Source organism: Helianthus annuus, chromosome 3 (assembly GCF_002127325.2).
Source record: "Helianthus annuus cultivar XRQ/B chromosome 3, HanXRQr2.0-SUNRISE, whole genome shotgun sequence".
Lineage (NCBI taxonomy): Eukaryota > Viridiplantae > Streptophyta > Magnoliopsida > Asterales > Asteraceae > Helianthus > Helianthus annuus.
In genome coordinates, this window is record NC_035435.2 from 86,816,356 (window position 1) to 86,888,444 (window position 72,089).

The 72,089-nt window shown below is 41.9% G+C and overlaps 1 protein-coding gene across 1 annotated transcript; it reads right to left on the reverse strand.

Annotated features, from left to right (window-relative positions):
• Positions 1-19,851: 19,851 nt before the first annotated feature.
• On the reverse strand, positions 19,852-47,520 carry LOC118490438. Its single transcript, XM_035988078.1, has 4 exons — positions 47,514-47,520; positions 47,170-47,426; positions 46,883-47,032; positions 19,852-19,860 (listed from the first exon to the last, which is right to left on the reverse strand). Exons 1-4 carry the CDS (start codon positions 47,518-47,520, stop codon positions 19,852-19,854), a joined length of 423 nt encoding a protein of 140 aa, XP_035843971.1.
• Between the last annotated feature and the right edge of the window lie 24,569 nt (positions 47,521-72,089).

Sequence of the window (72,089 nt, forward strand, 5' to 3'; positions counted from 1 at the left end):
TAGAAGAGTGAATGGCGGTTGCAATGTCTCCATGTTTTTCAAGGGTTGCATTTTTCCAAAACTCCCTTTGGGTCGCCAAATAGATTGGTGCATCGGCGGTGAACAAAGTTTTGTACTTTGATTTTGCCATGATGTTGATGATGGAATCGAAAACATCGGTGGTTCCTGGTTTTGTTAGAAGACCCAGGAGATTGTGAGATGATTTGTATGGAATTTCAGTGGAAGTTGCCTTTTGAGAGGCTGTTTTCGATGATTTTGATGTGGGTTTTGCAGATGACTTCGATTTTGTCATTTTTGAAACGAACGATCGAAGGAATTTGTGAGAGATGAGAAGAAAAACTGCTTTGAGAAGAGAATTTTTAAGAATTCAATTCGACAGTAAAACCCTGTTTTGGTGGTGAGTGGGGAATTTTATAGGAAAGAGAATGAATGCTGACGTGGCAGCCGTTACAAAAGGTCTAACTGCTATGTACTGCCCACGTGACAACCACCGGTGAAAATGAAGGACAGTACTTTTGATGAAAGCAACTGATGAAAGCAGTGGAAAGGGGGTAGTGGATGATTTTCACTATTAGTGGATAGCATATCAGTGGATAAGACACTGCTTTTGAACAACAGAGGTTATCAAGAAATGAGAGAACAGAGGTTGCCTTTCAGCAGTGGGCAGGCTTTTTGAAGTAGAGCAGACTTTTGAACAATCAGTGGTTATGGCAGACTTTTAAGGATTTTAATGAAATTTTCATTTTTAGCTATTTTTAAGGATGGATTTTTGATTTTCTGAAAACATTTTGTTGCTTTTATTCATAGAGAAACAAGATGTTGCTTGTTATTCCATGTTTAGCATCCCAATCCTAGAGACCAAGCTTTCAAAAGTGGCTGTATCAAGTGCTTTTGTGAGCACATCTGCCAGCTGGTCTTTAGTTGGGACATGATGCAGAGAAATCAAACCTTTTTCATAGCAATCCCTCACAAAGTGATGTCTGATGTCGATGTGCTTTGTGGTAGAGTGGGAAACTGGATTTTTTATGATATTTTCTGCTGCCTGGCTGTCCAACATGAGTGGTGTCTTTAAGGCAGTGATACCAAAATCCAGCAACTGATTTTGAAGCCACAGGAGTTGGGCTGTACAGCTTGCAGCAGCAATGTATTCAGCCTCAGCAGTGGATGTTGAAACTGCTGCTTGCTTTTTGCTTTGCCAAGAGACTAAGTAATCACCTAGAAACTGGCACCCTCCTGAAGTGGACTTCCTTGTGGTGTGACATCCAGCAAAGTCACTGTCTGAAAAACCTGAAAGCTTGATATTCCCATTAGCTGGATACCAGATACCAAGTGTGGGAGCACCTTTTATGTATCTGAGAATCCTTTTTACAGCAATGAGATTTGATTTTCTGGGAGCTGATTGACTTCTTGCACAGACACATGTTGCAAACATGATGTCTGGTCTAGATGCAGTTAGGTACAATAAAGACCCAATCATGCTTCTATAAAGTGTTTGGTCAATCAGCTCATCCTTTTCATCAGACATGAGCAGCTTATTTGTGGCCATGGGTGTGCTGCATGGTTTACAATCATTCATATCAAATTTGGTTAAAAGTTCTTTAGCATATTTGCTTTGATGAATGAAGGTTCCATTTTGCAATTGCTGTACTTGGAGACCAAGAAAGCATTGCAGCTCACCCATTGCACTCATTTCAAACTCAGCTGTCATGAGTTCCCTAAACTCTTCACACATTTTGGTACATGTGCTTCCAAAAATAACGTCATCCACATAAATTTGGACAATCATTAAATCTTTCCATCTCCATTTAAGAAACAGTGTTTTATCAATGGTACCTCTTTTGAAACCATTTGAGAGTAGAAAGTTGGAAAGAGTTTCATACCAGGCCCTTGGTGCTTGTTTCAGGCCATACAAGGCTTTGTTTAGCCTGTAGACATGATCAGGATAAAATGGATCCTCAAAGCCAGGAGGTTGACATACATACACCTCTTCTTGCAATGTACCATAGAGGAAAGCACTTTTGATATCCATCTGAAACACCTTCATGTTGTGGTTGACAGCAAAGGCCAGGAACAGTCTGATAGCTTCCAATCTTGCAACAGGGGTGAATGTTTCATCATAATCAATCCCCTCTTCCTGTCTGTAACCTTGAACCACAAGCCTGGCTTTGTTCTTGACAACAATGCCCTTTTCATCTGTTTTGTTCTTGAAGACCCACTTTGTGCCAATGGGACTAACCTCTTTTGGCAGTGGTACAAGCTCCCATACTTGTTGTCTTTTAAACTGTTGGAGCTCCTCTTGCAAGGCTTCTACCCAGCTGTTGTCTTTTAGTGCCTCTTGGTACTTGACTGGCTGATGGAGTGATAGAAAACCAGCAAAAAGACAAATGTTTTGGGTTTGGCTTCTTGTGAGCACCCCTTCATTTATGTTGCCAATTATTTGATCAGGTGGATGAGATCTCAAGAAGATTAAGTCTCCTTGGTATGGTATGATGGCATTTGTTGGTGAAGGCTGCAAATGTGTATCATCTGAGCTAACCACTGCTGGAGACTTTGATGACCCAGCAGTGGCTTCAAAAGGTGGTGGAATGGGTGGCAATGAAGTGGACCACTGCTGACTTTTATCCACTGTTTGAGGACTTTTGTCAGCAGTGTTTGAGGATGTGGAAACAGTGGTAGATGGGCTACTTTGGTCAACAACTGTTGAGGTAGCAATGGTTGAGCTTTGGCAGCTGTTTTGAACAACTGGTGCTTTTCCCTTTGTGGCAGACCTTTGAGGGATGATGATTTCATACCCATAGTCTGGTGATGTATCCTCTGATGGACCTGCACTGTTAGTCTTGACAGCAGTATTTTCAAAGGTGAATTTTTCAAGATCAAATAGATCAGCAGGATTTGCTGGGATTTTCATTGATGAAAGTTCATTGAACTTTACATCCAAAGTCTCCTCCACTACCTTGGTCCGTGCATTGAACACTTTGTCGGCCTTGGCAGTGGTTGAGTATCCCAGAAAATAACCACAATCAATTTTGGCTGCAAATTTTGAAATGGAATCTTTTAAGTTCAAAATAAAGCATGGGCAGCCAAACACCTTGAAGTATGAGATTAGTGGTTTGATTTTATACAGAATTTCATAGGCAGTCTTTTTGTGCCTGGGGTTTATTAAAACTCTGTTCTGGACATAGCAAGCAGTGTTTACTTCCTATGCCCAGAAAGTTAATGGCAAACCTGAATCTGCAAGCATAGTTCTGGCAACCTCAATCAAAGTTCTGTTCTTTCTTTCAACAACCCCATTTTGCTCTGGTGTTCTAGGGATGCTGTACTGCCTTACAATCCCTTTCTTCACACAGAAGGCATCCAACTCCTTATTTTTAAATTCTGTGCCATTATCACTCCTAAAGCTTTTTACTGGAAGATCAAATTGCTTTTCAACCTGTGTCACAAAGTCTTGCAAAATGCCTGCAGTTTCATCTTTAGAGTGCAAAAAGAAAGTCCATGTAAACCTAGAAAAGTCATCAACTATAACCAAACAATATCTTTTCTTTTTGAGGCTCATGACTTGAACTGGGCCAAACAAATCCATGTGTAGCATTTGCAAACACTGGGTTGTTTTGGACTCTTCAATCGACTTGTAAGAACTTTTATGCTGTTTTCCTTTTAAACAGAAAATGCAATGTTCAGGACATGAAAACAATTTTTGTGGTAGGCCTCTTACCAAACCATTTTTTGAAATTTCTGTTATTGTCTTAAGATTTGTGTGCCCCAGTCTTCTATGCCAAAGTTCTGTCTCTTTGTTAGAGGCAGCTGAGAACAGACAGGCATCAGCTCTGGGACACTCTTTAGACATGTCAACAACATAAACATTGCCACTTCTTTGAGCAACAAGTTTAGTTTGACCATTTTTGATTATTGCTTCAATCTTTTTGACCATTTCTGGTCCAACAATCCTACAACAGTCTTTTGTGAAGAATGACCCAAACCCTTTGTCACTCATTTGAGATACACTCAGAAGGTTGAATTTCAGATTGTCTATTAGATTGACATTTTCAAATTTTACATTACCAGATTGCACTTTTCCAGACCCAGAACTTTCCGTTTACTATTATTTCCAAAGGATATATCACCCCCTCCATGAATTTTAAAGTCTTTGAGAAGGGCTTTACATCCTGTCATGTGCCTGGAGCCTCCACTATCTACATACCAAAGACTATCAAAGCATGCAGAAGCTCCCTGCACATGAAGTAAAAGGATTAGTTCATTAAGGGCTCCAAAGCCAACAGGGCTTTGGATGGGGATTCAGCAGTGTCTGGTATGGATGCAGTGTGATGAGCAGTGGTTAAGTCAGGGGTTTGGAAAGTTTTAGTACTGTTTCTTGCTAACCACTGTTGAGGGTCTTGCCCAATCACCTGCTGATACCCAAAAGGATGCCTATTCACTCTAGGTTTAGAGGGCTTTTTGTAGACCTCATAAACGTGTGGAATCCTTTGGTAAGACTGTTTTTCCTTGCCTTTTCTGAACTGATTGGCAGGAGGTGCATCAGTAACCTGAACATCTCTTTTGACAGATGTTTGGTTCAGCTGTTTTGTGACAGCTGTTTGAACTGGCACAAAAAATGGTTGTTTCTTTGTGATTTTGACAGATGGTGATGATGCTGATGAACTCAAGGATGTTTTAGCCATGTACTCATTCTTCTTCTCATTAAAGTTTTTGAGATACACACATGCCTGAGTTTTATGGTTTGTTTTACCACAAACACTGCAACTTTCAGCTGAAGTAGTGACACTTGTTTTAGTTAAATCATAAGCTTTTAAGTGGAAGCAATCTTTTGTTAGATGGTTCCTCTTCTCACAGAATTCACATAACAAGTTATCAATTTTTTCTTTCTTCTTCCTCTTTTCAGACTCCTTTGCAGCAGAGGTTTTGACCACTGCTGGGATGTCCTTAAGAGGAATGACTTTAGCTTTTGGAGCTTTAACACCATCAGTTGATGTAAAGTCCATTGGCTTGAAATTTTCAAGAATATCACACTCATCAGACCATTTTGGTTTAAATTGATGATTTTCAATCTCCTCAAAAACAGAGGGGCCCATAGGTCTGTCAAGTGTGATTTTGTTACCAAGTTTGTCAGTGATTTTCACTTCTTGGCCATTCTTGTTTGTGGGGATGAACTCAGCAGTTACATCAGTGGTTGAAATAGATTTTTCAAAAGCAGTGTTTTCATCAACATGTTTTCTATAACCAACCCCAAATTTCACATTGCTTTTTATCTGTTTCTCAAGCATAACTTCATACCCTTTGCATGATTCCACCCATCTCTCACATGTGATCTGGGTGGATTCTAACTCCTTTTTGCAACCTTGGTATTTTCCTACCAAGGTTTGAAGTTGGGTTTTGGTTATGCTTTTGTGACATCTGTTCTTGTAATCATTGTAAACAGTTCAGTTATTAATGAAATAAAGTTATTTGATCCCTATGTTTGTTTGTTGATGTTTGATGTTTTTCATGTTTTGACTTTTATTCGATTTCAAACTCTATATCGCTTTCTGGAGAATTATACGCAAACTGGTGCATAAACGTAATCAGTTTAACACGACAAATACTCCGGAACATCAATTTATGCTTAACATACCTTAAATAACCTTTACATAACTTAGAAATAAGTTTTGAAGGATTTGGTATGGCAAAATCAAGTTTATTCGCCTACAGGGACTAAAATTGACAAACTGCGAAAGTATGCTGATTTGAACTATAATGAACATTCCGGAACATGATCATAAGTTAAACACACCTTAAATATCCTTTACATAGCTTAGAAATAGGCTTTGAGGGGTTCGGTGTGCTAAAATAAACTTTATGCTCATTCGGGGACTAAAAGTCTCAAAAAGTGCATAAGTTTGCATTTTCGCGCATAACTTACGTTCTGAATACATCCGGACATCCAAAAATTTATATCAGCATTAAAATATTATGTTTTAATGTTTGGCATGAGAAAATTCCATTCGTCGCCCAATTTGGATTGTTTTTGCGTTCGTTACGACTCCCGTCGTAATTAAGCGAACATCGCGATCGTACGACCAAACGAACCGACATCCGAGATATTTTTGAGCATGTTTTAGGTCCACAATGTTTAGGCATCATTTTAGGGCCTTAAAGTTGGCTTTACGGGCCTTAGAGGTGTTGAAAATGGCTTAAATATGCAACAGGGACTAAAACTGCCATTTCTGAATAGTTGTGCAGATCAGACAAGGCCAGGCGGCCCGCCTGAGTTTTGTCTGAATGCTGACGCGGGCCGCCTGAGGTGCCCAGTAACAGAAAAACCATTTTTCAAAACAGCAGCTTGTATTCGTTGAACTTGGACATGTTTTTGATCAATCTAGGGGCTGATTTTGATGGTTTTTAGTCACCCCTTGTATTATAAAACAATGGGCACAAGTGGAGGGCTAAGATTGAAGCTCGATTATCGAGAAACGATCCTAACATTTGTGCCTTTCCTATAAATACCCAACCCATTTGCCCATCTTCCTCACATTTGATCTGAGTTTTCTCTAAGTGGTTGTGTTTGTGCACTTCCTACCTGAGATTACTTGGAATCAAACCTTGCGGGGACCTTCTGTAAGTATTCTTTCGCGTTTTTCGTTCATTTTAGCGTTATAGTCAAACTGTGTTTGACTTTCTGCATTGACCAGTTTATGGTCAATGCGAAGTTCGTTTGAACTTCATAACGTGAGCGTAATCACGATGGTTATAGTCCCTAGTGACTATACCTACTGATTACCACGTTATCTAGGCTCAGTGACGAGTCGTAGTTTCGGCCAAAATGCGTTTTCCCGCGTATTTTGTAACCAAACTACTCTAGGGTATTAAAACCGTTTGTTTTAATACCAAACCTGTTTTCTAACTTTACTAAACATGTTCTAGCATGTTTAGCTCGTCGCTTTTAGATTTGTGCTTGTTTAGGGTCGTAAAGGTAAGCGATCTAATCAATCGCTTATACTTTCGAACCCGACCCATTTGGTCGATCATTAGGATCCGACCAAACATTTTAGGTGACCATAGTTGTATAGGAAATAACCTTCCGAGGTTATACCTTATGGTCACGACGTTTAACTAGTTGTATGATAAGTAGTTCTTATGCCTTAGGTAAATTACCAAAATACCCTTTTCGCGCCAAAATTCATTTTAAGCCTATGTAACATAATTTTTGACACCTAAACTGATTTAGCAACTATATTAAACATGTTAAGGCATATCTTGCTTGTCATAGGGCTAGTTAGGCATTCCGAACGCGTTTTACGCAAACGACGCGTTAAAGTAGCATAAGCTACCTTAGCGGGTCGTAACGGGTCAAAAGCACTTAGGATAGGTTTTGTTTTAGTACATAGGCTTTGTCAAACCATATTACATAAGTTCCCACACTTATTTGGTTTACGAACCCTCGTACTACCCGATCCTCCGATAGGTCCGTTTGTTAATGTAGATACCTATATAGGTGCCGTTTGATTCCATGATCTTCTAGCATTAATTGGTGGTTATCCTACGACTTCTAAGCAATCTCAAGTGAGTACATAGACCCCTCTTTTACTGTTTTCCAAACATTTTGGGGTGAAACACATGTGCCTACTTGTTACTTTCGTGCTTTCTTGTTTTCACATCATATGCTTGCTATGTTCTTAGTACGCTTATAGTACATGATTTCATTACATTGTTTTGCTATGTATGTTGACTGTGCATGCTAGCACATTGATTTACATTACGTTGCTTTGCTACATATGTTTACTTGGCATATTAGCACATTGTTTTACATTACATTTTCTGCTATGTATGTTGACTGAGCATGCTAGCACATTGATTTACATGACTTTTCTGCTTTGTATGTTAACTTAATATACTTAGTATATTGTTTTCATATAACATGTTTACATTTGGTATGACATTTGGTTTGCATAAACGGGACTTATATACATTCATTAACATTAGCTACGCCGCTCGGTAGTAAGTAATGGTACCATAGGACTTGACAAATCCCGTTTCTGACATCCTGGGTTGGTTTGGATGAAAGGAATGACTGAATCCGAAAACATTTCTTTTGATAACCTTTACTTAAGGTTATCCGTCTGTCTCAAGGCTTGAATGTATGCGTTAACTTACCACATAAATGTTTGTATCGTTTAAAAACATGCTTTTACTTTGCAAAATATAACTTTTTGATGTACTCAAAATACTTTGTTTTGTACATTTTTACATTTGGTTTAAGTGAATACATATTTACTTAACATACATGACATTTGTTACATATACATGACTACATTTTGGGACTTTTTAAACATACGACAATGGTTTAGACAAGAACATTTGATGGTTGGTTTAAACATGGACTTTATACATTGGTGGTTTGTTTAATGACTTAAGTAACGATATGTGTGTAGTATGATACAAGCATGGTGGATACGCCGCTGGTACTTCCTATATATAAGTGCTTGTATTGTATTACATGTCATAGCGTTATTTAAATCATTTAGTTTGGACTTATACATTTTTACGCAAATAACACATTTTCACAAGACTTCGTTTTACAAAAACCACTTGCTTTATACAACTTATTTTTACTTGGTTATTCTTTTAACCATACGTTATTCTTCTATTTATACATATCATTTGATTTTATCGCTTTTCAAATGATTTACAAAACAAAACATTTTACAAGGTTCATGACTAACTTTTATTAAACACTTTTCTTAAACCTAAGTCATGAATCCTATTTTCACAAAACCTATGTTACTCACAGGCATTTTTATGCTGACGTACCTATTTTCACATGTGTTTTCAGGAGCTAATGCATAGGATGATGATCGTGACACGCTAGGGTGGACTTGGGCCTTAGTGACATAAAACAGAGCTAGACTTAGTTTAATTACGTTATGTACTCTTTATTTTAGTAGTTTTAAGACAATGTAACATGTTGGTTCTTGTTTTGAACGATGTATTCCACCCTTGGGTGATGAATAAAATATTATTTTAATTACCCTGGTTGTGGAACAATAATTCTGTTACAACACTCCCCGACGTTTCCGCCACGATTTGATGTTTTACGTGGTCGGGGTGTGACAGAAGAGTTGGTATCAGAGCCAATGGTTATAGGGAATGAGGTTATTAGTAATGCTTTGACCTAGACTATAGCCTTTCTAGGACCCCAACACAAGTTGTCTTGTGTTTAGATTTTAAAACATGCACTTCAGCTATCTTTAGGTGATCACCAAAACAAGAACCCAGTTTTCTAAAACGATTTTTGAAAAACAATCTTCTGTTTTCAAATGATTTATTATATGGTTTTGAACCCTTTTGATTTTTCAAATTGATTTTGAAAATTTATCATTTGTTTTAATGATTCTTTTGGCCTTGTGCCTTCCAAGTTTTCAAAATCTCGTCAAAGTTTTGGGTTCTAAATAATGTGAACACGTGCAAACTGGAAGGGTGAATGCCTGTACCCTGGGTTTTCTGTCTAAGGCTAGAGTGTTCGTACAAATCCACATAATCGGACCAGTCACTCTTACCTGGGAACTCCTGGAGTGAGTGTTCACTTATAGGCGAGCATGTCTTCGCTAAGCATTATTTATGGACCCATTTACTTTGATTAGTCACTGTGTGTCATTTGTTTGCTTTGTGATACGGACGAATGACCACCATCCTTGCTTTGTTAATTTTGTTTCGTCTCGTTCTTTTCATCTAATCATCTCACTCGTTTCCTCTCGTGTTTTCCTCTTTTTAGCATGCCTCCTCGATGCGAAAATCAGCTACCGAATGCCGAACTGGCAGAAATCATCGCACAGCAAATGGCTGCTGTGTTCCCAAATCTTATTGCTCAGTTGAACCAAGCAAATAACAACAATGCTCCTTGTAATTTCAAGAGCTTCAATTCGGCTAAACCACTCAAGTTCAGTGGTACTGAGGGGGCAACTTGGCTCCTTCAATGGTTCGAGAGCATTGAGAATACTTTCCGTCACGTTCAATGTCCTGATAATCGCAAAGTCGAGTTTGCTTCTAGTGTTTTTCAAAAGAGGGCTTTAACATGGTGGAACGGGGTCATGAGAGATCGTGGTGCTAAAGTTGCTTTAGCACAGATAAGGGCTGAGTTAAGGACTCTCATGATGAGTGAGTTTTGTCCTCGTCATGAACTGCGAGCGTTGGAAAGGGAGTTCGATGATCTGAAACAAGTAAGTGGTGAGCACCAGGCGTATACTGATAGGTATGAAGAGTTGAGTTTGTTATGCCCAACAATGGTTACCCCACTTGATAAGGCTATCGAAAGATACATCGATGGTCTACCTGACTCTGTGCAAGACATCGTTACTGGTAGTAAACCTACCACTGTTCGTCAGGCAATCGAACTATCTGCAACATTGACTAAGTCGTAGATTCGAAAGGGTAAGTTGCACAGGAAGGGTGACAAGAAGGGTAAGAAGCAGGAGTCTGACAAGAAGGATAGCAAGAAAGGTAAAAACAAGAAGGGGAGTGATGCGGGTTCTTCGAAGGGTTCTAGGAAGCGGAAGGCTTCCCAAAACAATGTCGTTACTACACAGGCTCAAGCTGCTCAAAATCAGCCTACGCAACAACCTGCCAAGAGGCCTTATCTTGGAAATGCACCTTTGTGCAACAGGTGTAACGGCCATCACCAGCCACATCTTCAGTGCCGTCAATGCACTAACTGCGGAAGACCTGGTCATCTTGCTGCCACCTGCCGCATTCCTGCTAATTTGAATCGGGCAACTCAGAACCCGGCTAAACAAGTTGCTCAGCCTCTTGCTCAGCAACAAGGTCAAGCAGCACGACCTCACTTCCCACCAGGTTCTTGTTACAACTGTGGGGATCTGACCCACTACCGTAATCAGTATCCAAGATTGGTGAATGCAAACCCGGTTCAAGCTCAGGCCCGTGGATGAGCTTTTAACATGAATGTTGTTGAGGCGCAAGCAGACAACAAGGTAGTTAACGGTACGTTCTTTGTTAATAATCAACCTGCGTCTGTTCTTTTTGATTCAGGGGCCGATAAGAGTTTTGTGTCGTTATCTTTTGAGCCCTTGCTTCGCGTGTCTAGAACGAAACTAGGTAAGCCCTGGACAGTAGAAGTTGCGAGTGGTGAACCCATTGTTCTTGATTCTGTTCTTCGCAACTGCCAGTTGAACCTTAACGACCATCTGTTTCCTATCGACCTCAAGCCTATGCAACTTGGGAGCTTCAACATTATTGTTGGTATGGATTGGTTAGCCAAGCAAATGACACATTTTCACAAGACTTCGTTTTACAAAAACCACTTGCTTTATACAACTTATTTTTACTTGGTTATTCTTTTAACCATACGTTATTCTTCTATTTATACATATCATTTGATTTTATCGCTTTTCAAATGATTTACAAAACAAAACATTTTACAAGGTTCATGACTAACTTTTATCAAACACTTTTCTTAAACCTAAGTCATGAATCCTATTTTCACAAAATCTATGTTACTCACAGGCATTTTTATGCTGACGTACCTATTTTCACATGTGTTTTCAGGAGCTAATGCATAAGATGATGATCGTGACACGCTAGGGTGGACTTGGGCCTTAGTGACATAAAACATAGCTAGACTTAGTTTAATTACGTTATGTACTCTTTATTTCAGTAGTTTTAAGACAATGTAACATGTTGGTTCTTGTTTTGGACGATGTATTCCACCCTTGGGTGATGAATAAAATATTATTTTAATTACCTTGGTTATGGAACAATAATTCTGTTACAACACTCCCCGACGTTTCCGCCACGATTTGATGTTTTACGTGGTCGGGGTGTGACAGAAGAGTTGGTATCAGAGCCAATTGTCACACCCCCAAAATCCACCTGCGGATAACACCCGCTTTGAGGGCGTGACTGACCAGGATCCAGCCACCAATTATACTAAGCATTGGTTAATATTAAAGTAATACTCACTAACCAAGAGATTAGCAAATATCAAGTTCAGAGTTTAAAACTTAGATAGCGGAAGCAGAAGTAAAATAGTTAACAAAGTTCATAGTTCATGATAATTAAACCCAACACACGGGTTTTTGACAAACACTACACATTCCCAAGCAGCCGCTCCTCAGTCACTGGTTACCTGCAAAGCATGCAGTAAGGGGTCAACAATAATGCTGAGTGAGTTCACTAGTTGTCCAGTTTTAATTACCAAAAACTTGTTTCACCAGTTAATTTATCCGTTTATACATGCCATGGGGAGCTACCCCAAAAGTTAGCGACTAAACTGTTTTTCCAATACCGAACACTAGGTAACCGTTTGCGTTTCCGCAGGATGCCCCGATGTCAATGTTCTATCATCATTGACGGATGCCTGAGTACATTAGTTCACGACCGATCCCATACCATGGCACGGTGTGAGGCTGGTAAGACCTAAATAGCGCTATCAACTAATAACCCGTTCGCCTGGCCCCGGCGACTAATCGGTATTATGTAGTAGGGACTTGAGTGATAGAGTTGCGTTTAGTGCCGTTTGGTTGCATTCCGTATAAACAGTAATTAACTAAAAGGTTTCCCAATACAAGGGAAGAGAAAGTAAGTTTGTTCCCAGTAACTAGGGAAGGAAAGTAAATGGTATCCCCTTTACAAGGGGATAGGGTTGTGTTAGTCTCGTGTCCCAAACCACCGGGACGCATGCTTTTAAGTTGTGAACTCACCTTGGGTTGCTCGGTAGATTATTTTACCCGGTCAAGTATGTTGGTCACCACGTCCTAACATGGTTACCAGATATGGGTCAAGTCGGGTACAAGTAAACACATAGCGAACACGTATGGCAATACATATAGCAAACACGTATAACATGCGAAGACACAACAGTTGGGTTATTGGGTCAGCCCTAACATATAATCAGCAGTAACAAACATGCAGTCCAGTCAACGGAAAGCCCAACAGTCAAAGCCCAATAACAAGGTAGCCCAGTCGAGACAAGGGTAGTTGCGACTCGCAACCGAGGTTACGACTCGCAACCGAGGTCTCGGTTCATCACGTTTTGGTTACGACTCGCAACCAGAGGTTCCGACTCGCAACTAGCAGTTCCGACTTAGCAGCAGTGGTTACGACTCGCAACCGGATTCGATACGCGTTGATTGCGACTCGCAACCGGGAGATCTCGACAAGACTTGATGTGGTCTCGAGTAGCAACCAAAGGTTGCGACTCGCAACCGTGATTACGTGCACAACAAACTCTTCTAGAACCTGCAATGTACTGACCAATAGGATTGCAATTTCATGCAAATTGTGTACTATATCCACTAACATGTCTGTTTGTCTATAATGTGTCTAATTTGGATCAAACAAAGCATATTCAAAATATTTGAGTGTCATTCATGCTGTTCATAACATTCAAACATCATTCAAGAATATACAATCCCTAACATCACTTTAATATCATTCGGATAGCAAAATCATCAGATCCCTTATAAAAATATTAGAACACATTTCATCACTAAACATCATAACATGAACGGACATAATGGATATTATCATTCTCGGTTCCTAAGCATAATCGGATACTAACCATTCAACCAAAGTCATGAATATTCATTCTATCTAAACATTCCGAAACAAACATGTTAATCGGTTATGCATTTCACACACATATTATTCACACAAAACATGGCAAAACAATCATCAACAAACATAGTCAAGCACAAAATAATGAAGATCACATTCAAGCCAAAAAGAAACACTAACCGGCTAACTCGAGGTGTAAGAAAGGGGGTGTTCGGGTGAAGATTGATTCGGCCGATCTTCCTTGTCGTTTGGCTACTTGATCCGAGAGAGGAAGAGGTAAAAGGAGGTGATTTTTGGTTGCTAAAGTTCTTAGAGTTTTAGGGTTTTGGTGAGAGAGATGAGAGGAGAGTATGAGAGAAAATGTTGCAAAAATGGTAGAATGGTGAGGGTTGGCCGGTATATATATCGAGTGGGTTGAGGATGGGATTTGGCCCTAACCGGCCCAATTTACTGTTCACTCGAGACCATCCCGGGTCTCGAGTCGGGTTTCGGCCCCTATATATATATATCACACATATATATATATATATATATATATATATATATATATATATCTATACGTACATATATGCACACAACACGTAATAACAAGCAATTCATAATTTTTCACTTAATAGTTTACGTACACACATGTTACATCGAAAGGTTGTCCGGGAAAATCCGAAGTGTCACATTATCCCCAAGTTTTAAGAACTTTCGTCCCGAAAGTTAAGGCAGCCACTGTCAAGCTAGTGTAAGTAAAAACGTTTCAACGGGGTGTCACATCATCCCCCCGTTAGTTTGGAATTTTGTCCCGAAATTCGGCTGTAGCTTTAGTGCTGGGGTTTTCGTTTGGGAACAACTGGGGATACTTGTGCTTCATCTGGTCTTCCCGCTCCCAGGTATGCTCTGGGCCACGCCGCGAGTTCCAACGGACTCGTACAAGAGGTATCTGGCTACGTTTGAGGGTTTTGATCACTCGATCCGTGATCTCGATCGGTTCCTCAGTAAAGTGTAGTTGCTCGTCGATTGTTAGTTCCTTATAAGGAATCACGAGTGTTTCATCCGACAAACACTTCTTTAGGTTAGATACGTGAAATACGTTGTGTACCGCACTCAGTTCTTCAGATAGGTTCAATCTATAAGCAACCTTACCGATTTTCTCGGTAATTTCGAATGGTCCGATATAACGCGGATTAAGCTTGCCCCGTTTACCAAAGCGAACCACACCCTTCCAGGGTGAGACTTTAAGTAGAACCCGGTCACCGACCTGGAATTCCAATGGTTTCCTACGCTTATCAGCGTAACTCTTCTGACGGTCACGAGCTGCCGCCATGCGTTGTCTGATCTGGGCAATCTTTTCCGTTGTATCTACCACCATCTCTGGGCCCGTGATTTGACTATCACCGATTTCCGCCCAGCAGAGAGGTGACCGGCATTTACGACCGTACAATGCCTCAAAAGGTGCTGCCTGAATACTAGTGTGGTAGCTGTTGTTGTAGGAGAACTCTACTAGCGGTAGATGCTTCTCCCAGTTCTTGCCAAAATCGATCACACATGCTCTAAGCATGTCTTCTAGAGTCTGGATGGTGCGTTCAGATTGTCCATCCGTTTGCGGGTGATAAGCAGTGCTCATGTCCAAACGTGAGCCAAAGGATTTGTGCATAGCTTGCCACAATTCCGAAGTAAAACGAGCGTCTCGGTCGGAAATAATTGAGGTTGGCACCCCGTGCCTCGAAACTACTTCCTTTAAGTAAATCTCCGCCAAGGTAGAAAACTTGTCTGTTTCCTTAATGGCCAGAAAGTGTGCGGACTTGGTCAGTCGATCTACTATTACCCAAATAGTGTCATTTCCGCGTTGAGACCTAGGTAGCCCTGTAACAAAATCCATGGAAATTTGCTCCCATTTCCATTTCGGGATTTCTGGTTGTTGGAGTAGACCTGCTGGCTTCTGGTACTCTGTCTTGACTCTGGCGCAAGTCAAACATTTGCTGACGTATGTTGCTATGTGGGCCTTCATACCAGGCCACCAGTATGTAGTCTTCAAATCGTGGTACATCTTGTCCGAACCAGGATGTACTGAGTAGCGGGACTTGTGGGCTTCGTCCATCACAAGTTCACGTAAATCTCCATAGAGTGGAACCCAAATGCGCCCTGTTACATAGTAAGCGCCATCTTCTTTCTGTTCTAGTCGCTGTCTCGATCCTCGTAGGGACTCAGCCCTGATGTTTTCCGGCTTCAATGCTTCGACTTGAGCATTTCGGATAAATCAGGATGTCGTCGATAAACACAATCACGAATTTGTCGAGGTAAGGCTTACATACGCGGTTCATAAGATCCATGAATACTGCCGGCGCGTTGGTCATTCCGAAAGGCATAACGAGAAATTCATAGTGACCATAACGGGTCCTAAACGCAGTCTTGGAAATATCTTGTCACGTACTCTCAACTGATGATAGCCTGATCGCAGGTCGATCTTAGAATAGTAGCTCGATCCTTGCAGCTGATCGAATAGGTCGTCGATGCGCGGGAGAGGGTAACGATTCTTGATAGTAACCTTGTTTAGCTCACGATAGTCGATGCACATTCGGAATGTGCCATCCTTCTTCTTGACAAAGAGTACTGGGGCTCCCCAGGGTGATGAACTGGGACGGATAAATCCTTTATCCAATAGTTCCTGCAGTTGCGTAGAGAGTTCCTTCAGTTCTGCAGGGGCTAGACGGTACGGTGCACGAGCTATGGGTGCTGCTCCGGGAGCTAGCTCGATTTGAAATTCGACCTGACGGTGGGGAGGGAGTCCGGGTAGTTCCTCAGGAAATACCTCGGGATAATCACGTACTACAGGAAAATCTTCAACCCTCTTTTCCTTTTCGTGGGTGTTGGTGACGAGTGCTAGGATTGCGGTGTGCCCTTTCTGCAAACACTTCTGGGCTTTTAAAAGCGAGATAATGCCTGTGACTTCTCCACCCTTGTTGCCTTTGACGATGAGGGGTTGGCCAGAACGGCGAGGTATACGAACTGCTTTCTCTTGACAGAGGATCTCAGCGCGATGTTTGGATAACCAATCCATACCAATGACGACGTCGAAGCTTCCAAGTTTGACGGGGAAAAGATCGATACTAAACGTGTGGCCAGACAATTCTAGTGTGCAGTCGTGGATCATGTGCGTGGCCTCGATGTTCTTACCATTAGCTATCTCGACGATGTGCTTAGAACTTAATAATGCAGGCGAGTGCTTAAGTTTCTTACTAATGCGAAGGGATACATAACTGGCATCGGCACCGGAATCAAAAATCACAGAAACATAACGATCATCAAGTAGGAACTTACCCGCCACGACGTTGGGGTCGTTCCTTGCTTCTCCAGCTCCAATCACGAAAGCTCTTCCCCTTGCACCATTCCCAGCATTGTTGTTTTGCTCATTGTTCCCAGCTCCCTGATTGTTGTTGCGATTCTGATTCAGCTCAGGGCAATCCTTTCGCATGTGCCCTGTTGCCCCACATTTAAAACATGCTCGGTTGTTTCCCTGCTGCTGTTGCTGTTGAGGTTGTTGCTGATTCTGCCTTGCTGGGAACTGACTCCTACAATCCTTGGCTTCGTGCCCCATCTTGTGGCATCGCTGACACTGACCCTTGTTACATGCCCCATTGTGGTGCCTGTTACACTTGTTGCACTTAGGGTAGCTTCCCCGGTAGCCACCCTGTTGCTGAGTGCCTTTGTTGTTGTCAGTTTTCCTTTGCTGAGCTGGGGCTTGAGTAGGGTTAGCATCCTTGCTCTGATTTCCATCCCACTTTCGTTTGCCATCACTGGAAGTTCCTTCCGCAGCACTGATCCTTTTGGGCAACCTGCCCTCTTCCACAGCCTGGTTAGTGAGTTTGTGGGCAAGACGAACCACAGGCTGTATGGCAGTGAGGTTGGCCGAGGTTACATGGCTCCTGATTTCTGGGACTAAGCCTTTGATGTACAGTTCGATCCTTCGATACATGGGTCAGGACATGTTTGGGCAAAGAGCAGCATAGTCGTTGGACAGCTTGGTGTAGGTCTCAATCTCCGACCCAACCATCTTGAGTTCATAGTACTCGTCCTCGAGTTTGTGGATGTCATCCCTGTGACAGTACTCTTCCTTGATCATATCCTTAAAATCTTCCCATGCAGTAGCGTTAGCAGTCTCCAACCCAAGCATTTGAATTTGCGCCTTCCACCATGAAAGTGCGCTTCCCTCAAGAGTACCAGTAGCAAACTTCACCCAATTAGCAGGGGGACACTCGCAGACAGCGAAGACAGCTTCGACCTTCTCGATCCAGTGCAGGAGACCTATGGCACCTTCAGTGCCACTGAATGGGAGAGGCTTGCAATCCATGAAGGTCTTGAAGGTACAGACACGTGGTTGCACAGGCGCAGGCTGACCTATAGGGTGAGCTGCGAAAGCTGCAGCCACTGTATTGAGCAGGTTAGTGAACTGAGCCTGAGTCATGTTGACGTTTCCTCGTCCGCGTCCACTCATTGTCTTCATAACCAGAAAACATAGTATGAGTGAGGTGTCGTAACATAGCGAGAATGAGATAGAAGAGGGGAGGCGTATCTATCTAATCAGGCAAACTAGTACGTATAGTAAAGCAGAAAGCATATGACAAATAAGCAAGTAAATACGGGTCCGAGCTACGAGGTCAGATAAGTCGAGCCTTGCACTTGGAGTGTAGTGTCGTCACGAGTCACGGGTTATAGTCTGGTTTTTCTCAAAAAGATTTTCCCCTTTTTAAAACCGAGTTCACTATAACCAATGGCTCTGATACCAATCTGTCACACCCCCAAAATCCACCTGCGGATAACACCCGCTTTGAGGGCGTGACTGACCAGGATCCAGCCACCAATTATACTAAGCATTGGTTAATATTAAAGTAATACTCACTAACCAAGAGATTAGCAAATATCAAGTTCAGAGTTTAAAACTTAGATAGCGGAAGCAGAAGTAAAATAGTTAACAAAGTTCATAGTTCATGATAATTAAACCCAACACACGGGTTTTTGACAAACACTACACATTCCCAAGCAGCCGCTCCTCAGTCACTGGTTACCTGCAAAGCATGCAGTAAGGGGTCAACAATAATGCTGAGTGAGTTCACTAGTTGTCCAGTTTTAATTACCAAAAACTTGTTTCACCAGTTAATTTATCCGTTTATACATGCCATGGGGAGCTACCCCAAAAGTTAGCGACTAAACTGTTTTTCCAATACCGAACACTAGGTAACCGTTTGCGTTTCCGCAGGATGCCCCGATGTCAATGTTCTATCATCATTGACGGATGCCTGAGTACATTAGTTCACGACCGATCCCATACCATGGCACGGTGTGAGGCTGGTAAGACCTAAATAGCGCTATCAACTAATAACCCGTTCGCCTGGCCCCGGCGACTAATCGGTATTATGTAGTAGGGACTTGAGTGATAGAGTTGCGTTTAGTGCCGTTTGGTTGCATTCCGTATAAACAGTAATTAACTAAAAGGTTTCCCAATACAAGGGAAGAGAAAGTAAGTTTGTTCCCAGTAACTAGGGAAGGAAAGTAAATGGTATCCCCTTTACAAGGGGATAGGGTTGTGTTAGTCTCGTGTCCCAAACCATCGGGACGCATGCTTTTAAGTTGTGAACTCACCTTGGGTTGCTCGGTAGATTATTTTACCCGGTCAAGTATGTTGGTCACCACGTCCTAACATGGTTACCAGATATGGGTCAAGTCGGGTACAAGTAAACACATAGCGAACACGTATGGCAATACATATAGCAAACACGTATAACATGCGAAGACACAACAGTTGGGTTATTGGGTCAGCCCTAACATATAATCAGCAGTAACAAACATGCAGTCCAGTCAACGGAAAGCCCAACAGTCAAAGCCCAATAACAAGGTAGCCCAGTCGAGACAAGGGTAGTTGCGACTCGCAACCGAGGTTACGACTCGCAACCGAGGTCTCGGTTCATCACGTTTTGGTTACGACTCGCAACCAGAGGTTCCGACTCGCAACTAGCAGTTCCGACTTAGCAGCAGTGGTTACGACTCGCAACCGGATTCGATACGCGTTGATTGCGACTCGCAACCGGGAGATCTCGACAAGACTTGATGTGGTCTCGAGTAGCAACCAAAGGTTGCGACTCGCAACCGTGATTACGTGCACAACAAACTCTTCTAGAACCTGCAATGTACTGACCAATAGGATTGCAATTTCATGCAAATTGTGTACTATATCCACTAACATGTCTGTTTGTCTATAATGTGTCTAATTTGGATCAAACAAAGCATATTCAAAATATTTGAGTGTCATTCATGCTGTTCATAACATTCAAACATCATTCAAGAATATACAATCCCTAACATCACTTTAATATCATTCGGATAGCAAAATCATCAGATCCCTTATAAAAATATTAGAACACATTTCATCACTAAACATCATAACATGAACGGACATAATGGATATTATCATTCTCGGTTCCTAAGCATAATCGGATACTAACCATTCAACCAAAGTCATGAATATTCATTCTATCTAAACATTCCGAAACAAACATGTTAATCGGTTATGCATTTCACACACATATTATTCACACAAAACATGGCAAAACAATCATCAACAAACATAGTCAAGCACAAAATAATGAAGATCACATTCAAGCCAAAAAGAAACACTAACCGGCTAACTCGAGGTGTAAGAAAGGGGGTGTTCGGGTGAAGATTGATTCGGCCGATCTTCCTTGTCGTTTGGCTACTTGATCCGAGAGAGGAAGAGGTAAAAGGAGGTGATTTTTGGTTGCTAAAGTTCTTAGAGTTTTAGGGTTTTGGCGAGAGAGATGAGAGGAGAGTATGAGAGAAAATGTTGCAAAAATGGTAGAATGGTGAGGGTTGGCCGGTATATATATCGAGTGGGTTGAGGATGGGCTTTGGCCCTAACCGGCCCAATTTACTGTTCACTCGAGACCATCCCGGGTCTCGAGTCGGGTTTCGGCCCCTATATATATATATCACACACATATATATATATATATATATATATATATATATATATATATATATATATATATATATATATATATATATATATCTATACGTACATATATGCACACAACACGTAATAACAAGCAATTCATAATTTTTCACTTAATAGTTTACGTACACACATGTTACATCGAAAGGTTGTCCGGGAAAATCCGAAGTGTCACATTATCCCCAAGTTTTAAGAACTTTCGTCCCGAAAGTTAAGGCAGCCACTGTCAAGCTAGTGTAAGTAAAAACGTTTCAACGGGGTGTCACACCAATGGTTATAGGGAATTAGGTTATTAGTAATGCTTTGACCTAGACTATAACCTTTCTAGGACCCCAACACAAGTTGTCTTGTGTTTAGATTTTAAAACATGCACTTCACCTATCCTTAGGTGATCACCAAAACAAGAACCCAGTTTTCTAAAACGATTTTTGAAAAAGAATCTTCTGTTTTCAAATGATTTATTAAATGGTTTTGAACCCATTTGATTTTTCAAATTGATTTTGAAAATTTATCATTTGTCTTAATGATTCTTTTGGCCTTGTGCCTTCCAAGTTTTCAAAATCTCGTCAAAGTTTTGGGTTCTAAATAATGTGAACACGTGCAAACTGGAAGGGTGAATGCCTGTACCCTGGGTTTTCTGTCTAAGGCTAGAGTGTTCGTACAAATCCACATAATCGGACCAGTCACTCTTACCTAGGAACTCCTGGAGTAAGTGTTCACTTATGGTCATCTTGCTGCCACCTGCCGTCAATGCACTAACTGCGGAAGACCTGGTCATCTTGCTGCCACCTGCCGCATTCCTGCTAATTTGAATCGGGCAACTAAGAACCCGTCTCAACAAGTTGCTCAACCTCTTGCTCAGCAACAAGGTCAAGCAGCACGACCTCACTTCCCGCCAGGTTCTTGTTACAACTGTGGGGATCTGACCCACTACCGTAATCAGTGTCCAAGATTGGTGAATGCAAACCCGGTTCAAGCTCAGGCCCGTGGATGAGCTTTTAACATGAATGCTGTTGAGGCGCAAGCAGACAACGAGGTGGTGAACGGTACGTTCTTTGTTAATAATCACCCTGCGTCTGTTCTTTTTGATTCAGGGGCCGATAAGAGTTTTGTGTCATTATCTTTTGAGCCCTTGCTTTGCGTGTCTAGAACGAAACTAGGTAAGCCCTTGACAGTAGAAGTTGCGAGTGGTGAACCCATTGTTCTTGATTCTGTTCTTCGCAACTGCCAGTTGAACCTTAACGACCATCTGTTTCCTATTGACCTCACGCCTATGCAACTTGGGAGCTTCGACATTATTGTTGGTATTGATTGGTTAGCCAAGCATCGCGCAGAGGTAGTTTGTTTTGAGAAGATTGTTCGAGTTCCGCTTTCGTCTGGCAAGATTCTACAGGTTCGCTGTGAGAAACCTGTTAGTAGCCTCAAGCTTATGTCTTGTTTTCAAGCTCGGAAGTATCTGCGAAAGAACTATGTGGCCTTCTTGGCACATGTTACAGCATATAAGGGCAAAGGTAAGTCTATGCAAGATATTCCCGTTGTTCGGGATTATCCGGAGCTGTTTCCTGAAGAGTTACCTTGTCTACCCCCAGCACGCCAAGTCGAGTTCTGTATTGATCTTGTACCTGGTGCAAATCCTATTGCCAGAGCTCCATATCGTCTTGCACTGTCTGAGATGCAAGAGTTGTCTAAGCAGCTTCAGGAGCTTTCTGACAAAGGTTTTATTCGTCCAAGCTTTTCACCTTGGGGTGCTCCTGTTCTTTTTGTCAAGAAGAAGGATGGATCCTTCAGAATGTGTATCGATTATCGTGAGCTGAACAAGCTTACCATCAAGAATCGATATCCCCTACCTCGCATTGATGATCTCTTTGACCAGTTACAGGGTGCTACTTGCTTTTCGAAGATTGATCTTCGTTCAGGGTATCATCAACTTCGTGTGCATGAAGAGGATATTCCCAAAACAGCTTTCCGCACTCGATATGGGCATTATGAGTTCACAGTCATGCCATTCGGTTTGACCAATGCTCCAGCTGTTTTCATGGACTTGATGAATAGGGTCTGCAAGCCTTATTTGGATAAGTTCATCATCGTTTTTATTGATGACATCTTGATTTATTCTAAGACGCGAGCTGATCACGAGCGCCATCTTCGTCTTACTCTGGAACTCCTAAAGAAAGAGCAACTTTTTGCCAAGTTCTCCAAGTGTGAATTTTGGCTTAAGGAAGTTCAATTTTTAGGACATATTATCAACGGACAAGGTATACATGTAGATCCCTCCAAGATCAGTGCGATTAAGGATTGGGATACGCCTACTACTCCTACTGAGGTTCGTTCTTTTCTTGGTCTTGCGGGTTATTACCGTCACTTCATCGAGAACTTCTCAAAGATTGCAGTTCCTCTAACTGCTCTAACTCAGAAGAACAAACCCTTTGAATGGGGTTCTAAGCAAGAAGAAGCGTTTCAGACCTTGAAGCGGAAGCTTTGTGATGCACCTATTCTAACTTTGCCTGAGGGCAATGATGATTTTGTTGTTTACTGTGATGCATCGAAATTGGGTCTTGGCTGTGTTCTGATGCAAAGGAACAAAGTCATAGCCTATGCATCAAGGCAATTGAAGGTACATGAGAGAAACTACACCACTCACGATCTTGAGTTAGGTGCAGTTGTCTTCGCTCTCAAAATCTGGAGACACTATTTGTATGGTACAAAATGCGTGGTTTTCACTGACCACAAAAGTCTTCAGCATATCTTCAATCAGAAAGAACTCAACATGAGGAAAAGACGTTGGGTCGAACTCCTAAACGACTATGATTGCGAAATTCGCTACCATCCTGGTAAAGCGAATGTTGTGGCTGACGCATTAAGTCGTAAGGAACGTACTGTGCTTCATTGTGTTCGTGTTCAATCTGCTATTCAAGCTCGATCTGATATCCAAGCACGCATTACTCAGGCTCAACAGGCTTGTGTTTCACAAGACTTGATGGGTAAGGAATTAACCTATCACATTAAGCCTGATCTTGTGCTGAAGGAAGATGGATCGTATTACTTCATGGACCGTTTGTGGGTCCCAAGCCAAGATGATCTTCGCACTTTGCTTATGGATGAGGCCCATAAGTCTCGTTATTCTATTCATCCTGGCTCAGATAAGATGTATAAGGATCTTCGTACTCATAATTGGTGGCCTGGTATGAAGAAAGACATTGCCTTGTACGTTTCAAAGTGCCTAACTTGTCTCAAGGTCAAGGCTGAACACCAACATCCTTATGGTCTTTTGGAGCAACCTGAGATCCCAGTTTGGAAATGGGAAAACATTGCTATGGATCTCATTACCAAACTTCCGCGCACTAAGAAAGGTCATGATGCCATCTGGGTAATTGTTGATCGTCTTACTAAGTCAGCGCATTTCTTGCCAATCCGTGAGGATTTATCTGCTGAAGATCTGGCTAAAATCTATGTGGATGAAATTGTATCTTGACATGGTGTTCCCTTGAACATTATTTCTGATTGAGATGCTCGTTTCTCTTCTCGTTTTTGGAGAACCATGCAATCTGCTATGGGGACCCAACTCAACCTGAGCACAGCTTATCATCCACAAACAGATGGCCAAACTGAAAGAACAATCCAGACTTTGGAGGATATGCTTAGAGCTTGTGTGATCGATTTTGGTGGTAGTTGGGATTCACATCTTCCATTGATTGAATTCTCCTACAACAATAGTTATCACTCCAGCATCAACATGGCTCCTTTCGAGGCTCTCTATGGTCGAAAATGTCGTTCACCAGTCTGCTGGAATGAAATAGGCGAGGCTCAGCTTACTGGACCTGACCTCATTCTAAAGACAACTGACAAGGTTAAGAAAGTTCGTGATAACTTACAGGCAGCTCGAAGCCGTCAAAAGAGTTACGCGGACCAACAACGCAAGCCCTTGGAATTTCAAGTCGGTGATCGTGTATTACTTAAGGTCTCACCTTGGAAAGGTGTGATCAGATTTGGAAAGAAGGGAAAACGTGCACCTAGATACGTTGGACCATTCCAGATCGTCGAAAGAATCGGTAAGGTAGCCTACAGACTTCAATTACCTCCAGAACTTGGAAATGTTCATCCAACCTTCCACGTATCCAATCTCAAGAAGTGTTTAGCTGATGAGAACCTCCACATACCACTTGACGAAATTCGTGTTGATAAAACGCTACATTTTGTTGAGAAACCTGTGGAAATTATGGATCGTGAAGTCAAATGGCTTAAACGCAAGCGCATCCGTTGGTTAAAGTTCACTGGGAATCAAAACGTGGACTTGAGTTTACTTGGGACCGTGAAGATCAAATGAAGGCGAAGTATCCACATCTATTCTCACGAGTTTCCTCTAAACAAATTTCGGGATGAAATTTCCAAAAGTAGGGGAGACTGTGACATCTGTGCTTGTAATCATTGTAAACAGTTCAGTTATCAATGAAATAAAGTTATTTGATCCCTATGTTTGTTTGTTGATGTTTGATGTTTTTCATGTTTTGACTTTTATTCGATTTCAAACTCTATATCGCTTTCTGGAGAATTATACGCAAACTGGTGCGTAAACGTAATCAGTTTAACATGACAAATACTCCGGAACATCAATTTATGCTTAACATACCTTAAATAACTTAGAAATAAGTTTTGAAGGCTTTGGTATGGCAAAATCAAGTTTATTCGCCTACAGGGACTAAAATTGACAAACTGCGAAAGTATGCCGATTTGAACTATAATGAACATTCCAGAACATGATCATAAGTTAAACACACCTTAAATATACTTTACATAGCTTAGAAATAGGCTTTGAGGGGTTCGGTGTGCTAAAATAAACTTTATGCTCATTCGGGGACTAAAAGCGTCAAAAAGTGCATAAGTTTGCATTTTCGCGCATAACTTACGTTCTGAATACATCCGAACATCCAAACATTTATGTAAGAATTAAAATATTATGTTTTAATGTTTGGCATGAGAAAATTCCATTCGTCGCCCAATTTGGATCGTTTTTGCGTTCGTTACGACTCCCGTCGTAATTAAGCGAACATCGCGATCGTACGACCAAACGAACCGACATCCGAGATATTTTTGAGCATGTTTTAGGTCCACAATGTTTAGGCATCAGTTTAGGGCCTTAAAGTTGGCTTTACGGGCCTTAGAAGTGTTGAAAATGGCTTAAATATGCAACAGGGACTAAAACTGCCATTTCTGAATAGTTGTGCAGATCAGACAAGGCCAGGCGGCCCGCCTGAGTTTTGTCTGAATGCTGACGCGGGCCGCCTGAGGTGCCCAGTAACAGAAAAACCATTTTTTAAAACAGCAGCTTGTATTCGTTGAACTTGGACATGTTTTTGATCAATCTAGGGGCTGATTTTGATGGTTTTTAGTCACCCCTTGTATTGTAAAACAATGGGCACAAGTGGTGGGCCAAGATTGAAGCTCGATTATCGAGAAACGATCCTAACGGTTGTGCCTTTCCTATAAATACCCAACCCATTTGCCCATCTTCCTCACATTTGATCTTAGTTTTCTCTAAGTGGTTGTGTTTGTGCACTTCCTACCTGAGATTACTTGGAATCAAACCTTGCGGGGACCTTCTGTAAGTATTCTTTCGCGTTTTTCGTTCGTTTTAGCGTTAAAGTCAAACTGTGTTTGACTTTCTGCATTGACCAGTTTATGGTCAATGCGAAGTTCGTTTGAACTTTATAACGTGAGCGTAATCATGATGGATATAGTCCCTAGTGACTATACCTACTGATTACCACGTTATCTAGGGTCAGTGACGAGTTGTAGTTTCGGCCAAAATGCGTTTTCCCGCGTATTTTGTAACCAAACTACTCTAGGGTATTAAAACCGTTTGTTTTAATACCAAACCTGTTTTCTAACTTTACTAAACATGTTCTAGCATGTTTAGCTCGTCGCTTTTAGATTTGTGCTTGTTTAGGGTCGTAAAGGTAAGCGATCTAATCAATCGCTTATACTTTCGAACCCGACCCATTTGGTCGATCATTAGGATCCGACCAAACATTTTAGGTGACCATAGTTGTATAGGGAATAACCTTCCGAGGTTATACCTTATGGTCACGACGTTTAAGTAGTTGTATGATAAGTAGTTCTTATGCCTTACGTAAATTACCAAAATACCCTTTTCGCGCCAAAATTCATTTTAAGCCTATGTAACATAATTTTTGACACCTAAACTGATTTAGCAACTATATTAAACGTGTTAAGGCATATCTTGCTTGTCATAGGGCTAGTTAGGCATTCCGAACGCGTTTTACGCAAATGACGTGTTAAAGTAGCATAAGCTACCTAAGCGGGTCGTAACGGGTCAAAAGCACTTAGGATAGGTTTCGTTTTAGTACATAGGCTTTGTCAAACCATATTACACAAGTTCCCACACTTATTTGGTTTACGAACCCTCGTACTACCCGATCCTCCGATAGGTCCGTTTATTAATGTAGATACCTATATAGGTGCCGTTTGATTCCGTGTTCTTCTAGCATTAATTGGTGGTTATCCTACGACTTCTAAGCAATCTCAAGTGAGTACATAGACCCCTCTTTTACTGTTTTCCAAACATTTTGGGGTGAAACACATGTGCCTACTTGTTACTTTCGTGCTTTCTTGTTTTCACATCATATGCTTGCTATGTTCTTAGTACGCTTATAGTACATGATTTCATTACATTGTTTTGCTATGTATGTTGACTGAGCATGCTAGCACATTGATTTACATTACGTTGCTTTGCTACATATGTTTACTTGGCATATTAGCACATTGTTTTACATTACATTTTCTGCTATGTATGTTGACTAAGCATGCTAGCACATTGATTTACATGACTTTTCTGCTTTGTATGTTAACTTAGCATACTTAGTACATTGTTTTCATATAACATGTTTACATTTGGTATGACATTTGGTTTGCATAAACGGGACTTATATACATTCATTAACATTAGCTACGCCGCTCGGTAGTAAGTAATGGTACCATAGGACTTAACAAATCCCGTTTCTGACATCCTGGATTGGTTAGGATGAAAGGAATGACTGAATCCGAAAACATTTCTTTTGATAACCTTTACTTAAGGTTATCCGTCTGTCTCAAGGCTTGAATGTATGTGTTAACTTACCACATAAATGTTTGTATCATTTAAAAACATGCTTTTACTTTGCAAAACATAACTTTTTGATATACTCAAAATACTTTGTGTTGTACATTTTTACATTTAGTTTAAGTGAATACATATTTACTTAACATACATGACATTTGTTACATATACATGACTACATTTTGGGACTTTTTAAACATACGACAATGGTTTAGACAAGAACATTTGATGGTTGGTTTAAACATGGACTTTATACATTGGTGGTTTGTTTAATGACTTAAGTAACGATATGTGTGTAGTACGATACAAGTGTTATGGGTGAAATTCTGAGCCTATATCCTGGAAAATATCTTGATATATATCTTGTTTATTGTATCTGTTTACATCCGGGATGCTGACTCAGGATATTGGTAACATCCTGAATGGTATCCTCAGGATCACTAACGGATTAAATGCAGGTACGTGGGTTAGAAGCTAGCAACGTTCATGAAGACCTTTTCTACTGAAGACTCGGTCCAAGTCGTTCACAAGAAGCCGTTGAAGCCGCATTACTCGGTCTACAACGTTCACATTGGAATATTCGGAGCATCCCATGTTTATAGGAATTTTAGTTTGTAATTCGTTACTATAAATAGTGGGTATATCAGATCAACTAGGACATCACGATCGCACTCTCTACACTCTCAACACTTGCTTTTTCGCAACTTTCACAAAATCCATTGTAACACTTAGCGATCTGATCTATATCCTGCACCGTATCGTGAAGTTTAAAGCAATAAGAAGAACTAGGAGCTGCGATTGTCAGCTCCCGAGGTTTTATGCCGGCGATGTAGATTGATCAAGGGCTTTCCTCGTACATCTCGTGTCATTTACTTTACTTTATTGCTCATTGTTTGATCGTAGATACAACTCAATATCCTGAGCCGTATCCTGAACACTGTTTTTCCAAAGAACCTAACAAGCATATTTTCAACACACTTTTTAGCACACTACCTCACTCAACTAATTTGATCACTTAATTGCTTCGGTAATTTTTGACCAAAACAATTTGGCGCCCACCGTGGGGCAAGTGGTGCTCTCTTTACTAAAAATCTTAGTGAAATCGTTAATCGGTTTTCTGTTTTCAAAACTTTTTGCCACATTGTTTACAATGGCCTCAAGATCAAACATGAGCTCTTCTACTGTGTGTGCTACAACTTCTGCAACAGTTGGTTCGGTGCTTCCACCGCCTCCTCCGAGGATGCCAGCCTCTACACAATCTCAAGATGTTATCCTTACTCGGAGTGTTCAGGGATCTGCTCTTGTTTTAGCTTCTAACGATGAAATTCTAACCTTGTTTGGAAGTGTGTAGGAACAAATGAGGCAGCAACAGGAAACAAACCAAATGCTTTTAAGGGAAATACAACTCCTGAAGTCTGGCTCGAGCAGATCTGCTGAGGATAATGTCACTCCATTACATCCCAGAGTGTTGAACTTTAATTCAGCTGTGTATGCTGAGGATAACAGGGGGAATATCGTGCCCAGCCTTCCTCAGAGTCATACTCCTGAAATACCCTCCTCGGTCAGGATATCGACTGTGAGGAGCTCAGGATATGCTTCAGGATATGGGCAAAATCCTCTAACGGGTAACATATCGAATAATAATAATGCTATTACCGCTAACAGTGTTGGATCTTTGCAGGATACAACTGTAGCGTCAGAATTATCCAGGGAACTTCAGAAATTAAAGGATATGATATCCAGTGTACCTGGGGTGGTGCAGCCAATTCCTGAAGTGTCCCAGGATAGCCACAAGGTATCTCGGTTCGTGCATCCTATATGTGATGCTGAAATCCCAAAAAGATTTCAGACTCCGAACATGAAACTCTACGACGGAACCACGGATCCTGAAGAGCATATTGCCCAGTATAGGGAAAGGATGGAGATCAACCCTATCCCTCCAGATCTCAAGGAAGCCTGCTTGTGCAAGTGTTTTGGTTCAACCTTGACAGGATCGGCTTTGAAATGGCTCCTAAATGTTCCTCCACATTCGATTACATCTTTTGCTCACTTAGTAAATTTATTTAATAGTCAGTTTTCTTGTAGTAGAAGCTTTGAAAAATTAACAAGTGATCTCTACAGGATAACACAAGGGCCTCAGGAATCCCTTAGGGATTATGTGAACAAGTTCAGCCGGGAATCACTAGACATTCCTCATCTTGATGTTGCAACAGCTGTGCAAGCTTTCAAGATGGGGCTGCAAAAGGATTCTCAATTCTATCAAGACCTTGTAATGAACCCATGCAGGAACCTGGATGAAGCCCGGAACAGGGCTCTAAGATATATTCGGTTAGAGGATGACAGAAAAATGCAAGAAAATATGAATGCATCCTCGACATATGGATCGACTAACAGGAAATCAGAATCCTCATATAGACCATATCGCTCTAAGCCATATGGTAGAAATGATAACAAGAGAGTGAATGCTGTTGAAGACGAGGATCCTGAAGAATATCCTGAATTATCTGAATATTGTTTTTCTGTTAATATACCTGAACTAATGTATGCTATGCAGGGTTTGGGAGATAAAGCCAGGTGGCCTCGGAAGAATCAACAAAAAGCAGATTGGAAAGACAAGTCAAAATGGTGTTCTTTCCATGAAGATTTTGGGCATATGACTGAGGACTGCATCGCTCTGAGGAAAGAAATCAGCTACCTTCTAAGCAAGGGATATTTGAAAGATCTCTTAGGGAAGAAGAATAAGGGTCAGGATACTGAGAAGGATCCTGAGCGAGCGGCATCACCTCCCGCCGATGCCAAGATAATCAACTTCATTTCAGGAGGATCCGACATTTGCGGAACTTCGTATTCGGCGGCCAAGAGACATGCAAAGGAAGCTAAGGCCGAGAGGGGAGACAAACCTATCAGGATGACTACGCTCACAACTGACAAAGTGATCACTTTTGATGCAGATGATAGGGATACTGTCCAGGATCCTCACCATGATGCTCTGGTAATAACATTATATGTGGCTAACCATTTTGTACGCAGGATATTGGTTGATAATGGCAGCTCCGTCAACATAATACAACTGGAGACTCTGAAGAGGATGAATGTGTCTCCGATGGATATCACTTCGAAGTCTACTGTGCTCGTTGGTTTCAGTGGAGAAGCTAGGAACACAGTGGGAGAGATAAGGCTGCCAGTATATGTTGAGGGAGTCAACAAGATGCAACGTTTTTGTGTGATGGATTCTCTATCATGCTATAACATCATCCTAGGAAGACCTTGGATCCACGATATGAAGGCCGTTCCATCAACGTATCACCAATGCATCAAGATCCCTACCCCTTGGGGGGTTGTCAAGATCGACAGTGATCAGCAGGAGGCGAAAGAATGCTACTCATCCTCGATGAAATCCTCAACCAAACCTAGTGCAGCATAGCAATTAAAGACGCGAGCCCAGGATATCGTGGAGGATCCGGAGCAGGATGTGAAGAAAATTATCCTGGACCAGGATAATCCCGATATTTCGGTGCTCGTGGGAACCAATATCCCTCAGGATATTGAAGAACAATTAATTAACTTTTTGAAATGCAGGATGTCAACGTTTGCATGGAAGCATAAAGATATGACAGGTATATCTAAAGACATTATTACTCACAAGCTTGGAATTGACAGGTCATTCAAGCCTATACAACAAAAGAGAAGAAAATTCGCCCCTGAGCGGAATGCAATTATCCAAGAGGAAGTTGAGAGATTATTGAAGTCCAGGATGATCAGAGAAGTTAAGTTCCCGAGGTGGCTAGCAAACGTGGTTGTGGTACAGAAGAAAAATGGGAAATGGAGAGTTTGTGTAGACTACACAGACTTGAACAAAGCTTGTCCTAAAGACCCATTTCCTCTCCCCCACATTGATGCAATGGTAGATGCCACTGCCGGGCATGAAATGCTGACCTTCATGGACGCATCCTCAGGATTTCAACAGATCCAAATGGAGCCTTCTGACCAGGAGGATACTGCCTTTATGACACCAACAGGTATTTGTTGTTATACAGCTATGCCTTTTGGTTTGAAAAATGCAGGTGCAACATACCAAAGATTGGTAAACATGATGTTCAAAGACAAACTGGGGGACACCATGGAGGTGTACATTGACGATATGGTGGTAAAATCAAAGAAAGCTCAGGATCACCTCCAGGATATTAAGGAAGCATTTGATATCCTGGACAAGTATAACATGAAGCTGAACCCTGCAAAGTGCCATTTTGGAGTGGGGGCAGGAAAATTTCTAGGATATATGGTAACCAAAAGAGGAATAGAAGCAAGCCCAGAGCAGATCAAAGCTATCCTGGATATAAAATCACCCTCAAATATGAAGGACGTACAAAGATTGATAGGCCGAGTAGCAGCTTTAAACAGGTTTATCTCAAGATCCTCAGAAAAATGCAAAGACTTTTATGATATCCTGAAGAAGAACAAGAAATTTGAATGGGGTGAGAAGCATGAAGCAGCCCTGCAGGATTTGAAGCAGTATCTCTCAACCGCACCTCTATTGATGAAGCCTGAGGATGGTGAACCATTATCCTTGTATCTGGCAGTATCAGGGAATGCAGTAAGTGCAGTACTCGTAAAGGATCACGAAGGTCAGCAGTATCATGTTTATTATGTTAGCAAAAGTTTGTTAAATGCTGAAACTAGATATTCTCACCTAGAAAAACTAATACTGGCTCTAGTAATGGCATCAACAAAGCTTAGACATTATTTTGAAACACATAGGATTCATGTTAAAACTAATTATCCTGTTAAAAATGTGCTTAGGAAACCAGAAATGTCAGGTAGAATGGCTAAGTGGTCAGTAAAATTAAGTGCCTATGATTTAGTATATGAACCTAGAAATGCCATAAAGTCTCAGGCTTTAGCTGACTTTGTGGCTGATTTTAGTAGTGACATTCAGGATGAGGTAGACCTAGAAGTTCAACAGTTTGGAGAATCCTCAGGATCCTGGACATTATATACCGATGGTGCATCTAATGTAAGAGGAGTAGGATTAGGAATACTACTAAAATCGCCACAGGGGGACATAATACCCCAGGCTGTTAGATGTGAATTCCCTGCTGCTAATAATGAGGCAGAATATGAAGCTTTAATTGCAGGATTAGAATTGGCTAAGAGTATGAATATCAAGAATTTGCAAGTATATGTTGATTCTTTGTTAATTACTAATCATTTTAATGGATCCTATGCAGTCAAGGGTGAGAAACTAATGGAATACCTCGGTATTCTTAAAAAATTAGCAGGATATTTTGATGTTTTTACGCTTGAACAGGTACCAAGAGAGGATAACACTGAAGCAGATGCATTGGCAAATTTGGGATCATCAATCAGGATACCGGAAGGAATCCCAATACCGATATTACATATCCTGTATCCTGCAACGGATCCTCAGCATAAGGAAGTAGCAAGTATTCAAGATCCTGAAGTGGTGTATCCTGAAGAGGATCCTAAATCCTGGACAACTCCAATTATGAGATATCTCAAGGAAGGACATATCCCCGAAAATGAAAATCCTAAGGCATTTAGGATGAAGGTATCACGATTCACTATTATAAATAATATTTTATACAAGAAATCTCTTGCAGGACCATACTTGAGATGCTTGAAGGATCCTGAAGCCAAAGAAGTACTTCAGGATATACATGAAGGGGATTGTGGTAACCATACCGGGGGCAGGTTATTATTTTCAAAAGTGTTGAGGACAGGATATTATTGGCCAATAATGAGAAAAGATGCTGCAGAATATGCTCGAAGATGTGATGCATGTCAGAGGCATAGTAACATATTGCATCAACCAGCTGAACCACTGTATCCTGTAGCATCCCCTTGGCCGTTCATGAAATGGGGGATGGATATAGTAGGGAAGTTACCGAAAGCTCCGGGAGGAAAAGTCTTTATGATGGCAATGACGGATTATTTCTCTAAGTGGGTTAAAGCTGAAGCATTTGTGCAAGTTAGAGACCAAGAAGTAGTTTCCTTCATAAAGAGGAATATCCTGACCAGGTTTGGAGTACCAGCTGAAATAATTTGTGATAATGGGTCCCAGTTTATAAGCAAAAGGACTACTGACTTTTGCAAGAGTTGGGGAATCAAGATGATAACGTCTACTCCGGTGCATCCTCAAGCGAATGGACAAGCTGAGTCTTCAAACAAGATAATAGTGAACAACTTAAAGAAGAGACTTGGAGCCAAAAAAGGAAGATGGGCAGAGGAATTACCCTTTGTGTTATGGGCTGACAGGACAACGGTAAAAAATGCAACCGGCCAAACCCCATTCTCCTTAGTATTCGGAGCAGAAGCAGTAATTCCAACGGAAATGGTGATACCTACTGCAAGATCTATCCTACAGAATCCTGAAGCCTTATGTCAAGATTTGGATACCATAGACGAAAGAAGAGACGCAGCAAGGCTAAGGATGGCAGCATATCAACAAAGAATATCCAGAGCATACAACAAGAATATAAGGACTAGGAGATTTCAAGTGGGTGATTGGGTGCTAAGGAAGGCTTTTCAGAATACTACTAATCCTGCCGATGGCAAGTTAGCTCCAAAATGGGAAGGACCATACGAAGTTGAATCAGAAGCAGGGAAAGGAGCATATAGACTCAAGAATATGGAAGGGGATATGCTACCAAGGTCTTGGAATGCTGTACACTTAAAGCTCTATTTCAAGTAAGAATAGAATTTAATTTCTATCTCAGAATGGTATGTATCCTATCTCTTTTAAATATATATGTTTATTATCTTGAACCCAATACTGACTTAGGCATCGGAGGGGTGTTAGCCAAGCTAACACCCACCTTAGTTTACAATTGTTTTGCAGCATATGCTCCAGGATATTGCTCCAGGATGTGTACTCAGGATAACTCAGAAGATTAGAGGATTGGCCCCCTCTCTCACGTTTAAGGGGTACTGATCCCTTCACAGGTTTAAAGGTATTCACCTTTCTCCCGAATTGGGTTTAAACACCCCGCCTGGAGCGCAAGTTATTCAGGGATAGTTCAAGGTGGCGGGACCAGTCCATGTAAAAGTGGCTGACAATTTCGTTACTGTTGGCTATATCCTGAATTCTAAAGGTATATGAGGATTGATCACCCTCTCTCATGAAAGGGTATTTTCATACTCTCTAAGGTTTAAAGGTTTTCACCTTTCTAAGTCTTGGAGTTTATACACTCCCGCCTGTAGCGCATGAAACTCAGGGTTTATCCCCAGTATACTAAGGGTTCATTTCAGGATATCAAGAGTTTTGCCCTGAGGTATGTGGAATTCATTCGAGTCAAGAATATGAATACATTTGTGTTTCTATGTTAAGTACAGAGGACATACGTCATACTATTCTGAATATGGATTCGAGTTTATAAGTGTGCACTGGGGACAAGCCTATAATGAGGAATTGAAATTGATTCACTGAGAATCTCTGGTATGATCTTTCCTTTTTACTTAGACAATTAATAGGTTGTATTTTGATATCTTTATCAGCATATCTTTCAGAATATCTACCAGGATATATCTGTAATATGTTCCGAAAAATGTGCAAAAAAAACAATTTTCACAAGTGAAATTCATATATCGACGACTGTTAGGGCTGGATTTTTATAGGTGATCCTTACACATGATCCTAACCAGTGATCCTTGTTTCTTTGGCAGACAGTGATCCTCAGCAGAACTTCAGGATCAGGATCATGGGACATTATGGTGATCCTCATACTAACGGCCACTTCCGCTTAATACAATGTTGTTTTGCAGGAACATCTAGCAGGATATGCTCTAAAGACCATGATCCAGGGACGCGTCTTCACAAATATGGCAAGAGCTAAATCAGAGATAGACGTTGCACAGGATATGGAAACATGGCTTGATTCATGGGCAGCAATTTAGGCTAGATTATCTTTATTTCTAAAGGGGTAATGAGCTGATATCTAGTCATTTTACCTAAAATAGGTCACCCATACATGTATAAATACCACTCTTCCTCATTCGGAAGAACACACACGACATACGGCACAAACTCTCAAATACTTAGACACTCAGTGATCCTTGTACTCAGCTCATTATCATCCAAAGTTGTAATCATATTTTTGTTATATTGAAGTTGGTGATCGGTAGTTGCCATCACCCGAGGTTTTTTATGCCGGAGATCATTCATTGATCAAGGGCTTTTTCCTCGTATAAATCATTGTGTCTTTGCATCTTTATCACAGAAGTGATCCTTTACTTTCATAACTAACCAAGCATCATACCCCGTTTTCATAAAGTTTGGTTACATTATCCTTGTGTGATTTTTGACCAAAACAGTTTGGCGCCCACCGTGGGGCAATTGGTGCTTCATTCATAAGAAAATCTTTTGTTCGAAATCATTTCAAAGAGTTACATGGCTTCATCATTGAAGAACACGTCCACGGCGATGTCTGCAGTCACCTCATCACAGATCACCTTGCCTCCTCCACCGGCAGGATCTCAGAAAAATACTGAGAAGAGATCAACTCCCACTTCCTCTAAACCTCTATCTTCTTCTGCTATGAATTCTTCTATTCCGAGTACTAGTGATGTATTTGCTTTAATTTTGCAGATGAAGGATCGTATGCAGCGGCAAGATGAAACCAACGAAAGGATCCTCAGGGAAATTGGAGATCTCAAAAGACAAAAGAAAGCGGCAGAGGATCATTCTCCACTGATGCCCAAATCCTTGAGCTTCGATACTCCAATGATCACTTCCCAGCCATCAGGGATCCCCGACGTGCAAATCATAGGGGAGTCAAGAGGATCACGTCTCAACTCGGCAGCAATGACTCAGACATCAGATTCACATTTTCAGCCAATAGGATCCTATCCTCAATACATGGGATCCTTCATGAATCCGGGAGCCTATCCGGGGGCACAGCAGTTTCAAGGATCCTACTTTATTCCAGGATCATTCCAGGGCCAAGGATCCTCTTTCATTCCAGGATCATCCCAGATACCAGGATCCTTACAGATGTCAGGATCCCTAAAAAGTTTGCAAACAGGAAGTCTAGATGTCCATCAAGGGGACTTCATTCCAATGCAGACCATTGCTTCCACTGGTCCCGCCGTTGTTCCAGAATCCCAGCAATATGGATTCCCTAACTTGAACCCAATGGGAGGTAACACTTTAAATAATTATCCTACCACTAACCTTGGATTCATGCAGGATACAGGTACCAATCACGCTATGGCCAGGGAATTACAGAAACTAAAGGACATGATCTCAAGTGTTCCAGGGGTAGTCAAGCCTATCCCAGAGATTGCAGATGGAAGCCACAAGGTATCTCGCTTTGCACCACCAATTTGTGATGCAGAGGTACCCAAAAGGTTCCATATCCCTACCATGAAGCTGTATGATGGCACAACGGATCCAGAGGAGCATATAGCACAATACAGGGAAAGGATGGAAATCAATCCTATCCCAGAAAAGTTGAAAGAAGCATGCCTATGTAAAGGATTTGGATCCACTCTAACTGGATCAGCTCTTAAATGGCTGCTAAGTCTTCCCCCCTACTCTATTACTTCATTTGCTAATTTAGTTAATTTATTCAATAACCAATTCTCTTGTAGTAGAAAATTTGAAAAATTAACTAGCGATTTATACAGGATAACTCAAAATCATAACGAATCATTAAGGGATTATATAACTAAATTTAGTAAAGAATCCTTGGACATTCCCAACTTGGATATGGCTACGGCTGTTGAAGCCTTCAAAATGGGACTGCTTAAGGATTCATTATTCTATGATGATCTTGTTATGACACCATGCAGGAATTTAGATGAAGTAAGAACTCGAGCACTCAGGTTTATCCGGCTAGAGGATGACAAGAGGATCCAGGAAAGACAAGTAGGATCCTCAAAACAAGATAAGCAAGGATCCTCCTTCAAAAGCAACAAGTTCAAATCCTACCTTAGAAACGAGAACAAGAATGTGCATGCTGTTGACCAAGAAGAGGATGATGAAGAATATCCTCCAATCTCAGAATATTGTTTTTCCGTCGATAATCATGAACTGATCCTTGCAATGCAGAATCTAGGTGAAAAAGCTAGATGGCCCAGGAAGAGTGATAAACCATCCGGGACTAAAGATAAGTCCAAGTGGTGTGCATACCATGAGGATTTCGGGCATCTAACTGAAGATTGCATAGCCTTAAGAAAAGAAATTGGATACCTGCTAAGCAAGGGGCATCTAAAAGAATTATTGGGGAGAAAAAAGCAAAGGACCCAGGATCCTGAAAGGATCCCTGAAAAGGCTCCAGCACCTCCGGCAGACGCACAAGTGATTAACTTTATATCCGGAGGATCGGACATTTGTGGTACATCCTTTTCAGCGGCCAAAAGACATGCAAAAGAATCAAAAATGGATAATGGAGAAAGGCCTATTAGAACCTCAAGTGTCTCAGAAGGGAAGATGATAACATTTGATGAGAATGATCGCATTAACCTTCAGGATCCTCACCATGATAGTTTAGTGATCACTCTCTTTATCTCTAACCATTTTGTCCGCAGGATCCTTATTGACGGAGGGAGCTCAGTGAACATTATCCAGCTTGATGTCCTGAAGAAGATGGGAATCCCAGAATCAGACATCACACCAAGATCCTCCGTGCTTGTAGGATTCAGTGGAGAAACGAAGAAAACTTTGGGGGACATCAAACTCCCAATCTACGTGGAAGGATTACATAATTACCAAAAATTTTGTGTTATTGACTGTTTATCTTGTTGCAACGTTATCCTTGGCAGGCCTTGGATACATGACATGAAAGCAGTTCCATCTACCTACCATCAATGTGTGAAGCTCCCTAGCCCATGGGGGATAATCAAGATCGACAGTGATCAGCAAGAGGCTAAGGATTGCTATACCTCATCCATGAAGCCAACCTCGAAGCCAAGGGAGCAATAGCAATTACAGTATCCTCCGAGGAATGTCTTGGAGGCAAGGGAACAAGATGTAGATGAAATCCTCTTGGATCCTAGTGATCCTGAATCAAAAATCTATATCGGATCAGGGATCCTTGGCAACATGAAAGAAGACATGATATCCTTCCTCAAAAGAAGAAAATCTACCTTTGCTTGGAAACATGAAGATATGACAGGTATATCTAAGGATATTATTACTCACAAACTTGGCATTGACAGGTCTATCAAGCCAATCCATCAAAAAAGGAGGAAGTTTGCACCAGAAAGGAATGCCATTATCCAAGAAGAAGTAGAGAGACTACTTCGAGCAGGTATGATCAGAGAGGTAAAGTATCCAAAATGGTTAGCCAATGTGGTTGTTGTCCAAAAGAAAAACGGAAAGTGGAGGGTATGTGTCGATTTCACTGATTTGAATAAGGCATGTCCCAAGGATCCTTTCCCATTACCCCACATTGACTCTATGGTGGATGCAACAGCGGGGCATGAACTGTTAACTTTTATGGATGCATCATCTGGATTCCAACAAATCCAGATGGAACCATCTGACCAAGAGGATACAGCCTTTATGACCCCAACCGGTTTATATTGTTATATTGCCATGCCTTTTGGACTAAGAAATGCAGGTGCAACATATCAAAGGCTGGTAAATATGATGTTCAAAGATCAAATTGGAAAAACTATGGAGGTGTACATAGATGATATGGTGGTCAAGTCAAAGAAAGCTGAGGATCACCTAAGGGACCTGGAAGAAGCATTCGATATCCTTGATAGTTACAACATGAAACTTAATCCTTCAAAATGCCATTTTGGTGTTAAGGCAGGAAAGTTCTTAGGATACATGGTAACCCAGAGGGGCATTGAAGCAAGCCCGGAACAAATCAAAGCATTAATAAATATCAAATCTCCTGCCAATGCCAAGGATGTTCAGAGACTGACAGGCAGGATAGCAGCTTTGAACAGGTTCATATCGAAATCCTCAGAAAAATGCAAAGAATTCTACGATATCCTAAGGAAGAATAAGAAGTTCGAATGGACTGAGAAGCATGAGAATGCTTTACAAGCCCTAAAAGAGTATATGTCCTCAGCACCAGCATTAGCAAAACCGGAAAAAGGAGATGTGTTATCCTTATATCTGGCGGTATCCTCAACCGCTGTAAGTGCTGTCCTTGTTAAGGATCACGAAGGTACACAATATCCTATCTACTATGTAAGTAAAAGTCTACTTGATGCCGAATCCAGGTACTCACACCTCGAAAAACTTATCCTTGCATTAATCATGGCATCGACTAAGTTAAGACATTATTTTGAAACCCATACTATTGTTGTTAGAACTAATTTTCCAATTAAGAATGTCCTCAGGAAACCAGATATGTCAGGGAGAATGGCTAAGTGGGCAGTAAAGCTTAGTGCCCATGATATAAGATACGAACCAAGAACAGCTATTAAATCTCAGGCACTAGCTGACTTTGTGGCTGATTTCAGTAGTGATCTACAAAAAGAAGCAGAATTGGAGGTTCAGCAGTTGGATGAGACCAAGGATCCTTGGATACTACACACTGACGGATCCTCAAATATCAAAGGCACAGGGCTAGGGATCCTACTAAAATCTCCACAGGGGGACATAATACCCCACTCCATAGCCTGTGAATTCCAAGCAACTAACAATGAGGCTGAGTATGAAGCCTTAATTGCTGGCTTACAAATTGCTAAGGATATGGGGGTAAAGTATCTCAAAGTATATGTAGATTCATTATTGATCACTAATCACTTTAACGGATCCTATGCTGTTAAAGGTGAAAAACTAACAAAATATTTAGAGATAGTCAAAGAATTGGCACTCTCTTTTGTTTCTTTTAGCTTAACACAGGTACCAAGGGAGAATAACACGGAAGCTGATGCATTGGCCAACCTAGGATCATCCTTGAAGATTCCAGAAGATATAAGTATCCCTATCATCCATATCCTGGCTCCTGCTATTGAAAATCAGGTGGCCATGGAAATAGAAGAGGATACTGCAATGATCCCTAGTGAAGAAGCCCAATCTTATTCAGGATCATGGATCTCACCAATCATGAGATACTTGCAACATGGGGAGATTCCAACGGGAGAAAATCCTAGAGCTTTCAGGATTAAGGTATCTCAATTTGCAATCTTAAATAATGTGCTATATAAACGATCCCTTGCAGGACCATATTTAAGATGTATTGAAGATCCTGAAATTGAAGAAGTGTTGAGAGACTTCCACGAAGGAGATTGTGGAAACCACACTGGGGGCAGGGCATTATTCTCAAGGATCCTTAGAACAGGATACTACTGGCCAACCATGAAAAGGGATGCTATAGAGTATGCTAAGAAATGTGATCCTTGCCAAAGGCATAGCAATATCCTTCACCAACCAGCTGAATTACTACACCCCATTCCATCCTCTTGGCCATTCATGAGATGGGGAATGGATATAGTTGGCAAGCTCCCTAAAGCACCTGGTGGAAAAGTATTTATGCTTGCCATGACTGACTACTTCTCTAAATGGATAGAAGCTGAAGCCTTTGCTCAAGTCAGAGAAAAAGAAGTTATATCCTTTATCAAAAGAAATATTATAACTAGATTTGGCATTCCCTCTGAAATTGTATGTGATAATGGTTCCCAATTCATTGGAAGCAGAACCACTAACTTTTGTAACAGTTGGGGAATCAAGATGATAACATCAACACCAGTTCATCCACAAGCCAATGGTCAAGCAGAATCATCCAACAAGATCATCATCAACAATCTGAAAAAGAAGCTAGGATCCAAGAAAGGAAAATGGGCAGAGGAGTTACCTTATGTGCTATGGGCTGATAGGACAACTCCTAAGAATGCCACTGGCCAAACACCTTTCTCTTTAGTATTTGGGGCAGAAGCAGTGATCCCAACAGAGATGGTGATCCCAACTGCTAGAACCATTGCTCGTGATCCTGAAGAAAATGCTGCAATCCTAGCTCAGGATTTGGATACTATTGAAGAAATCAGGGATCTAGCTAGAATAAGGATGGCAAGCTACCAACAAAGAATGGCTGGTACCTACAACAAAAATGTCAGGATAAGGAAGTTCCAAGTCGGAGATATGGTGTTGAGAAAAGCATTTCAAAATACTATCAATCCTGCTGACGGGAAGCTAGCACCAAAATGGGAAGGTCCCTACTTGATTGAAGCTGAAGCAGGAAAGGGGGCATACAGGTTGCTAACCATGGAAGGAAACTTGTTACCAAGAGCCTGGAATGCTGTTCACTTAAAGAAATATTTCATGTGAATATGATCCTTCATGCATGTGATCCTTACATTGAAATATCCTTGAAGGATCCCGGAGATATCAGTAATCCTTACTCTGGTAATATGCTTATCCTAAAACTATTGCATTTTCTTACTTGTTGCCTAAGGATAAGGATCATGTATCCTTCATCCTCTACTCACAAACCATTTGAGTTATGATAGTTCAGGTATCTTCTGCAAATCGTCAAAGATCTCCAAGAGCACCACAGATCCTTGGGTACAACCCCAGTTATCCTTGGGATTATCCCCAGTTTCCGCCAGCAGCGCACGATGATCCTGGTATAGTTCACGTCTTTGGGACCAGTACCCACTTTCGGGGCTGACAACCTCATCGTACTGGCTATATTTGGGATCCTACGTATAATGGTGGACGCACCATACATCCGTTCCTAAGGTTTCTAACGTTTTCACGTTAGCTAAGGTTTTGACATTTTCATGTCACTAAGTTTGGATAGTTGCCAGAGAAGGGCCATACTCCAGTTTACATACGATCCTTTGGGCTTGTCCCCAGTTATCCTTTGGGCTTGTCCCCAGTGATCCTCCGGGATCATCCCCAGTTATCCTTTGGGCTTGTCCCCAGTGATCCTCCGGGATCATCCCCAGTTATCCTTTGGGCTTGTCCCCAGTGATCCTCTGGGATCATTCTCAGTTATCCTATGGGCTTGTCCCCAGTTACTAACTTATCTTTTATATTGGTTCAGTCCCAAGTTATATTCCATTTTTTCAGGTTTTCGAAGCTAAACAATTAAGGATCCTTAATCCTTATTATCCATTAAAGTTTTACCTATGGTTATTCCGATTAAAGGTTAGGATCCTAACTTGGATCCTCAGGTATGATCCTTAACTATTTTTAGTTTCATTATTCATTATCCTAACCAACTCTTATACTTTGACAACCAAACCTATGATCCTTGAACTAAAATACTTTGAATAATTTCAAACATCAGGATATTTGATCTAGGATCATATCCTAAATTTATTAAACATATTTTCAACTCTTGCAAATATATTACAAAGACAACTAAGAAACAATAAGATAAGGATAACAACACGAGGTAAGCCACAAAAGTTAAAGTTATATTATTGAACAAAAGGATCATTAACCCTTTCAAGAAAGTTGTCAAAATTGCCAACCCACGTTTCTACCAGTAAAACGTGGCCCGTCCACATGGGTTGGCAAAGGGTGTCCATTGTCTATGCGGTCTTAGCATTTTTGCAGGAAAGTAAAAGCGGCAGGATCACAAAGGCTTCATCCCCCAAACAGAGGATCCCTCCACCTTTTGCAATCCTACCCATTGTTCAAAGGATCCAGGATCCTTAACCCTAAGAAACTATTGTTCAGAAATTACAAACCATAATTGTTCACAAACACCACTACCACAAAAAACCACTACCGATCCTAAAAAATTGGGCTCCGGCCTAGTCTCGAAATATCCATCATCGCCCAATCATGCAGCCTACACCTTCGCTGCTTCATCACCACCAGCATCTCCACCTTGATCCTTCTCAGCATCACCACCTTCCAGCATGGGGATCTCCTCAGCCTCATCCTCGTCCTCCAGGTCTGCCAACCTTGCCTTCCAACCCTCAACATCCCACGAGCTTTTGTCAAAGGTAGGATCCTGAGCCTCCTCGGCCATCTGAAGTTGTATCTTATACATAGCAATTGCCGCGGACACCTTAGCATCTTGGGTGATCTCCTGCTTCTCATTATCCATATCGATCAACCTCTGAGCAGCCTCAGCCTTCATGACCCGGAGTTCCTTCTCAAGATCTCCTATCTTGAGATCCTTTAACACACCCATTTGCTGGAGATCGGCAATTTGGCTCTCCTGGTCCTCAACATGGCCCAGATAGGTCTCAATCTCGGCAAGTTTCTGCAACAGGAGAAAAAAGATAAGCTTAGGATCAGATGATCCTCAAGAAAAGCAGAATATACAAACAGGATATGTGAGACGGATAACCAACAGGGGCAGTGATCCTTACCTCATTCACGTAGTCGAGGAATTGCTGACGGAGGAGGGGAAATCCTTGGAGATCTTCAGAGGTTTTCCTCTTTTTTCCCTTGCCCCGGATAGATGCTTTGGGAGCTGATGCTGAAGGACTGGCAGCAGGAGCCTTCTTCTTCTTTGAAGATGTGACATTGGCAAGATCACTTATCCCAAATATGGAGGCAGATTTAACAGACCTGGCAGATTTTCCAGCACCTACACAATTCAAAAACAAGATAAGTTCCCTTATTAAATTAAATACTTTTACATAAAACTTATTTTTTATGAGGATACTTACTTGACATTGTGGCAGATGCAGAGGATATCTCTTGAGAATCTTGGATAGTGATTTGGAAGCTTCTAACTTCAGGATCAAGCTTTTTAAAAGCTAACACTCTCTCTTTTGCAGCAGGGGTTAATTTCAGACGAGCAATGGAAATAGCTGCATAAAAGACAAAGAAAAAAAAAAAAAAAAAGACATCAGCGATCCTCATCATATGAGACAGGATTGATAGTGATCCTTCGAGGATCCTCTACCCTACCATGAGTGGCCCATTCCTTGGGCAAATCCTTCCCATCCGGGATTGAATCCCTCTTAACAAAGAAAAACCGACGTTTCCAGTTGGTATCATTCTTAGTAACTTTGAAGATTGGGTGATCCTCCCCAGCTTTCCGTTTCAACAAATATCGGTGAGAACCGAAAGTGGTGAGATCGTAAAACTCAGCTAACTCCGCCATCCCCAGATCAATCCCTTCCTGATCGATGATCCTCTCGAAGGTATAAAGAACCCTCCAGATCATCGGCATAGCTTGGACGTAAGAGATGCCGGTTAAGGAAAAGAAAGACTGGGTAAAGTCTGGAAAAGGATACGAGTACCCTATAGCAAACGGGGTAGCAGGAAAAGCCACCCAGACATCCGAGATATAGTCGCTCAAAGCAGTAGGATCAAAGGATTTAAAAACGGCATTCGCCGGAAAGCAGTGACGAATTTTGTCTACGTGAGCATCACTAAAGCAACACCTCTCCGTAGGAGAATCCTTGATAATCCCCTGGCTTTTTAAGGGACTATCCTTCTTGGAATCCTTGTGTGGAGAATTCCGGAGCAACATGTTTTGTGACGGAATAGAAACAGAGACGGAGTAGAAAAAACAGAGTAAAGAAAAGGAAGAAGGGAAAGAGAGAAGAAGAGGATACCTGAACAACCTTCGGTGCAGAATATAAGGGGAGTGTATCTCGAATTTAAATACAAACTGATCCTCACCCTATCTCCTATTTATAATCATGATCTGCAGGATTGTCACATCTCTGACATAATGATCACAACGGCTAGTCCGAGCATAACGGCTAGTTTCTTGGAGTCGCCCGTTAGAGATAAGATCGAAACAAAATATAACTCGTCTATTTACAATTAACTCCTTATATTTTGGGGGCAATTGTTAGGGCTGGATTTTTATAGGTGATCCTTACACATGATCCTAACCAGTGATCCTTGTTTCTTTGGCAGACAGTGATCCTCAGCAGAACTTCAGGATCAGGATCATGGGACATTATGGTGATCCTCATACTAACGGCCACTTCCGCTTAATACAATGTTGTTTTGCAGGAACATCTAGCAGGATATGCTCTAAAGACCATGATCCAGGGACGCGTCTTCACAAATATGGCAAGAGCTAAATCAGAGATAGACGTTGCACAGGATATGGAAACATGGCTTGATTCATGGGCAGCAATTTAGGCTAGATTATCTTTATTTCTAAAGGGGTAATGAGCTGATATCTAGTCATTTTACCTAAAATAGGTCACCCATACATGTATAAATACCACTCTTCCTCATTCGGAAGAACACACACGACATACGGCACAAACTCTCAAATACTTAGACACTCAGTGATCCTTGTACTCAGCTCATTATCATCCAAAGTTGTAATCATATTTTTGTTATATTGAAGTTGGTGATCGGTAGTTGCCATCACCCGAGGTTTTTTATGCCGGAGATCATTCATTGATCAAGGGCTTTTTCCTCGTATAAATCATTGTGTCTTTGCATCTTTATCACAGAAGTGATCCTTTACTTTCATAACTAACCAAGCATCATACCCCGTTTTCATAAAGTTTGGTTACATTATCCTTGTGTGATTTTTGACCAAAACAACGACGACAATGATAAAGCCAAAAAAGGGTTATATTATTAACATAGCAAAAGATTATGCAATTGGCTTCGTCTCAAACCGAGACCCATCCACCAAAAGCATAATTAGTTTCCTAACATATTTACTTAACAAATGAAGGCTTCGTCTTGGAACCCAAGATACCTCCACCTTCACTTGTTAAAAGTGTTCAAAACAAACCATACTAACTGATGACCAAGGGCTTCGTCCTGAAACTCAGGATCCCTCCACTTTGGCCATCATATTGTCTACGTGCAGGAAATTAAAATTGTTCAACAGACAAGAAAAGTAAATTGTTCAGGACATCAACCATCAAACCTAAAAAAAAGTGGGCTCCGGCCTAGGCATCAATATCCATCATCGCCCACTCAGCTGCCCTCACACAGCGGCATCCTCTCCTGCTTTCCCCGGCTTCTCAGCACCGGCATCCTCTCCAGCATCCTGTCCAGCATCCTCACCAGCATCTGCTCCAGCATCCTTCTTGTCTCCAACCTGATCCGCCACCCCTGCTGACTTGGAAGATTCACCGGCTTCAGATGGGAGTGGCACAGCCTTGCCTCCGAGCTCCTTCAGCTTGGCTACCCAGGATTCAATTGGCCAGGATGGGCAAACAAGACCTGTCTCCTTGGCCTCATAGGCCATCTTGATGCGTGCTTGTAACAGGGAGACAATAGCGGAAGTCTTGATTCCTTCCCGGAAATTGATCATGGCCTGATCGTGACCCATTTGCATGGTGGCCAATTTGAGCTCAGCATCCTGGGTGACCTTTTTCAGCTTATCCTCATAGTGCCGGCTCTTCGCTTCAGCAATGGCACCTTGGTCAGCAACGGTGCTTTCGAGCTGTTTGATCCTGGCTTCATGAAGGGCGACGGTACCACATGCATCGTTGTACAAGTGGAGCAAATGCTGGAGGCCCTGTGCATCAATAACAGGTACAAGTTAGAATATGTATCTCTATAATGACTAAGATATCCTATCAGGATATCCAGTTAGGATATCCAGGCAGGATATATGTGCAGGATATACGTGCAGAATATGTGTCAGGATATTACCTTGTTGAGGAAGGATGTCATTGGCTCTAAGGAATCGGTGAAGCTGAGCTCGTCATAGGAGAACCCTTCTGAGCTTGGAGCGCTGACTTCAAGGCCTTTCCTCTTTTTCGCCGTGGAAGCACGAGTCCTTGGGTTGGCCTTGGGAGCTGGGAGTGGCTTGGAGCTAGTAGCAGCAGGAGCCTCCTTCTTGACTATAGAGGGAGTTGGATAGCTGTCAAGTTCTTCAAGGTCTAGATAGACTGGGACTTTGCTGGAATCTGCACACAGGGAGTAAAATTCTAAACCTTTCCTAAAGATATCAACTAAAAAACATGTGTCTACAGGATATCTTGCAGGATCCTTACCAGACATGGTTGCGCTTGAAAGAGGGCTTGGGGTTGCTGGAGATGGGTTGAAACTTCTCTCTGCTTCCGGAAGGAGCCTGATAGCGTCTATTCTTTTTTGAGAATCTGCAAGGGGATGTGCTAGCTTCCTAAAATCAGCTGTACAAGAAAACGACAAAGTCAGTTCAGGATATAAAGCAGGATAACAAGCAGGATCATCTTTAAACCCTAAATCCTACCCTTCTTCAACCAATGCACCGGATAATCCGCTCCACCAGGGATTGAATCTCTTTTTACGAAAAAGAATTTGGATTTCCATTCCTCTTCATTCCTGGTGGCTCGGAGGATTAGTGGGTCACTGGAAGTAGAATAAAACAAGAATCGACAAGAACCGTGGCACCTAAGTCGGTATGCTAATGGGAGATCATGAACAGAAAGGTCAGGGATATGGTTGTTCTTGATTTGATCAAGAACGGACAAGACTCGCCAAAGCATTGGCATTGTTTGACTGAAGCAAATTTTTGTGACATCAAAAAACTCGGTGATAAATTCAGAAAAAGGGAATTGCAGCCCTAGAGTGAAGGGGAAAGCATTGAAACACAGCCACTCGTCGGAAACCATATCCGATCGGATTTCCTGATCAAATGGCCGGAACACCGTCCCTTTTGGGAAGATGCCGGAGGATTTGAGGGCCGACAAGTGGGCACTGTCGAAGGAGCATATTTCCTTCTCCGGATCTTGGAGAATATTCTGGTGAATAAATGTGGGGGCGGAATCGCCGGAGCTGGATCTTGTCTGCCTTGTCATGTTGCCGGAATATTGAAGAGGGTGAAAAAGGAAGATAAAGTTGAGAGAAAGTGTTTACCTTTTTTCTCTTCGGAGATAGTTAAATGAAGACAAGGATGAAAAAGATATAGGGTGTGATGAGTAATTATAGGCTGGGTGGTTGAAAGCTATCACATCAATGGTCTTATCTCTTCATTGCCTCGTTCTTCGGGAAAAAATATAACCGTTAGTAACCAGGATACTTAACGGTAACATTTTTTGGGGACAATTGTTATGGGTGAAATTCTGAGCCTATATCCTGGAAAATATCTTGATATATATCTTGTTTATTGTATCTGTTTACATCCGGGATGCTCACTCAGGATATTGGTAACATCCTGAATGGTATCCTCAGGATCACTAACGGATTAAATGCAGGTACGTGGGTTAGAAGCTAGCAACGTTCATGAAGACCTTTTCTACTGAAGACTCGGTCCAAGTCGTTCACAAGAAGCCGTTGAAGCCGCATTACTCGGTCTACAACGTTCACATTGGAATATTCGGAGCATCCCATGTTTATAGGAATTTTAGTTTGTAATTCGTTACTATAAATAGTGGGTATATCAGATCAACTAGGACATCACGATCGCACTCTCTACACTCTCAACACTTGCTTTTTCGCAACTTTCACAAAATCCATTGTAACACTTAGCGATCTGATCTATATCCTGCACTGTATCCTGAAGTTTAAAGCAATAAGAAGAACTAGGCAGCTGCGATTGTCAGCTCCCGAGGTTTTATGCCGGCGATCTAGATTGATCAAGGGCTTTCCTCGTACATCTCGTGTCATTTACTTTACTTTATTGCTCATTGTTTGATCGTAGATACAGCTCAATATCCTGAGCCGTATCCTGAACACTGTTTTTCCAAAGAACCTAACAAGCATATTTTCAACACACTTTTTAGCACACTACCTCACTCAACTAATTTGATCACTTAATTGCTTCGGTAATTTTTGACCAAAACAACAAGCATGGTGGATACGCCGCTGGTACTTCCTATATATAAGTGCTTGTATTGTATTGTATTACATGTCATAGTGTTATTTAAATCATTTAGTTTGGACTTATACATTTTTACGCAAATAACACATTTTCACAAGACTTCGTTTTACAAGAACCACTTGCTTTATACAACTTATTTTTACTTGGTTATTCTTTTAACCATACGTTATTCTTCTATTTATACATATCATTTGATTTTATCGCTTTTCAAAGGATTTACAAAACAAAACATTTTACAAGATTCATGACTAACTTTTATTAAACACTTTTCTTAAACCTAAGTCATGAATCCTATTTTCACAAAACCTATGTTACTCACATGCATTTTTATGCTGACGTACCTATTTTCACATGTGTTTTCAGGAGCTAATGCATAGGATGATGATCGTGACACGCTAGGGTGGACTTGGGCCTTAGTGACATAAAACAGAGCTAGACTTAGTTTAATTACGTTATGTACTCTTTATTTCAGTAGTTTTAAGACAATGTAACATGTTGGTTCTTGTTTTGAACGATGTATTCCACCCTTGGGTGATGAATAAAATATTATTTTAATTACCTTGGTTGTGGAACAATAATTCTGTTACAACACTCCCCGACGTTTCCGCCACGATTTGATGTTTTACGTGGTCGGGGTGTGACGGCTTTGCTCTTCTTTCATGCTGCAAATCCTTTCTCTTTTTCAGCCAATTTGTTTTTAAGTTCTTTTAGAGACCTTTCAAATATGACTTCACCAGATAAGATTTTATCACGAAGGTTTTCATTCACCTCTTTGATGTTAGCAAAAGCAATAATGCAATTGTCAGAACACAGTTTTTCAAGAACTTGAGGTGATACCTTTGCAGCAGCTATCATTGCATAATCACATTTAGGATTTTCCTCATCTTCAGCTCTCTCTTCTATCTCACCTGTCTTTTCTTCTTCGGACCATGGATCTGTCAGTGGTTCAATCAGGGTGCCTGAACTTTCTTCCAACAGTACTTCATTTGCCACAGCAGTAATCACTTCTTCAATCACCTCATCCACTGTTTCAGAGGCCAGCTGTTCCTCTTCAGATTCAACCCCCTCCTGTATTGACTCTAATGCCATCAAACAAAATTCATGATGAGAAGAAACATTAGAAGCATAGAGTGCAAAATTTTCATCACTGAGGTCTTCAGGCATACTGCTCCAGTCAACAAATTCTTGAGTAAAGAAACTTTGTTGATCTGGTTACTGGAGCAGTGGTTTGTGGTGCAAGTTGCACTTGTGCCTGGGGAGCAGGGGTTTGAACATATTGGATCTGTGGAGCAGCTGTTTGGACATAATGCACTGGCACAGGAGCAACAGCATAGTGAGCAGTGTTCACATGTGCTGCTGGGGCATATTGGGCATAGTGCACAGTGTTTTGATTCTGAGGTCTAGGATTTGAACTAGGGTGAGTGATTATGGGACCAGTTGTTTGACTCCTACACTCTCTAGCAAAATGTCCTAACCTGTTACACTTATAACACTTGATTTTCGATTTATCCAACCCAACCCTTAGATTCCCATGCAACCCTAGGAATTTCCGCCCTGTTCTTTTATAAAACTTGCTAGTTCTAACACTTAGCAAGGCCAGTTGGTGCAGGATGTCCATTTCCTCTAGATTATTGGGGTCGAAATGCTGTAGATCATTGAGTTCAAAGCTTAAATTGTCTGACATCTGGTTTTCATTTGAAGTGAATGCATAACCTGTAGAGTGAGGATCAGGGTTGTTAAAATTTGCACCAGCAGTTATGTCAATGAAGTGATCATAACCCTGATCCTTACCACTACCACCAGATTCTTCTTGACCCGGAAGAACAGTGTTACCGAATGAATAATCATCAACGGTTTTCCCTGACTCTTGTAACTTCCTTTTCTGGTTCAACTCCCTTTCGTAGGTCAGGAGTCGACCATGGAGTTGGGTCAAGGTCAGATCCTTGAACTCAGGTGAATTTCGGGTGACAAAAGCTATTGTGTCCCATTTTTCTGGCAGTGACCTGAGGAACCTGCTGTTTTGAGTTGAGTTTGTAAAAGTGGTTTTAACAACCCTCAGTTCACTGATGAGACAATTGAAACGCTCAAATTGTTGATTCAGTGATTCACCTTTAACAAGACAAAATGTTTCATACTGTTGGTTCAGGATTTCCCTATTGTTTTCTATGACTTCTTCGGTACCTCCAAACTGTTCCTTAAGCGCGTCCCACAACTCTTTGGCATTGTCACAATGTAACAATCCAGCATATATTTTGTTGGGCAGCGCTAATGCTATGATACTAAACGCTTTAGCATCTAGTTCAAATTTTTGATAATCCGTTTCAGTATAATTTTCAACAGGTTTTGGAACTTGTTTTTTAGCATCTTCAGCGCTTGGCACTGTAGGAACATGAGGACCAAAGATGACAGACTTCCAACAACCTGTGCTTTGTTGAGCGAGGATGTGACCCATCCTCCTCTGCCAGATGTTGTACTCATTTCTTTTTAGCATAGGTGGTTTAAAAAGAGAACCAATGTTGTTTTTATCGTCCTGAGATTGTGACGTCATTCTTGTTGTTTTACAGGTACTGAGAAATCAACTTTAATGGTGATTAATCCTTACTCTGTTTTTCAACGACGAACAAACGATCAGTATCAACTGTTTTGAGCTGAACTATTTACGTCAAAATGATTGTTAAATCAAATTTGAATGTCCAAGCTCTGATACCAATTGTTGGATCTGAGTTTGTTTTTGATTGTATTTTATGTTTGTAAATAAGATGAAGATGGATGAGTGTGCAGCGAAAATTAAGATGAAAACAAACTTTGCATACAATCAAACGAGAGTAATACTTTTATCAAACATCTTTACACAATGAACCGAAAGATTGAATTTATTTTAAACACGATTAAAATGATTGATGAATGATTGCAAACTCCCCCTCAGCCAGAGCTCAGTAGTTTGTTCGTGCAAAGAAGACGAATGATGCAAAGAGCTAATAGAACAGTACCAAGTACTGAACTATTTATAGGCACTTGCAAACTACTGAGCATCTTTGCTGACGTCACCATGAAAGTGACATCTAACCTCCTAACAAACTCTAACCTCTGATCTATACAGACACTGCTTGTGTTAACTACTGCTAATACATTTTATTACAAAACAGACTTTAGAACAGCTGCTGCAACCTTCTACTGCTGTGAACCCAGCAGCACTTGTCCGGATCAGCAGTGCTTGACTCAAGGCAGTAGATTGAATCAGCAGGACTTTAGTCTTCCATCAGATCTTTAGTTGAGCAGCAGTTATGGGTCAGCAGTTTAGCAAGATCAGCAGATAGGAGGTCATCAGTAGTTGTAATCACTTTCAAGGGGAGAGATTTGTATATCAACATCTGCTTATTCAGGATCCACTGCTCTGATCTAGTTTTGGCTTTAATTATCTGTTCCTCTGATAGGGTTCAATCCCAACAGATACAGAGAAGACGCGTGAGACACTATCGATCGCATTGGTTATCGGAAGACAATCAGGAACGAGAATCGGGAGAAACACTGGACTCCGCTCATAAAGACACCAAAAGAGGTGCTCATGACGGAGAACCATGATTTTAAGGCTCCCAGGCCTATGATGAACAAGAAGGGGCAGGACCCCAACCTATACTGTGAATTCCATAATGATACAGGCCATCTGACAGATGACTGCATCAGCTTAAGGCAAGAAATTGAAAAAGCACTGAAAAGTGGGAAGTTAAGCCACCTAGTAAAGAACGTGCGCAAAGAGACACGTCAGATTCAGCGCAACGATGATGGACAAGAGAAAAAGGTCAGACGCTTGGAGACACATATGGTCAACGGACCAAGATATAGGGCGAGAGAGAAAGGCAAGCTCCCGTATGAGCCATCTTGGCAAGAGCAACAAGTCATTTTCCCGGTAGTACGCGGGGGCCCTCGCGCAACGCACCCCGTTGTTATTACCGGTATTGTTGGCCATTACGAAACAGAGTACATCTTTATCGACCCAGGAAGTATGGCAGACGTCATCTATGAGCAATGCTTTAATCAGTTTGACGACGAAGATAAAGCGAGACTCGAGCCAATCGATTACCCTCTGCCAGGCTTTTGTAACGAAATGGTCTTCCCACTAGGCCAAATCAGTTTTCCCGTCACGTTCTCTGACGGAAAGCATTCAAGAACAACAAATGTGAATTTCATGGTAATGCCTGTCAAATCAAGGCATGATGTGTTGATTGGGAGAGGAACCCAAGGCGAATTAAACATGGTAACTTCCACACCCCACTCAGCCATCGGGTTCCCAACTGAGACAGGGGTGGCGATTATTTATGCAAAAAAGGAAGTAATGTCAACAGAAGAGTTGCGCCCAACCAAAGCGGCGAAGGTTTCAACAACTGAACCAGAAAAGTGGGTTTTAAACCGCAAGTACCCAGAGCAAACGGTGACGATTGGCCACGCAATCTCACAAAACATCAGAACGCACCTCAAACAACTCTTGTTCAGGAATATGGACATTTTCGCCTGGACTCCGGCAGACATGACCGGTGTCCCGCGCGACATTACCGAGCACTGTCTGAACACGTCTGTGAGTTGTTGAAGGCAGGAATCTTAAGAGAGGTACGCTATCAGAGTTGGGTGGCAAACCCCGTAATGGTGGAAAAGTCAAACGGAGGATGGAGAATGTGCGTTGATTATACCGATCTCAACAAGGCATGTCCTAACGATTGCTACTCTTTGCCTGAGATCGACAAAAAGATAGATTCTCTCGCACCATTCAGATGGAAATGCTTCTTGGATTGTTACAAGGGGTACCATCAGGTCCAAATGAAGCTCGAAGACAAGACAGCTTTTAGAACCGATCTCGGCATCTTCTGTTATACAAAGATGCCGTTCGGCCTCAAGAATGCCGGCGCAACATACCAGCGCCTGATGGATAAAATCTTTGCTGAAGATATTGGCAAACACATTGAGGTTTAGATCGATGACCTGGTAATCAAGAGTCCCGAAGCAGACCAAATGTTAAAAGACATTATGAAAACGTTCAACTCACTGAGAAGTGTGAACATGAAACTGAATCCAGCGAAGTGTTCTTTTGGTATGGAGGAAGGCAAATTTTTGGGCTTTGTGGTTACAAATGGAGGGTTTAAGGTAAATCCGGAGAAGGTTCAAGCCATAGAGCGAATGCCATCGCCACAAACAATCAAAGAGATGCAACGATTAGCCGGCCGCCTGGCCGCGCTCAATCGATTCTTGTCAAACCACGCCGCAAAGTCGTACCCTTTTATCAGCACCTTGCGCAATTGCGTAAAGAAACAAGAATTTATGTGGATGCCAGAAGCAGAAGCCGCGTTCCAACAGATGAAAGAGTGCTTGATAAAGCTCCCTACACTGACCGCGCCCTTCGAAAAGGAACCACTCATCCTGTACTTGTCTTCTTCGGACAAGGCAGTTGGGTCGGTATTATTGGTGGAAAGAAATGGAGTTCAGACTCCAATTTATTATGTCAGTAGGGTGCTCACTAACCCAGAAACGGGATCTCCAACAATGGAGAGGTTGGTAATTGCGCTACTACACGCCTCAAGGAGGCTGCGCAAATACTTCACAGGGCACGTGATCACAGTACTCACCAATTTCCACATCGGCACTATTTTACAAAAGCTAGAAACATCAGGGCGATTAGCAAAGTGGGCGATCGAGCTGGGGGGGGCACAACATCTTGTACAGACCACGCCCAGCCATCAAGGGTCAAGTTCTTGCTAATTTCGTCACAGAAGTCCCAGTGGAAAAAATCAAAGATTGTGAGATTGTTGAGACTCCCATAAAAGACACATCTAATGAGTTGTGGTTGCTATACACTGATGGGGCATCAAACGAAGATGGCGCAGGAGCTGGGTTGCGCCTTGTGAGCCCCGAGAAACATGAATTTACGTACGCCATCAAGTTGGATTTCAAGAACACCAACAATGAGGAGGAATACGATGCATTCTTGGCTGGCCTGCGCCTCGCCATAAAAATGGGAGCTCAAAATCTGTGAGCGCATGTTGATTCACTCTTAATTGCCAGCCAAATCAACGGTCTATACGATGCAAAGGGCGAAGTCATGGCCCTATATTAGATCAAGCAAAAGAGTTGCTTCAACAGTTCAAATCTTACAAGGTAGTTTACATCAACCGCTCCGAAAACAAGCCAGCAGATGCCCTGAGCAAGCTCGCTTCAACCTCTTTTCAACATCTTGCCAAAGATGTGAGAATTGAAGTACTAAAAAACCCATCAGTTCTGCTACGCCAGGTGAATGTGATCGAAGTAGGGCAACCATCTTGGATGACCCCTATAATCTAATATCTGCAAGAAGGGATACTTCCAGAAAGCAAGGCAGAAACAAGGAAGATTCAAAACAAGGCCCTGCATTATGAGATGAATGGTGGTATTTTATACCGAAAATCCTTCTTGGGACCATTATTGCGCTGCGTGGACCCCCAAGACGCGAATTACTTGATCAGGGAGATTCACGAAGGAATCTGTGGCATCCACGCAAGCTCATGCATGGTTGTTGCGAAGATTATGAATGCTGGTTATTACTGGCCAGGGATGCACGTCGACGCCTTGAAGGAGCTGCGCAAGTGCGACTCCTGTCAGTGACACTCTCCAAAAACCCTGCGCCCAAAAAACGATCTTATCCCGGTATCCACTTCCTGGCCTTTTCAGCAGTGGGGAATTGATATGGTGGGACCCTTCCTAGACGCCCCTGGTGCCGTTAAGTTCATAATCGTGGCCGTCGATTACTTTACTAAATGGGTGGAGGCCAAAGCTCTCGCTTCTACCACTGCACTGATGGTGCGCAAGTTCATCTGGGAACACATCATTTGCAGCTTTGGTTTCCAACTCAAAATCGTAATAGATAACGGTACCAATTTCGCGTCCGAAGATCTCCAAAAATGGATGAAGGAAATGAAGATTGAGCACACTTTCTCCTCCGTTGCACATCCTCAAGGCAATGATCAGGTAGAAAGTGTCAACAAGAGTATTGTTGAGGGGATAAAAGCCCGACTGGGCACAAAGAGAAGAGGTTGGGTAGATGAGCTCCCAAGTATCCTATGGGCTCATCGAACGATGCCGAAAATGAGTACCGGCGAAACTCCTTTTAGCCTAGTCTATGGCTTGGAGGCAGTTATCCCAGCTGAAGTTGGACTCCCCTCACCGCGCTTGACAGCAATCAACACGGTTGATAATGAAGCAGAGCGCCGTCTCGACTTGGACCTACTGGAAGAAAGACGAGAAATTGCGCGAATTAAAGAAGCCAAGTACAAGACACAGCTGGAAAGGTACTATAATGCGAGAGTGCGCATTTGTACTTTCACTCCCGGAGAATATGTCTTCAGAGACAATGAAGCTTCAAACGCTGAACGCCCAGGAAAACTAGCACCCAAATGGGAAGGCCCATACTTGGTGTACGAGGTGCTAGGGAAGGGGGCATACAAGTTGCGAACTATGGATGGATACATCATCCCACGCACATGGAATGCGCAACAACTGCGCAAGTGCTATATGTAACTACTCTCGGCCTTGCGCCTTTACTTTCTCATGTTGGCCACGCGCCTTTTTTAACTTCCTATGTTAGCTAAACGCCCTACTTGTACGCAATGTATGTCGGCCTATGTCACACCCCGACCACGTAAAACAACAAAACATGGCGGAAACATCGGGGAGTGTTGTAACAGAATTATTGTTCCACAACCATGGTAACCAAATGTTTCGTTTTATTGACTCATTAAGTAATGTACATTATCTTTAAATCCAAAACAAACAAACTATACATTGTTTATATATGTTTTTAAGTCACTAAGGCCTCGTCCAGGTCCTACGTGACACAAGCTTCCTAGCAAGAAACATCAAGCAATACCACCTGAAACATATGTAAAAATAAAGTCAGCAAAGAAATGCTGGCGAGTACATAGGTTTTGTGAGGGTGTCAGATTCATGGCTCGTTTATATGTTGCAGTACCTCGTTAGACTACAAGAGTCAAAATACAAACCTCGTTTTGAAAAGGGTATTGCAACATAATTAACCAACTCAAATCAAATTGGTTATAGTTTATAAAATCTCGTAGCCATGATTCTTAACCCAAAAACATTTGTTTTAGTGAAACAACTCGTAAAAAAAACTTGTTAATAAAACTTGTATGGTTTATATCGTTTCGAAAACCTCGTTGTGTGACATTGTTTCAAAATCGTTTCCTTAGTGAACTAAATAATGACACGCAATGTAATATGATAGAAGCACTTATATATAAGATGTACCAGCGGCGTATCTACCATGATTCTATCATACTACACCCGTCCCATTATCTAATCACTACCGAAAACCAATCTTTTATCTCGTTTAAGTCATCTCAAATCGTTTAACTCATCCCAAAATCGTATTCATTTTAATAGTGAAACTACTTTTGGTCGTCTGGCTAACAACATTCAAACCTTCGTGACTCGTTTACCTCGTTTCTGGTATTAACAAACCACCAGAGGGTAAGTTAATAATCACATATTCGTTCGTTACCTACATAACCCCCACACATAACCATGGGTGTAGTCTGATAACGGGATTTGTCAGATCCTATGGTACCATAACCTAATACTGGTCGGCTTGATCAATGCTAATGAATGTCATTTTTTATGTAACTACAACCATCAAGTTTCGTTCACTTTATTGAAATCGTTATTAGTTTTGTATAAACCATCTTAATCGTTTTTGACCCGTTGCGACCCATTAAGGTAGCTTACGCTACTTTAACGCGTCGTGCGCGCAAACGCGTGTTCGAGACGTCTAACTAGTCCTATGACAAGTATTATATGCCCTAACATGTTTAAATAGGTTGCATAATTAGTTTAGGTGACAAAAAGTTAGGTTACATGTGCTTTAAGTCCAATTATGCATGAAAAGGGCATTTTGGTATTTTACCTAAGGCATATAATTTACCTATCATACAACTACTTAAACTCGGTGACCATAAGGTATAACCTCGGAAGGTTATTCCCTATGCAACTATGGTCACTAATCATGCTTGGTCGGATCCTAATGATCGACCAAATGGGTCGAGTTCGAAAGTCTAAGCGGTGGTTTAGACCGCTCAACTTACGACTCTAAACAAGCACTAACTAAAAGTGACGAGCTAAGCATGTTAAAACATGCTTAACTAAGTTAGAAAATAGGTTTTGATATCAAAACAAAGTGTTTTGATACCAAGAGTAGTTTGGTTGCAAAATACGCTTAAATACGCATTTTGACCGAAACTACGACTCGTCACTACGCCTAGTCAACGTGGTAATCAGTAGGTATAGTCACTTAGGACTATAACCATCGTGATTACGCTCACGTTGCGAAGTTCAAATGAACTTCTCGTTGACCATGGACGGGTCAAAGCTGAAAGTCAAACAATGTTCAACTTTCAAGCTAGGAAAGCAATAAAAGAATGAAAGAGGACTTACAAAGGGTCCAAATAGATTTGATTCCAAGTTTTCTCAGGTAGGAAGTGAAATATCACAACCACTTAGAGAAACCTCAGATCAAATGTGTAGAAAATGGAATGGGGACATGGCCTTATATAGTTTTTCACAAACCGTTAGGATTATTTCTTGGAGAAGAGGGAATGATATAGGCCATACAATTGTCAAGGAAGGATTGGGGGACTTGTTCACCACACAAACCAGCCCAAAGCATGAAAAACCATGGATTAAAACCATTGGAACAAGTGGAATGGACCAGATTCAATGTTTCTGCATTTCTGCTGATCTGGGGACTGCTTACGGACCGTAAGCACATGCCCATACGGTCCGTAAGGGACCTGCAGACCAGCACTTTCATAAAATGACAATTTAGCCCCTGAACTTGCAAAACTTGCATTTCGGCTCATTTTTGACACGTTTAAGCCCCGTTAACCTCATTTCAAGGCTCTAAAATGATGTTAAAGTATTGGGAACTCAAAACATGCTCAAAAACATCTCGGATGTCGGCTCATTTGGTCGTACGACCGCGTTGTTCAGTTAATTACGACGGAAGTCGTAACATACGCAAAAACGATCCAAATTAAGCGACGAATGGAATTTTATCATGCCAATCACTAAAATAAAATATTTTAATGATTACATAAATTTTTGGGTGTCCGGATATATTCAGAACGTAAGATATGCGCAAAAATGCAAACTTGTGCACTTTTTGACGCTTTTAGTCCCTGCTTGACCAATAAGTTTATTTTTGCGCACCAAACACCTCAAAGCCTATTTCTAAGTTATGTAAACGATATTTAGGGCATGATTAACTTATGATCAAGTTCCGGAATGTTCGTTACCATAAAAATTAGTATAGTTTCGCAGTTTGACACAAATAGTCCCTGCGATCGAACAAACTTGTTTTCGGTACACCAAACCATCCAAAACTTATTTATAAGTTATGTGAAGGTTATTTAAGGTCTGTCAAGCCTATTTCACTATCCTGGAGTGTTTTTCGCGTTTAACTGATTGCGTTCATGCACCAGTTTGCGTATAACTTTCCAGAAAGCGATTTAGAGCTTGAAATCGAATCGAATCAAATCGTAAAATCACCAAACACATAAAACACATATAATAACACCAAAACACATTGATTTATTGATAATTAACATTGTTTTGCATTGTTCATCGATTAAAGAGCACAGTTGTCACAGTCTCCCCTACTTTAGGAAATTTCGTCCAGAAATTTTAACTAGAGGAAATTTGTGAGAACAATTGCGGATATTTTTCCTTCATTTGGTCCTCACGTTCCCAAGTAAACTCTGGGCCACGTTTGGACTCCCAACAAACTTTGACTAATTTAATCCGTTTGTTCTTCAACTGTTTGAATGTACGGTCCACTATCTCCACAGGTTTCTCGACAAAGTGCATCGTTTCATCGATTTGGATCTCGTCGAGAGGGATGTGAAGATCAGCGTCAGCTAAACACTTTCGCAAATTGGACACGTGAAAAGTCGGATGAATATTTCCAAGCTCTGGAGGTAGCTCTAGATGATAGGCAACCTTTCCAACTCTTTCAACAATCTTAATGGTCCAACGTATCGTGGTGTAAGTTTTCCTTTCCTTCCAAATCTCACCACTCCCTTCCAAGGTGACACCTTGAGTAGGACATGGTCTCCGACTTGAAATTCTAGGGGCTTGCATCGCATATCCGCATAACTCTTTTGACGGCTTCTAGCTGTCACAAGATTATCGTGAATTTTCTTGATTTTGTCTGTCGCTTCCAGAATGAGCTCCGGTCCAGTAAGCTGAGCCTCACCGACCTCATTCCAACAGACAGGTGAACGACATTTTCGACCGTAAAGAGCTTCGAATGGTGCCATATTGATGCTAGCATGATAACTATTGTTGTAAGAGAACTCGATCAATGGCAGATGAGAGTCCCATTTACCACCAAAGTCTATCACGCATGCTCTAAGCATATCCTACAAAGTTTGAATCGTCCTCTCGGATTGTCCATCTGTTTGGGGATGATAAGCAGTGCTTAGATTTAGTTGGGTTCCCAAAGTAGATTGCATGGTTCTCCAAAAATGAGATGAAAATCGAGCATCACGATCGGAAATGATATCCAAAGGAACACCATGTCGTGATACAATCTCATCAACATAAATCTTTGCAAGTTTATCAGCAGATAGATCCTCGCGAATTGCAATAAAATGAGCTGACTTCGTTAATCGATCGATGACAACCCAAATAGCATCGTGACCTTTAGAAGTACGCGGTAATTTAGTGATGAGATCCATAGCAATGTTCTCCCACTTCCAAACCGGTATCTCTGGTTGTACAAGCAAACCAGAAGGTCGTTGATGTTCAGCCTTGACTTTGAGATAAGTTAGGCATTTCGATACATACAAGGCAACATCTTTCTTCATACCAGGCCACCAGAACTTAGTACGAAGATCCTTGTACATTTTATCAGCACCAGGATGGATAGAATATCGAGACTTGTGAGATTCGTCCATCACTAAGGTGTGAAGATCGTCTCGTTTCGGAACCCACAAACGATCCTTGAAATAAAGCAAACCATCGTCTTTCGCTTCGAGTTTAAGCTCAAGCTGATGTGGTAATTCCTTGCCCATCAAATTTTGTGAGACACAAGATTGCTGAGCTTGAAGAACACGAGTTTGAATATCAGATAGAGTTTGAACAAAATGAAGCTTAAATCGCTCTTTTCGACTTAGCGCATCGGCTACGACATTCGCCTTACCAGGATGGTAGCGAATCTCGCAATCGTAGTCACTCAAGAGTTCAACCCAACGTCGTTGCCTCATGTTCAACTCCTTTTGATTGAGAATATGCTGGAGACTTTTGTGGTCTGTGAAAACCACACACTTCGTGCCATAAAGATAGTGTCTCCAGATTTTGAGAGTAAAAACTACAGCTCCTAACTCAAGATCATGAGTCGTGTAGTTTTTCTCGTGAACTTTCAATTGTCTAGACGCATATGCTATAACTTTGCCTCGTTGCATGAGAACACAACCAAGGCCTAAGTTGGACGCATCGCAGTAGACAATGAAATCATCGTTTCCCTCGGGCAGAGATAAAACAGGAGCGTTACACAGCTTCAGTTTCAGCATTTGGAACGCTTCTTCTTGCTTGGGTCCCCACTCAAAAGGCTTATTCTTCTGAGTCAAAGCAGTGAGAGGAACCGCAATCTTTGAGAAGTTTGAAATAAACCGTCGATAATACCCAGCAAGTCTGAGAAAAGAATGAACTTATGTGGGTGTCGTAGGTGTATTCCAATCCTTAATAGCAGCTATTTTGCAAGGATCCACATGGATACCCTGCTCGTTGACTATATGTCCCAAAAACTGAACTTCTTTAAGCCAAAATTCACACTTGGAGAATTTAGCAAAAAGTTGTTCCTTCTTCAGGAGTTCGAGAGTCAAACGAACGTGTTGCTCGTGATCGGCTCGAGACTTTGAATAAATGAGAATATCGTCGATGAACATAATGATGAACTTGTCTAAATAAGGTTTACAGACCCTATTCATTAAGTCCATAAAGATAGCTGGAGCATTTGTCAAACCAAAAGGCATGACAGTGAACTCATAGTGTCCATATCTCGTGCGGAAAGCAGTTTTGAGAATATCTTCTTCGAATGCACGAAGTTGATGATACCCAGAATGCAGATCGATCTTGGAAAAACAGGTAGCACCTTGCAGCTGATCAAAGAGATCATCAATTCGAGGTAGGGGATATCGATTCTTGATGGTAAGCTTATTAAGCTAACGATAATCGATACACATTCGAAAAGATCCATCTTTCTTTTTCACAAAAAGGACAGGAGCTCCCCAAGGTGAATAACTCGGTCGGATGAATCCTTTATCAGATAACTCTGAAGCTGTTTTGATAGTTCTTGCATCTCAGACGGTGCAAGACGATTAGGTGCTTTCGCAATCGGGTTAGCATTGGGTACGAGGTCAATATGAAACTCGACTTGACGAATCGAGGTAAACCAGGCAGTTCATCAGGAAACACCTCTGGATAATCCCGAACAATCGGAATATCCTGAATACTCTTGTTCTTGCCTTTCTCCTCGGTGACATGTGCCAGGAAAGCAACATATCCTTTTCATAGATAGCTTTGGGCTTTCATACATGACATGAGTTTTAATCCACCAGATGGTTTCTCGCCACGAACCTCTAGAACATCGCCAGACGAAAGAGGTACGAATGATCTTATCAAAACAAACCACCTCAGCATGGTGTTTGGTTAACCAATCCATCCCTACGATGATGTCAAAACTCCCAAGTTGCATCGGCGTAAGGTTGATAGGAAAAAGATGGTTATCGAGGTTCAATTGACAACCACGAATGACAGAATCGAGTACGAGAGGTTTACCAGAAGCAACTTCGACAGATAAGGGCTTCCTCAGTTTAGTTCTAGGCATCGCAAGTAAAGGCTCAAAGGATAACAAAACAAAACTCCTATCGGCACCAGAATCGAAAAGAACAGATGCAAGTTGATTGTTAACAAGGAACGTACCGTTAACAACCTCGTTGTCTGCCCTTGCCTCATTCGCGTTCAGATTGAATGCTCGTCCACGAGCGGGATTCGCATTCGCGTTCGTGTTGACATTTGGATTGACATTCGCATTCGCATTCGCGTTTACCAATCTCGGGCAATTGTTGCGGAAATGACCCATTTCTCCGCAATTAAAACACGAACCAGGTGGGAATCTCGCAGCATTCCCTTGAGCTTGTGCTGGAACCTGAGCAACCTGATTTTGACCAAAACGACGAATGTTGGCCAAATGCCCAAGTCTACTACACGTAGCACACTGTTTACAGGCCTGTTGGGCAACATGGTGACCATTACATCGAGCACAGTGAGGTGCGGTACCAGCATATGCTTTCTTTGCAGGAGGTTGAGTCAGTGGGTTCTGAGGGTTATGTAAAGTAACTGCAAAATTTTGAGCACCCTTTCGCTTCCTCGACTTCTTCGACGAGTCACCTTTCTTAACCTTACCATTTTCCTTGTCAGAATCGGTTGACTTCTTTTTATCACCCTTGCGGGTGAGTTTACCCTTCCTGACTTGAGACTCAGTCAGGGTAGCAGACAACTCGATCGCATGACGGACGGTAGTAGGATTAACGCCAGTCACAATGTCCTGAATGGAATCGGGTAAACCATCGATATACCTCTCGATTGCTTTATCCAGTGGGGTAACCATAGTGGGACACAACAAACTGAGCTCCTCAAATCGATCCGTATAAGCACGGTGTTCTCCCCCGTCTTGTTTCAAATCGTCGAATTCTCGTTCCAAAGCTCGAATCTCGTGACGGGGACAAAACTCTCTCATCATGAGAGCTCGGAGCTCTTCCCAAGTTTGTGCTAGTGCCACTTCGGCACCCCTATCACGCATCACTCCGTTCCACCATGTAAGAGCTCGCTTCTCAAACACACTAGATGCAAACTCAACTTTGCATGCATTCGGACACTGCACATGTCTGAATGTGCTCTCGATACTCTCAAACCACTACAGGAGCGCGGTTGCTCCTTGCGACCCAGAAAACTTAAGCGGTTTCGCAGAATTGAAATTCTTGAAATTACATGGTGCATTATTGTTGTTATTATTGTTGTTATTGTATAACTCGTGGATTTGGGTCACAATGCCTGGAAGCACAGCAGCCATTTGCTGAGAGACAAGGGCTGCGACTTCCTCAGCAGTAAAAGTTTGAGCATCGGTTCGAGCATCGCGGGTCGAGGAGGCATTGTCTAACAAGGAAACATGAGAAACGAGTGAGGTCAACATTTGGAAAAACAAAAGAGGCATTGAAAACACCGACAAAACACAAGGAAGGTGATCATTCATTTGTTACCTCGAACAAACAAATGACATGCGGTGACTAATCAAAGTAAATGAGTCAATATAATGTATCGCGAAGACATGCTCGCCTATAAGTGAATACTCACCCCAAGAGTTCCCAGGTAAGAGTGACTGGTCCAATACTGCGGATTTGTACGAACACTCTAGCCTTAGACAGAAAACTCAGGGTACAGGCATTCACTCTTCCAGTTTGCACGTGTTCACATTATTTAGACCCAAACTTTGACGAGATTTTGAAAACTAAGAGGGTTCAAAATCTTATAACAAAGGGTTCAAACCCTAGTAATCAATTTGTACGAAATCAGTTTGCATTCACGAAGTTTGCATATAAGTACAATCATAGTGGACAATGCATTAATAATCACCGAGTAGTACATTACACATAATCATACAAGTCATGCACAACATTTAACGGCAGTTAACTAACCAGGTTAACTCCTAACATAAATAAACTAAGTCACTGTGCAAATTACCCAATCGACGAAATACCTCCTTGTTTCGCTGTGCACCCTCTCCGACGAAACACCTTTTGTTTCGTTAAGATTGTTTCGTCGCAACTGGTCTTCGGCGAAACACATCTGTTTCGTCGAAGTTAGTGTTTCGTGGAACATATGTTTCGTCGTATATCGGTTACGTGCAGAAACCCTAATTGCCGTCATCACCAAACATCAGTCATACAGAAATCATCTAGCACCGAATCATCATCAAATCATCATAACATGATTATCACAGCACTGACGTCTAGCATGGACCCTAGTTTATGAGTACCACAAACCGATTACCATACCACCCCCATCAACGAACCCTATTAACATGCTATCATGCATTCGGATAACACTAGCAGCATTCAAACACGACAGTTCCGGAACATCATACAATCTAGTTCATCATCAACAAACAATCCACATCTCGATACATAGAAATTGTAACCGATTAAATCATACGTTACGAATCCAAAATCATCATACTCATATTCGTTCCAGAAATCACGCATAAACACAACATGTATAAAGAAATCAAAGAATAAAGAAACCGATTTAACGAACACGCACTAACCGAGATGGGAGAAAAATAATGGATTGATCGCTAAGGAAAGCTTCAGGAACTTCAAACAGCCGTCACACAGGGGAAGAGCTCTAGGGTTTTCGGTTGTGGTGATGAGTTTCACGAATGAAACAGTTTTGTGAGATATAACTCACGTAACAGAGTTGGGCCCTTAACTGGGCTTCGGCGTAATTGGGCTTGGCGAAACAGCTTGTTTCGTCAGTATGAGGTGTGGCGAAACACCTTCTGTTTCATCGAGTAAGTTGATGGCGAAACGCTCTCTTTCGTCGGGTGTGTTCATGGCGAAACAACTCTTATTTCGTCGGGCCATTTTATGGTTTAAATAGTTAAGACTTTCAACAAGTTCCATAGTATACCACCAAGCACATAAACATGTAATAGTCACAATACGTTTTATCATAACACAGCGTGTATAGATACAAAGCAAACAAGTCAATTAAGTAAATAATCAAACAGTCAACGTGCAATAAATGCGAAAGTAGAATCTCGGAAACTCGAGTTGTCACATTATCCCCAACTTGAAAGAAATTTCGTCCCGAAATTTAGCATGCGGTTACTGAGGAAGCTAGGTAAGTTGTATCGTTTACTGGTTTTCCTGGGGTGTCACATCATCCCCCCGTTGATTTGGATTTTCGTCCCGAAATTCTGTAGTAGCTTCAGCCTCAGTAGTAGTTGCATTGTTTACGAATAACTGGGGATACTTGAGTTTCATTTGGTCTTCTCGTTCCCAGGTGAACTCTGGGCCACGACGGGAGTTCCAACGAACTCGAACAAGTGGTATTCTGGTGTTCTTGAGGACCTTAACATCCCGGTCTGTGATTTAAACAGGTTCCTCGACGAAATGTAACTGTTCGTCGATAGTGAGTTCCTTCAAAGGAACTATGAGGGTCTCATCTGACAGACAATTCTTCAGATTCAACACGTGGAAAAAGTTATGAACTGCACCGAGTTTTGCTGGTAGGTTCAGTTTGTAGGCCACTTTTCCTATTCTTTCAATGATTTCGAACGGTCCGACATACCACGGATTAAGTTTTCCTCGCTTACCAAAACGAACTACACCCTTCTAGGGTGAGACTTTGAGTAGCACTCGATCCCCAACTTGAAACTTGAGTGGTTTCCTGCGCTTATCAGCGTAGCTTTTCTGACGATCATGAGCTGCCGCCATGCGTTGTCGTATCTGTGCAATCCGTTCAGTAGCATCAACTACCATTTCTGGACCTGTGATCTGACTATCACCCACCTCTGCCCAACAAAGAGGTGATCGGCATTTACGTCCGTACAATGCCTCGAATGGAGCGGCTTGAATGCTGGTGTGGTAACTGTTATTGTACGAAAACTCCACTAACGGAAGACGTTTTTCCCAGCTGTTTCCGAAATCGATAACACATGCCCGAAGCATGTCTTCTAGAGTCTGGATAGTGCGCTCAGATTGCCCATCCGTCTGAGGATGATAAGCTGTGCTCATGTCTAGCCGTGAGCCAAAATATTTGTGCATTGCTTGCCACAGTTCTAAAGTGAATCGTGCATCACGATCCGAAATAATAGAGGTTGGCACTCCGTGTCTCGAGACAACTTCTTTCAAGTATATGTCTGCTAAAGTAGAAAACTTATCCGTTTCTTTGATGGCCAAGAAGTGTGCAGACTTTGTGAGTCGATCCACGATCACCCAAATAGTATCGTTCCCACGCTGGGATCTAGGCAGGCCAGTAACAAAATCCATGGAAATATCCTCCCATTTCCATTGTGGTATCCTCGGTTGCTGAAGTAGGCCTGATGGTTTTTGGTATTCCGTCTTGACCCTCACACAGGTCAAACACTTGCCGACGTAAGTTGCTATGTGGACCTTCATGCTAGGCCACCAATACGTAGTTCTGAGATCGTGTTACATTTTATCCGAACCTGGATGTACCGAGTAGCGAGACTTATGGGCTTCTTCCATTACAAGCTCGCGTAGGTTGCCATAAAGTGGGACCCAAATGCGTCCTGTTACGTAATAGGCGTCGTCTTCCTTTTGTTCTAGATGTTGCCTTGAGTCGCGTAGGGCTTCAGCCCTGACGTTTTCTAGTTTCAGTGCTTCTACCTGAGCATCTCGTATCTGGGCAAGAAGGCTAGACTGGATAGTGAGCTGTAATGCTCGTACGCGTCTAGGTGCCGTATCCTTTCGACTAAGAGCGTCAGCCACAACGTTGGCTTTGCCTGGATGGTACTTGATGGCACATTTGTAATCATTAAGTAGCTCGACCCATCGAGGTTGTCGCATGTTCCATTCCTTTTGCTTGAAGATATGCTCGAGACTCCTGTGATCGGTGTAGATAGTGCACTTGGTACCGTACAGGTAGTGTCGCCATATCTTGAGCGCGAAAACAACCGCTCCCAGCTCTAAATCATGTGTAGTGTAGTTCCGCTCGTGAACTTTAAGTTGGCATGAGGCGTAAGCAAAGACTTATGTCTTTGCATCAATACACAACCAAGACCCTGAATCGACGCGTCGCAGTAGACCACGAAATCGTCTGTGCCCTCTGGCAATGAAAGAATAGGTGCGCTGCATAATCTATCCTTTAAGTGTTGGAAAGTTATTTCCTGTGTACTACCCCAACGATAAGTAACACCCTTCTGTGTCAGTAGTGTAAGTGGCTGTGCAATCTTTGAGAAGTCTTTGATGAAACGTCTGTAATAACCCGCTAAACGCAAGAATTGGCATATTTCCGTTGGTGTCCGCGGTGCAGGCCAGTTTCTAATCGAATCTACCTTGGATGGGTCAACATGAATCCCATCCTTGTTTACCACATGGCCTAGAAAGTGGACTTCGCGAAGCCAGAAGTCGCATTTTGAAAACTTGGCGTATAACTGTTCTGTTCGAAGGAGCTTCAAAATAAGTCGTAAATGCTGCTCGTGCTCCTCCTGACTCTTGGAGTAGATCAGAATGTCGTCGATGAAAACAATCACAAATTTGTATAGGTAGGGCTTACACACTCTGTTCATAAGATCCATGGAAACTGCAAGTGCGTTCGTTAATCCGAATGGCATGACTAGAAACTCGTAGTGGCCGTAGCGGGTTCTGAATGCCGATTTAGAGACGTCCTCATCAAGGACTCTCAGCTGATGGTAACCTGACTCAGGTTAATCTTTGAGTAGTAGCTTGACCCTTGCAGCTGGTCGAACAAGTTATCAATGCGTGGAAGAGGATAGCGGTTCTTCACAGTCACCTTGTTGAGTTCGCGGTAAGCTATACACATCCTTAAAGTTCCATCTTTCTTCTTTACAAACAATACTGGAGCTCCCCAGGGCGAAGAGCTAGGACGTATAAAACCCTTATCCAAGAGTTCTTGCAATTGCTTAGACAGTTCTTCCAGTTCGGTTGGAGCTAAACGATACGGTGCGCGAGCTATTGGTGCTGCTCCTAGAGCTAGCTCAATCTGGAATTCGACCTGGCGATGAGGCGGTAGCCCAGGTAAATCTTCAGGAAACACTTGAGGAAATTCACGTACAACTAGGATATCCTCTAATCTCTTCTCTTTTGTTGATGCATCAGTAACAAGTGCCAAAATGGCAGTGTGACCCTTTCGCAAACATTTCTGAGCCTTCAAAAAGGAGATGATGCCAACAACGGCACCACTCTTGTCGCCTTGAACTTCGAGAGATTCTTTACCAGGACGGGGAATACGAACGATCTTCTCCTTGCATAAGATCTCTGCTTGCTGCTGGGATAACCAATCCATACCAATGACGGTGTCGAAACTACCCAGAACTATAGGAATGAGGTCGATGGAGAAAGTCTGACCGGCTAAGACGATGTTACAACCTTTGACTACGTGTGTGGCCTCTAAACTTTTACCGTTGGCTAACTCTACGACATGTTTGGTGTTTAAGGGTGTTGGTGTACGTTTTAACATTTGACTAACTTTTAGAGACACATAACTGGTATCCGCACCCGAATCAAACAATAAAGTAACATAAAAGTCGTCGAGAAGAAACTTACCCATAACCACGTTAGGATCATTCCTTGCATCACCCTGCCCCAGCACGAACACACGACCCCTAGCATCGTTGCCATTATTATTTCCCCCATTGTTGTTCCCGTTGCCCTGATTGTTGTTATTGTTGTTGTTCTGGTTCTGGTTTAACTGGGGGCAGTCACGTTTGAAGTGGCCTTCAGCACCACATTGATAGCATCCTCTGTTGCCTCGCTGCTGTTGCTGCTGCTGGTTTCGTGGAGCAGGTGGTTGTTGTTGCTGATTCTGATTTGCTGGTCGTGAGCTCCTACAATCTTTCGCCTCATGACCCATCTTGAGGCACCGCTGACAACGACCCTTGTTGCACTGGCCGTTGTGGTGCTTGTTGCAAGTATTGCACCTTGGGAGATTTCCTCGATATCCACTCTGTCTTTGATTGCCCGAAGATTGCTGACCAGGGCTCTGGTAGTTATCAGTCTTGCGCTGCTGAACCTGAGACTGAGCTGTAGCTGAACCTTTGCTGGAATCCCCATCCCATTTCCGCTTGTTTTCACTGGGAGTAGCGGAAGTAGTAGCATTGGTAGCACTGATACGTTTAGGCAGCCTGTTCTGTTCCACTGCCTGATCTGTGAGGCGATGAGCAAGATGTTGTATATCCTGAATATTACCAAGGTTGGACAATGTCACATGGCTTTGGATTTCTGGTGCTAGCCCTTTGAGATACAACTCGATACGCTTGATAGGAGGGTCCACCATAGTTAGACACAAGACGGCCAGCTCGTTTGACCTTTTAGTATATGCCTCAATTTCCGACCCAGTCATTTTCAAATGAAAGAACTCCACCTCTAACTTGTGGATGTCGTCACGTGTGCAGTATTCCCGTTTAATCAGCTCTTTGAAATCATTCCAAGGGGTGGCGTTAGCAGCTGCCAACCCTAAAAGTTGAACTTGCGCATTCCACCAAGTCAGCACGATTCCTTCCAGTGTGCTAGTGGCATACTTCACCCTGCGAGCCTCAGGGCATTCACAAATCTCGAACACAGACTCGAGCTTCTCAAACCAATGGAGGAGTCCCACTGCTCCCTCCGTACCACTGAATATGCTAGGACGACAGTCTATGAAATTCTTGAAAGTGCAAACAGGTGGCTGAGCGTGTTGACCTATTGCATATAAGAACAGGACAAGATTAAACACAAGAGTTGGTTTAGGAATGTAGGATCTAAAGATCCTAGTGTGAGTTACGACTGCAGGGTATACCTCCTGCTTGTGCAGCCGCAAGTGCCGCAGCAACTTGTTCGTTAATGAGAGCCGTTAACTGGGCTTGTGTCAAGTTAATGCGTCCAGCCATGATCTTCATAGCAAAGGTAACATATGTAAGTGAGCGTTCGCGAATAGTACAATGACAGAAAAGAGTAAGCACACAAGTGTTCTCAAGCAATAACGAATAGTAGGCAATGTAATCTAGGCATACCACGAGCAAAGTTCTATGTAATTCTAGCAAGTAAGCAATGTAAACATGAATAATAGTACCTAGCGTTGAGCCTTGCACGTGGAGCGAAGCGTCGTTGTGGATCGTTGAGCACTGTACAGGTTATAGTCTGGTTTTAATAAAAACATTTTCCCCTTATTAAAACCATGTTCTCTATAACCAATGGCTCTGATACCAATCTGTTACACCCCCAAAATCCACACGCGGAGTATCACCGCATGGAAGCGTGACATGACCAGGATCAAGCCACCAATCATATTGAACATGTAACTTATAAGTAAAAGTAAATGTAATTCAACCCAACCAATATGAAAGGTGTTCAAAACATAAGTGCAATATCAATGTTTAGCGGAAGCATAAAAATAAACCCAACATAAGTATGAATATGTAATGTCAAAATGTTTAATCAAAGCATTCACGATCCTTATCCACAACGACCACGCCTCCCAGTGCAAGCTCCATGTATACCTAACGACCTGCAAGGCATGTAACAGAGAGTCAACAACTAGTTGAGCGAGTTCATAGTGGGTTGTTTAGTAATAGTGTTCATTTCGTAAAACGTTTGTTTGTTTAGTAACCCATGTATCGTTTATAATTACATCGCGACCCTCCAGGCATGTTTGCGAAGATTAGTAGGGGTTTCCCATGTATTGTAGACTAGTTTTATTTGTATCGCAACCCTCCAGGCATGTGTGCGAAGTTTAGTATCAGTATCGCGGCCATTCCAAGCATGTGTGCGAAGATCAGTATCAGTATCGCGACCATTACAGGCATGTGTGCGAAGAGTAGTGGGGGCTTCCCCATGTATCACTAGTCTAGCAGTATCTATAAGTGACATTTCCCAAATGAGGTCAGTAGTACGTAATTCCCATAACCATGTAAATACAATCAATCAATCAA

Coding starts and splice junctions, on each gene's coding strand:
- LOC118490438 (XM_035988078.1), bottom strand. Junction 47,033..47,169: donor TGACATCCTTCCTCAACAAG/GTAATATCCTGA, acceptor ATTGATGCACAG/GGCCTCCAGCATTTGCTCCA.